We start from the raw sequence: 72089 nt of genomic DNA, 5'->3' as shown, positions 1-72089 counted from the left end.
GGTAATTGAGGAGATCTGCAGTGTGTTGTCTTGAGAGGCTGAGAGACGGGCTACAAAGGAGGAGGTCATCTACATATTGAAGGAGTGTGCTGGGCGTAAGGGAGCAGGAAGTGAGGTCCCGTGCCAGCGCCTGACCAAAGAGGTGAGGACTGTCGCGGAATCCCTGGGGAAGAACTGTCCAGGTGAGCTGACTGGAAGTATGAGTATCCGGATCCGTCCAGGTAAAGGCGAAGAGGAAATACGAGTCGGGATGTAGGGGGGATAGTGAAAAAGGCATCTTTGAGATCCAGAACCGTAAAGTGGGTTGTGGATGGGGGGATATGGGAGAGCAAGGTGTATGGGTTTGGTACTACTGGGTGGAGAGGAATTATGGCTTCATTGATTAGTCGGAGGTCCTGGACCAGGCGATAATCCCCAGAGGCCTTGTGGACAGGCAGGATGGGGGTGTTGCAGGGAGAGTCAGTGGGGATAAGGAGTCCCTGGTTTAGGAGTCTGGTGATAATAGGTTGTAGGCCCCTAAGGTGAGTCTCAGAGATGGGAAATTGGGACCTTGATGGAAGTTTGGAGGGGTCCTTTAGGCGGATGAGGACGGGGGAATGGTGTGTTGCTATTATGGGCTTAGACGTATCCCAGACTTGGGGATTGATTGGGTTCGGTGTGATTGGAAGAGGGGGATAGGAGAGGGAGGGTTCTAGAGACAGGCCGAGAAGAGGAAGCAGGAGTTGGGAGGAGGGGACCTTAGGGTCAAGTCTAACCAGTTGGAGGGAGGCCCCTAAGTGGAAAAGGACATCTCGGCCTAGCAAGGGAACTGGGCAGGATGGTATGACTAAGAAGGAATGAGTAAAAGGGAGTCCTTCAATGTGACATGGGAGTGGACCGGTCTGGAGTGGGAAGGATGGTTTGCCATCAATACCCATGACCGAGATCTGGGAAGGACAAACTTGCCCGGAATAGGTAGGCAGGACCGAATAGGTAGCCCCCGTGTCCACCAGAAATGAGATGGACTTACCCGCTACCTGTAGCGTTACCTTGGGCTCGGCGAGGGTGATGGGGATCTTCGAGTCCGGGCGCTGTCAGTCGTCAGCCAATCCCAGTAGTTCGAGTGGTAATGCCGTTGGGACGGCCTGCCCCCCGCATGGAGACGCTGAGGGAGGGCCAGTCATAGGGCAGTCACTCTTCCAGTGGCCCGTTAGCCCACAGCTGGGACAGGGCTTAGAAGGAGGTAGGGAATTGGGACATTGGCGAGCCCAGTGCCCCTCTTTTCCACACTTGAAGCAAGCCCCTGGTGGGGTTGCCTTCGGCGGGTTCCATGGATATTGTCCATGGGAGATGGCTAGTCGCAGGGCGTCTACGAGGGCTTGGGTCTGGAGAGCCACCTTTTGGTGCATCCGAGCCTGTCGGCTGGATTCTGCCAAATCCTCACGGCCATTATAGACTTTAAAGGCCATCTTTACCAGATCTCGAATAGGGGTTTGAGGGCCGTCTTCTGCCCGTTTTAATTTCTTTCGGATGTCCGGGGCTGATTGGGTAATAAAATGGATGGCTAGGACCGTTGCCTCTGCCGGGGTGTCGGGATCCAGCCGGGTGTAGAGAGTTAAGGCCTCTGTAAGGCGATTGAGAAAGATAGCTGGATTTTCGTTAGGTTCTTGGGTTATCTCTTTTAGTTTTTCAAAATTGACCGCCTTATGACCGGCAGCCTGCATGCCAGCCAGGAGGCATTGGATCATGAGGTCGCGTTTACGACGGCCATCCTGGCCATCCTGATAAGTCCAGCCTGGATCGGTGTCAGGTACGGCAGTCGCTCCGACAGGCATGGAGTTGTCGGTAAGGTGAACCTGATCTGCATGGTTTCGGGCAGCAGTTTGAATTCTTTCCCTCTCGTCAGGGGTTAAGGTAGAGGACAGAACCACAAAGATATCGTGCCGGGTTAGATCGTAAGCTTGAGAGAGGTAGCGAAATTCTTTGATGTAGCGGGAAGAGTCGGCAGAAAAGGAGCCTAGTCGCTTCTCTATTTGAGAGAGATCTTGGAGGGAAAAGGGAACATGAACTAGAAGGTCTGGGTCCTGGGAGTCGTGGTGGTGGGAGCGGGTGTGTGAGCTGACTGGCGAGGAGAGGGGTGATGCGAGAGAGACGGAGGGAGAGGAAGCGGGGGAAGGGGGGGGCCAAGGGGGAGGTTGCCAGGGGGAAAGGGGGAGTGGTGGGGGGCGATGGAGTGGGCTCGGGAGGGAGAGGGGCCGGTCCAGGGTAGGGTGGGGGTTGGAGAGGAGCTCTGGTGAGGGGAGAGGCGAGAGAATCGGGAGGGTTGGTTAGTGGGGAGGAATCATCGTCCAAGTGAATTGAGGTTTTGGATGGAGGAGATGTTTGTTTGGGAAGGAGGATTTGAGAGGTAGAACAATTGACGCAAAGGGAGGGGCGAGAGCGCAAAACCCAAAGAACCTGGACAGGGGACCTCAGACCATTTGCCCGTCCTGCGGCAGTAATTATCTAGATCACGGAGGATGTTAAAATCAAAAGTCCCTTCAGAAAAAAAAAAAAAAAAAAAAAAAAAAAAAAGTCCCTTCAGGAGGCCATTTGGATTGATTGTCTAGAGGATATTGTGGCCAGGCCACAGTGGAATAGAAAATAAGCCGTCGGCGACGGAGATCTGGGGAGAAACCGAGGGCTGTAAAATTGGCTAGGAGACACCCCAGGGACGTCTTAGGATCTGATTTCGATTGTGAGGTTCCCATGACCCCCAGTCTGTCCCTGAGTGAATGGAGAGGGAGAGAGGCGTCCCTGGTCTCAGTCTCCAATTCACGACGGGTCGGAGAGCGGTCAGGCAATTGGGACGCCTTCACAGTTGCCCGAGGCCCGGAGAGAGGACGGAGGAGTCCCTGACGCGGCCGTGATTAGGGACAGGGAGTCCGGTGGGCAGGGACTCTGGGGGTCGGAGGGAACAAGGGAGGGGACTTATCCCGTTTTCTGCCGGATCGGGTGGATGAGTAGAGGTTCCCTGGTTGTCTCCTGGGGGAGGGGAGGAGCGGCCCGCGCGGTAACCCGCGGGGTTTTGTACCCCTCCCGGGTTTCGGCACCAAATGTAAGGAACGGCACCAAAGACGGAGGAGAGCTTTAACAAGCTTTATTTGGGTACGCTCCCGTGCGAGGTTCACTGGTCCGAGAGAAAGGGGGCCAGAGAAGTCGCGTCCGGGCGAGGGTTTGGGCAGAATTTATAGGGGAAGAAGTGAAAGGGGTGTGGTGAATCCGGGAGGGCGCATGGTAGTCCTTATTTGGTGGTCTCTTCGGGTATCGTGGCAATATCTGGTGCCGGTCGCATCAGTCTTGGGACCGTTAGTCCCGCCCCTCAAAAGGCGGGAAGGCTGGGCCGGGTGGAAAGTCACCAGGTCAGTTCCTGGGACTGGGTGTGTGGGAGCTCTGGGCTGATGCAACCTGTGAGTCTGATTGCGTTCCCCTGCCTCGGGCCAGTTGGCCTTACAATATCTACTCTCAGAGGACGAATGTGGAGGTCCAAGGAGACAACCTGTGTCAAAGAGCTTAGTCCACAATGGGTTTCCAGGGAAGGTTATTCTTCCTTTCTACCGGTGTTGGATTTTTTCCTATTTCTCTTGCAGCTCTGCTTAGCATCTGGGAGTCCCTGTGAGTTCTTAGGATCTTTCCCTTTACTCGGATTCCAGTACTAGTCTCAGGAAGACAGCATCTCCAACTCTTGTGCTATTTGACCTTCCGATTCCCTCACTTTATAACTCCCGACGTGCTCTCATCCATCCCTTCTCTGCCACACATCCCCAGAATCGTACTGGGATCATTAACCAGAAGCATCAAAATCTTAGGTTCACACATTCCACTCTTTTATTCTTTCTGCTTGCCTGCTCAGATCTTTCCATGGTGAGCGTATTTACATAGCCAAAGAGAACCCGTGTATTTTAAATAATCTCTTTTATTCCTCTCACCCTAACTCCCCACCCCAGGTAACTAGCACACAATCAAATATCTACAAGGCAGGTAGCTTAAATAAGGAAAAGTGCTGGGAAAACTGGAGGGCACATATTCTACCTGAAGGGGCAGCTGCTAGTCAACTCCAGCTAATTATCGTTCCCACTGTGGCCAGATTTTCCTGTTTTTAAAATGAAGCCTAACTCTAGTTTCTTTTTTTTTTTTAATGGGAAACATTCTTCCTTCTCCTTCTTCTTCGAGGTTGTCTCAGCTATATTTGGATCCGCTGTATAAATTTTAGAACCAGCTTACTAAATTCCAGGAAACCACTTCTGGGGATTTTAATTGGGTTTGCATTGCATTTATACAGAATTGCCATATTGTAATGCTGACTCTCCCCATTAGTGACCCTCCTAGATTCCTCATTTATGTAAGTCTTATTTTATGAATTTCAATAACATTTTATAGTTTTCTTCCTAAAGATTTTGTAGGGCATTTATTCCAAGGTGCCTCGGTTGCTGTTGTAAATGGTATCTTTAGAAATCACATATTTGTTTTCAGTATTTAAAGGAAACATAATTGAATTTTTTGTATTGAACTCATATCTAGCAACAATGCTGAAATCTTTTAAGATTTCCAATGGCTTTTGGAATCAATTTGCTTTTCTATGTTGACAATCATATTGTCTGCAAATAACGAAGGTTTTTTTCTTTTTCTGTTTAGATCTTACACTTTTTCTTGTCTTACTGCACTGGAAAGGACCCCTTATGTAACCAACATATATTAGGCATTTTTGTTTTGTTTCTGACTATTAAAATATCTGTTTGTATTTTGAAAAGGTTTGATCTGTGTACTGGGGTCTGGCTCCATCTCAATTTTACTAACCGTATCTTCTTCTATCATAAGATTTCGTTGGTATGGGTATGGCCATTCTATCCATCAATGCCATCTTTCTCAAGTCAACTTTTTAAGATCCAGGTTTTCTATATTCTCTTTTTACTTTTATGTCTTGTTGATGATCACTATGAACACTGCGAATTGGATAAAAGACTGAACACTTATATTTATTTCTCACTGAATTTATTCAAAAATTGTCAGCCATTGTCCTCAGCAGTGCTCCAGCAGTCACCTTGGTCTATTGCAGAGATCACTGAACCAGGAGCTGCGGGGCCAGGAAGGTATCCTGCGAGCAAACTGTGCAGATGGGCACCAAGCCCTCTGAAGATGGCAGCCTTTACTCATTTCTGGCAGATTATCACCACAGAGGGTTATCAGACTTGGTCAGTTTGGCATCTCAGGCTGGGTTCTTATGGACAGAGTTTTGGAATTTGTGCTATTTTTAAAAAGCTAGTTGGGAGACTGGGGAGGAGGCATGATTTGAGGTGGACTTTGAAAGAACAGGTTCTGAAGAGCAAGAGAGAAAAAAAGTCTGTGGGTTAGAATTATTGTTCCTATTCACAGATGAGGAAATTAGGTTCGATCATGGAAGTGAGTTGCCCGGTGTCACAAAGCTTGTAGTAGCTTAGTGATTGTCAAAATCTGAACCCCCATCAGCCCAACTCTAAAGCTTAAATGGTTAGCCACCTATGTGCTTCTGCCTCATGTCTGTGAAATGGAGATAACCATGCCTACATCAAAGTTACTGTTTACTGACAACTTACATTCATGGTTGTATTACCACACAAGCTAGGCTCCTTTTTTTTTTTCCCAGATGCCGATTACACCTGTTTAATTAATTAACAATACAACAATTTTAACAGGGTAACATGGTCCAGAGAAAACTGTTACATTATGCACTTGATATTTCATTAAAACTAAAAGGTTTCATTATAACAGATACATTTCAAATGTACTTTATTAAATCATTGCTAATTAGAGCCTAAGCAATTATAAAGAAATTACACAATGATATTCAACCAGAAGTTATTTTTCTGGACATATAAATGTACTTCTGTTGAAAAATTTTAATCTCCAGCAAAAATAACTGCATGTAGACATTCTTCTGTTTTCTGGGAGAGATCTGGGAGGACAGTAAAGGGCTGGGTGTGTTTATAAGAATAGGCCAGGGTTTCCCTGGTGGCGCAGTGGCTGAGAGTCCGCCTGCCGATGCAGGGGACACGTGTTCGTGTCCCGGTCTGGGAAGATCCCACATGCCGCGGAGCGGCTGGGCCTGTGAGCCATGGCCGCTGAGCCTGGGCGTCCGGAGCCTGTGCTCCGCAATGGGAGAGGCCACAACAGTGAGAGGCCCGTGTACCGCAAAAAAAAAAAAAAAAAAAAAAAAAAAAAAAAAAAAAAAAAAAATAGGCCAGTAGCTGTTTCCATCAGGGAGGTGGTACTAATCAATATTGAGACTCAATACTCAGATAAATTTCAGGTTAAAAACATTTGTTAAGATAGGTGATAATTGGGCTATTTTTATATTGACAACTGAGACAAAACTATAAACTGTCAGTCAATGTTTAGGGACCCAGAACCAAGGAGGGCCTTATGGTGAGGTCGTCAGGTAAATAATTAGCACATACAAATCAAAGACTCTGTTCAGGACAACCGAGCCACACCCACTGCCTGATGGACAGGATTCACCTATTAACCTCATCACTTTATAGAGTCTGCCTAACACGAGAAAGTCCTCCAAGTTCTGATAGCCAGATACTGACAAGAAAGGCTGTTGAAACTTATTTAATTAGACACATTGAAGTACTACTGCTATTAGGAGTCTGTTTATAAAGATTTTCCATCATACATTATTACAATATTTTTTCAGGTAAAAAACTTGGTTTCAACTGTTACAGTCATAAAAGTATTTCCCCTGGGATTTCCTCCACATAGGGAAGTTATCCATATAATTATTTTTAAATAGTCTTCCTAACTTTGGGAAAACTTTGCCCTCCTTCCAACACACACACACACACGCCATGTGTGTGTCTTCTTCAGTTACTTTCATCAGTGTTTTGTAGTTTTCATTGTACAAATCTTTCACTTCTTTGGTTAAATTTTTAAAACATTTTATTGGCGTATAGTTGATTTACAATTTTGTGTTAGTTTCAGGTGTATAACAAAATGATTCAGTTATGCATATACTTATATTCATTTTCAGATTCTTTTCCCTTATAGGTTATTACAAAATACTGAGTATAGTTCCCTGTGCTATACAGTAGGTCCTTGTTGGTTATCTATTTTATATATAGTAGTGTGTATATGTTAATCTCATCCTCCTAATTTATCCCCCCCACCTTTGGTAACCATAAATTCGTTTTCTACGTCTGTGGGTCTATTTCTGTTTGGTAAATAAGTTCATTTGTATCTTTTTTTTTTTTTTCAGATTCCACATATAAGTGATATCATATGATATTTGCCTTTCTCTGACTGACTTACTTCACTTAGTATGATCATCTCTCGGTCCGTCCATGGAAATGAGATCGTGAAATGGTCAGCCCATGTGCCCAGTAAAATTTCTAATACTACAGAAGAAGGTAGAGTGGATATTGGAGGCCATTAGAAGTCTTTACCACAATGGTGCTAGTCAGTCTTTAAAACGAAACAGTGAAGTAGGCATTATTATGCCTATTTTACTGACAAATATATTGGGGTTCAGAGAAATGAGGCAACTTGCTTAAGGGTGAGCTGGGATTGGAACCCTGACTCATGTTTGACTCACCATGTTCTACTCCCTCCCCAATGAAATTGTTCCTTTGTGAGTTTTGCTGCTTCTCTTTTGTTTCCTTCTCACTCGGTAGTGCAATGTTAGCATGGATGTCTACACTCTCTGGGCTGTGAGCCTTCCTCCAAATTCTTATTCTCTGGCATAATAACCATGTCCCAGAGGGAGAAGATAGTGGACTTGCAAAGGCTGGGTGCTGTGGGGCCACATTTGTGAGCTGTTACTTCAGTATTTGCAACAGATGTTGGAAAGCAAGTCTATAAACTGCAACCTCTTCATGAAAGAGCAGTGTAGCCAGCCGACCCAAGAGAAGGAGGCCAAGGCCAAGAGAAGAAAAAGCCACTTGACTCTCAGGGTCTGGACCTGGATCAACATCAGCCTATTCCATGGGAATGAGAAGCTGGTAGAGCCCATGAAGGGGACATGATCAGAAGCCCAGTATTACGTCCACACGGACAAACTCTTTGACATTTTTCTGAGACCTGTCTTGGCACTGGGTGTGGCTGGTGCACGTGCATGGGGAGTGAGCTGGAACACAGGTGCAAGAGCATCTTCTGTGATATCATCAGGTTGTACTGGACTCTCAGCAGACCCTGCCAGCAAAGGAGCACCTTGGAGAGTATGACTTGGGGTCCAACCTGATAGTTTCTAAGATGCTCAACTGAAGACGCCAAATCTAGCTCATCAGCACGCGAGCGAATCGTATCAGGCTATGCACATTGATTCTGGCTCTTTAGGACTACTCGACTAAGTTTGTCCTCCTATATCCTCTCACCACCAAGTGGGTCCAGGAGGACACCCTGTGCTCAGGGAACCCAGAGTCTTGCAGACTAGTATTGATGATATTTCTTCATCCACATTGACAAGGGCTCACACAGATGTGGCCAAGCTGAAGATGGCCCATGAACATGACAGGGCTCCGTGGCTTGTAGATGCACCACTCTGATCTCTGCCTCTCTCGTTACATAGCATTCTCACTGTGTCTGGGTCTCTTATCTTCTTATAAGGACAATAGTCATATTGCATTAAGGGCCCAGCCTTTGCCAGTATGACCTCCTCTTAACTAATTACATTTGTAACAACCCTAGTTCCAAATAAGGTCATATTCGGGCTTCCCTGGTGGCGCAGTGGTCGAGAGTCCGCCTGCCGATGCAGGGGACACAGGTTCGTGCCCCGGTCCGGGAAGAACCCACATGCCGCGGAGCGGCTGGGCCCGTAAGCCATGGCCGCTGAGCCTGCGCGTCCAGAGCCTGTGCTCCGCACCGGGAGAGGCCACAACAGTGAGAGGCCCGCGTACCACAAAAAAACAAAAACAAAAACAAAACCAAATACGGTCATATTCTGAAACTCTGGGAAGGACACGAATTTGGGGGGAACATCATTCAACCCAGTGCACTGTTGACAGCTTAGACGCAGAGCAATGACACACAGCACTAGCCCCAGGGTCTGTAGTTTGTTCAGATGATGAAAAACTCAACTTACCACAAGGTTATCGGCCACAGCCCCCATGAAGCCATGTTTGTCTGCAAAGCCTGGCTTGGCCTGGCAACTCCAAGTCACCCCAGGAAGTTATGCTCACACTTAGGACCGGATAGGATTTGAAGAGTGAACAGAGACGACTGAAGAATAGCATCCATGTGCAACAAGAAGACAACAGAGAGATGAGACCTGGGCGTGAATTCAATGTTCTTTCACATGTAGCTTTCATTAGAATGTTTCTGGCCTGAAAGTCCCAGAAAACTCAACTCACAATGGCACACTCAATAGGGTGATTTGTTATTTAACCTCCAGTACTTTCTAGATAGGTGACAGGATTGGTTAATTTAATGACTCAGCATTGCTATTAAGGAACAAGTTTCTTCAACTTTCTTTTTCCATTTCCAGGATGTCCTTTTCAGCTAACTGTCCTCACAGTCCCACAATTCCAGCAATGTCACACAGATATGATGATGTCTAGTAATAGACAAGGGAATGTTTTTCTGCAATGTCTTTTTATAAAAGCGTGATGACAGTCTTTCCTCAAAGTTGCTGAGTAGACTTCCCACCCTGTCTCCTTGGTCAGACTTTTATCCCATGCCTATGACCAAACCTGTAATGGCAAGGGAAATGGGCCCACCAAGCCTAGCTCAGACCAATCATGACTACCAGAGCTGGAACTGGAGCTGGAACTGGGGCTGGGGCTGGGACCTGCCTCCTCTAAAGCAAGTGAGCACCTGAACAAGATGAGGGTCCATTAGCTGGGATGAAGGGGAGGAATGGCTGTTGGGTAGACAAAACCCCCCAGGTCTACCACATACTGCTACCTCCTACTTCTTATCAGTTTCCTGGCAGAACTTCCCTGCTGCAGTGCTGTGGCTCTGCAAATGGGGTGCCTGACATAGTGCTTCCCTCAGCCCTAGGGGCAGCTGGGAGGGTCTTGAATGGCCAGAGTATCCATGCTGATTGCTTTTGCCATAGCAGTCCCTTCTGTTGACCACAGCGTGCAGTGCTATTTATAACATTTTCCTGTGATTTTTAAGAGGGGGAGAAGGTTGGGAGCTCTGGCCTTGTGGTCCATAGTAACATTCCCCTATTAGAGTGTGAGTGCTTTTAAATTATTTGCTCCCTCCAATTTATTTTTTATTTTTTAAATTAATTAATTAATTTCCAATTTATTTTTTAAACTGGAACGCACTTTAAAATCTGTGCTCTATCTAGCAAATCTGGGGTGTGGAGAGAGAGCTGGAGTGGGGTAAGGGTGGGAGCTGGTACTGTAGTCCTAGAGTGAAAGTGGGGTATATGTTTGTACGGGTGGTGGTAGTAGTAAGCGGTCTTATTCCAGATTACTTTGAAGGTATTGCTGACAGATTTGGTTGTGGGATAAGGATGAGTCAAAAGATGAGTTAAGAATGACTGCAGGGGAATTCCCTGGAGGTCCAGGTCCAGTGGTTAGGGCTCCGTGCTGCAGGCAGCATGTTTGATCCCTGGTGGGGGGAAATAAGATCCCTCATGCCGTGTGGTGCAGGAGAGTGGGGGTGGAGAATGAAAAAGAATGACTCCAGAAAAAGAGTTGCCACTTTGAGTTGGGGAAGGATGCTTTTGGGGAAAAATTCAGTGTTAGAGTTGCCCCTTAGGCGCCCAGGTGGAGATGTTGAATAGGCAGTTGGATGTATGTGTGTGGAATTCAATGGAAAGGCTAGAGAAGTGAGTCTGGGAGGCATCTAGAGTTGGCATCTGAAGTCACAAGACCGGAAGGGAGCACAAATGTAGTGAGAATGGACAGAGAAAAAGAGAGGGCTCGGTCTGAGTCCTGGGGCGACCTGGGAGTAAAGGGAGAAGAGGAGAAACCAGGAAAGGAGAAGTAGGTAGGAAGCAACACAAGACAGTGGTTTGCGGGACACCAGTTTAGAAAGTGTGTCAAGAAGGGAGTGATCTGTTGTGTCAAATGCTGCAGACAGGCTGAGTAAGATGAGGGCTGAGAGGTGACCGTGGGGATTAGCAAAATGGAGGTCACTGGTAGTGTTGACAGGGGCAGTTCCAGAGGAGAGGTGGAGAGTGAAAGCCTGACTGAACAGGCGGAAAGGAATGGGAAACAGTAGGCAAACCTCTCTAGAAGTTTTGCTGTAAAGTGAAGCAGAAACAGGAGGGTAGCTGGATGCTAAGTGGTCACTTTTTTTTTTTTTTTTTTTTTTTTTTTATGCGTTACGCGGGCCTCTCACTGTTGTGGCCTCTCCCGTTGCGGAGGACAGGCTCCGGACGCGCAGGCTCAGCGGCCATGGCTCACGGGCCCAGCCGCTCCGCGGCATGTGGGATCCTCCCAGACCGGGGCACAAACCCGTGTCCCCTGCATCGGCAGGCGGACTCTCAACCACTGCGCCACCAGGGAAGCCCCACTTTTTTTAATAGGAGAAATTAAAATATGTTGGTAAAGCGATGAGAATAATACAGAGGAAGGGGTGATGGAGAAAACAGGGAGAATTGCCCAGGGAATATCATAGAGAAAATGAGTGAGGACAGGATGCAGTGCACAATTGTAGGAATCGGTGTCAGTAGGCAGTTTACACATAGTCTCAGGAGGGAGGCATGTAGGTGGGTAAATGAAGTGATGTGAAATTATGAGTTTACTGAGCCCCGTGATTTTCCTCGTAAAATAGGAAGCAACGTCATTAGCCAAGAGTAAGGATGGGGAAGGAAGTGATGGAGGTTTGCTGAGAGGAGAAATATGACTTGATTCTTTAGCATGATAGGCTGGGCCAGCTGAGGGGAATTTGAAACCACGATGAGAAGAATGTGGAGAGAGCTACTTTTTTTCCCTTGCGATATTCGTGCCTTTAGGCGCTCGGTAGTCTGCGTCCGTTTCCTTGGATACCAAGACAGGCAAGAAAGCGGCAGGTCTCGCTGGGAAGTTTGAGTGGCCTTGGTTACCGCGCGACCCACGCTGAGACAAGGAAGTTGGAGAAGCCGAACAAATAGGCATACCCAAAAGATCGGGGCCCCAAGGGCTCCTGACTCTTCTTCCATTCCCCTTAATGGCGCGCGTCTTTCCGAAGTACGTAAAAGGCGTATGGAGGGGCTGTGGACCGCGCATGCGTGCGCCCAACCTATCTCTGGCTGGGTCCTCGCCGGGTGTTGTCCCAAGGCCTTTTGACCCCGCCCTCCCCCCCACGCCCTATCTCCCTAGCCCCGCCTCTCCCTCGAGTTCTCCAGCTCCTGCTTGGCTTGTGTCCCTAGTGGGTGAGGTTTCGGCTTCGAGACCCCATGCCAGTTTCACGTTTGCTGCTTGCATCCCGTGGGTTGGGAATGATGGGAGTTCTTTCTCGCCCCAACACTTTCCAGAGTCAACCACGCTGGGATTTGCTCCACAGTCCCCCAGTTCCAGGTTCTGGTGAGTCCTAGAGGGCTAGGGAAGGTATGTGGGTGGGGCTTGCTGACCCTGGGCTTGCAGTCAGCTTGCTCTCAACGCCCACGGCGGTGACTGTCCTGGGCAATAGAATCCAGAAACGTGAATTCCAGGCCCGGCTCTGTCATGCATTTGCTGTGGGACCCGGGGTGTGGCTCTGAAGCTCAGTTTTCTCACCACCTATCAGGATGTAAGGGTGTATTATGCTGCTGTCTTATTTATCTCTGATTGCTTTCCTGTTGGGTCTTTTCCATGCCTTCTGTTTCTCACAGTTCTTAGCACCTCCCAGCCGATGTGCTTAGTAAATTCTGGCTGGCAGCTGAAAAAGTGATAGCTAACACTTATGGAACACTTACCACATGCTTTACAAATATCATCTTTTGGAATTTTTGTACCAACCTGTGGAGGTAGCTTTTATAATTAGATCCAGTTTACAGATGAGAAAATTGAGGCCCAGAGAGGTAAATCCACTTGATCAAGGTTACAGATATCTGTAAGGGGGTAAGCTGGGATTTGAGCCCATGAGTTGTGTGACTGATTTGTGTTGTGTCTGGTAGGATTATGTTCCATGGCAGCGGTCCAAGCAGAAAGCCAAGCCATCTACTCTGCCTCCAATCCCACGAACTGTCAACACTAAGAAAAGCAAAATGAAGACCTGGACTACCGTCCAGCCAGGTGGGCAGAGGCACTTGGGTGCTGGTGGAGTTGGGGACAGGATGGAGGGGATGCTCTTGGCCCTTGGTGACAACATTTATATCAGGGTAGGCTAACTGCTATAACAAACAACCCCCAGATTTCAAGTATTAATACAGAAACATATTTCTCATTTATGTCGAAGTACATTTGTGGATCTAGCGGGGAGGGAGTAATCTTTTTCATGTGATCATTCAGGGATCTAGGCTCCTTCACCTTGTGGCAATGACATTTTTTAAGGCCTTGAAGTCCTCTGCTGGGTACTTTTGCATCCAGCAGAGAGAGAAGAGAGAGAGCAAGAGTATGGATGATCCTGTGGGTATTTCTTTTTCAGGGCATAGACTTGAAGTGACACACATCACTTCTACTCATATTCCAGTGTCCATAACTCAGTCACATGCCTACCCTTAACCACAAGGGAAGATGGGAAATATAGTCCAGCTATGTGTCCAGGAGGAAAAGAAAACAGGGTTTGGTGAACTTGAGATAATCTCTGCCACATCACTGTCATGCCTTCCAGGGGAGTTCTGAGGCCTTGGCTCTGCCATCCTCTCTCTTGGGAAAGTGAGAGAGATGAATGAGTTTTTGTTTTCTCATTTGGAAGATGAGGACACTAATCCTTACCTGATAGGATTGTTGTGAGAATTAAATGAGAAGATCCATGTAAAGCATTGTTATTCAGACCCAACACTCCTTTTAATGATAAATATTACAAATATTTTGTAATATTCCTTTAGTATCCTGAAATAAACTTCATAGATAATATAACCTACCTACATATATAATTTTTAAATATTAATTTAATACCATAACTGTAAAGGAAATGGAAAGTTATTTATAGTTAAATAAAGTATATTTCAGTATGTAAATGCTCAGAATGGAGTCCACTAGAAGACATTAGAAAGTCATCAGAAGCTTACTCATAGATGTGGAGTCATGGTGAACATAACAGTTGCAAATGCAGAGTGACACACGGTGGGAAATCAGGGACTCAACATACCAAGAGGGATTTTTCATTGCAACTGTGATTTCCAAAGTGGTGCCCATCTCTTGGTAAAGTTCTAAACAAAAAAAGCACAATCTTCCCTTGATTGTAGCTGCTTTCTTGGAAAATTCAGCATTATAGTAAAACCCTGAAAAATATTCTTTGTGGCTATATGTAAAACAGAGTCAGGTTCTGGGATCAGATTGTTATAAATAGGGGTTTTACCTATGTCATATCTAGTAGGACTTAGGAGAGTTATGGAGGACAGGAGAATTCTATGTTCTATGGGGTTGTCCTGTTCTGGGGGATATCTCGTGTCCCTGGCCCCCACCTATAGATGCCAGTTGGGCCCCCAATGAGAACCCACAGATCCCCCCCCCCGCCAATATATCTAAAACACCCCTGTTGAGAGTCATGATATAAAGTGATGAGCACAAGACCTGGTGGTAGTTTTTGTTTTTGTTTTTTTTTTACCGTACGCGGGCCTCTCACTGTTGCGGCCTCTCCCGTTGCAGAGCACAGGCTCCGGATGCGCAGGCTCAGCGGCCATGGCTCACGGGCCCAGCCGCTCCGCGGCATGTGGAATCTTCCCAGACCAGGGCACGAACCCGTGTCCCCTACATCGGCAGGCCGACTCTCAACCACTGTGCCACCAGGGAAGCCCAAGACCTGGTGTTAGTGACAGAATTTTTGTCTTTGGTCCTAGACCCTATTCAAACAGCATCTACAAGGAAACTCTTGCCCTTTTCTTTCACTGGGGAAGCGGTGAGGTATGTAACAGACACACCCACAAACAGAACAAGAGCAGTTACCATATACCAAGCACTTACTATGTGCTAGATACTGTTCTCGACACTTTACACCTATCACTTCATTTAATCTTCCCAACAACCCTATGAGGTGAGTGCTGTTGTTATCACCTCCTCTTACAGATGAGGAACCTGAGGCACAGACAGGTGTAACTCCCAAGGTCACAGGTAGGATGGGCACATCCAGGCTGTGATATTTGGCAGTTTGGCTCCAGGACCCACAGTCAACCACTGGAGAAATGAAGTAAAAAATAAATGTAAAATGTAAAACAGTAAAACTTTTAGGAAAAAACGTAGGAGAGAAAAATCTTTGGGACTGATGGCCAAGTGAAGAGTTCTTTGACTTTACACAAACAGCTGGATCCATAAAAGAAAAATGAAATAAATGGACAAGTTGGACTTCATCAAAATTTAAGACTTTTGTTCTTTGAAAGACTCTGTTAAGAGTATGAAAAGACAAGCTACAGACTTGGAGAAAATGTTTGCAAACCACATATCTGACAAAGGACTGCTTTGTAGAATATATTGGGAACCATCAAAACTCACTAGAAAAACAATTCAGTTAGAAAATGGGCAAAAGACATGAAGAGGCATTTCACCCAAAGAGGAAATACACATGGTAAATAAGCACATGAAAAGATGTTCAACATCATTATCCATTAGGGCTATGCAAATTAAACCACAAAGAGGTGTCACTGCACACCTATCAGAATGGGTAAAATGGAAAATAGTAGTAACACCAAATGTTGGCAACGAGGAGAAACTGGGTCATGCATACATTGCTTGTGGGTATGTGAAATGGAGCTGCCATTCTGGAAAAGAATATGGCAGTTTCCTATGAAACTAAACACACATTTCCCATAATGGTCCAACAATTGCACTCTTGGGCATTTGTTCCAGAGACGTGAAACTTATGGTCACACAAAAACCAGTGCAAGAGCATATCCAAAAGGATAAAATACCTTAGGTAGGAATAAACCTACCTAAGGAGAAAAAAGACCTGTATGCAGAAAACTATAAGACACTGATGAAAGAAATGAAAGATGATACAAACAGATGGAGGGATATACCATGTTCTTGGACTGGAAGAATCAACATTGTGAAAATGACTATACTACCCAAAGCAATCTACAGATTCAATGCAATCCTTATCAAACTACCACTGGCATTTTTCACAGAACTAGAACAAAAAATTTCACAATTTGTATGGAAACACAAAAGACCCCGAATAATAAAGCAATCTTAAGAAAGAAAAATAGAGTTGGAGGAATCAGGCTCCTTGACTTCAGACTGTACTACAAAGCTACAGTAATCAAGACAGTATGGTACTGGCACAAAAACAGAAATATAGATCAATGGAACAGGATAGAAAGCCCAGAGATAAACCCACGCACATATGGTCACCTTATCTTTGGTAAACGAGGCAAGAATATACAGCGGAGAAAAGACAGCCTCTTCAATAAGTGGTGCTGGGAAAACTGGACAGCTACATGTAAAAGAATGAAATTAGAACACTCCCTAACACCACACACAAAATAAACTCAAAATGGATTAAAGACCTAAATATAAGGCCAGACACTATAAAACTCTTAGAGGAAAACATAGGCAGAACACTCTATGACATACATCACAGCAAGATCCTTTTTGACCCACCTCCTGAAATGGAAATAAAAACAAAAATAAACACATGGGACCTAATGAAACTTAAAAGTTTTTGCACAGCAAAGGAAACCATAAACAAGATGAAAAGACATCCCTCCGAATGGGAGAAAATATTTGCAAATGAAGCAACTGACAAAGGATTAATCTCCAAAATTTACAAGCAGCTTATGCAGCTCAATATCAAAAGAACAAACAACCCAATCCAAAAATGGGCAGAAGACCTAAACAGACATTTCTCCAAAGAAGATATACAGATTGCCAACAAACACATGAAAGGATGCTCAACATTACTAATCATTAGAGAAATGCAAATCAAAAGTACAATGAGGTATCACCTCACACCAGTCAGAATGGCCATCATCAAAAAATCTACAAACCATAAATGCTGGAGAAGGTGTGGAGAAAAGGGAACTCTCTTGCACTGTTGGGGGAAATGTAAATTGATACAGCCACTATGGAGAACAGTATGGAGGTTCCTTAAAAAACTAAAAATAGAACTACCATACAGCCCAGCAATCCCACTACTGGGCATATACCCTGAGAAAACCATAATTCAAAAAGAGTCATGTACCACAATGTTCATTGCAGCACTATTTACAAGAGCCAGGACATGGAAGCAACCTAAGTGTCCATCAACAGATGAATGGATAAAGAAGATGTGGCACATATATACAATGGAATATTACTCAGCCATAAAAAGAAACGAAACTGAGTTATTTGTAGTGAGGTGGATGGACCTAGAGTCTGTCATACAGAGTGAAGTAAGTCAGAAAGAGAAAAACAAAGACTGTATGGTAACACATATATATGGAATCTATAAAAAAATAAAGGTTCTGAAAAACCTAGGGACAGGACAGGAATAAAGATGCAGATGTAGAAAATGGACTTGACACTGGGAGGGGGAAGGGTAAGCTGGGACACAAAGAGAGTGGCATGGACATATGTACACTACCAATGTAAAATACATAGCTAGTGGGAAGCAGCCACATAGCACAGGGAGATCAGCTCGGTGCTTTGTTACCACCTAGAAGGATGGGATAGGGAGGGTGGGAGGGAGACGCAAGAGGGAGGAGATATGGGGATATATGTATATGTATAGCTGATTCACTTTGTTATACAGCAGAAACTAACACACCATTGTAAAGCAATTATACTCCAATAAAGATGTTAAAAAAAAAAAGACAAAAAAAAAAAAAAAAAGACAATGTGGTGTGTATACACACACAGACACACACACACAGACACACACACACAGGAATACTACACAGCCATAAAAAAGAATGAAATAATGCCAGTTGCAGCAACATGGATGGACCTAGAGATTGCCATACTAAGTGAAGTGAATCAGAAAGACAAATATCGTATGATATCATTTATATGTGGAACGTAAAATATGATACAAATGAACTTATTTACAAAACAGAAACAGACTCACAGACATAGAAAACAAACTTATGGTTACCAAAGGGGAAAGGTGGGTGTAGAGATAAATTAGAAGTTTGGGATTAGCGATACAAACTAGTATATATAAAATAGATAAACAACAAGGTCCTACTGTATACCATAGGGAACTATATTCAATATCTTGTAATAAAATATAATGGAAAAGAATATGAAAAGTATATATATATATATATAATTGAATCACTTTGCTGTACACCAGAAACTAAGACAACTTGTAAATCAACTGTACTTCAATTTAAAAAAGTGAAAAAAAAAAAAAGTGCATGAAAGTTCCAGAGTAGCCTTATTCATAATACCCCCAAACTGGAAACAATCCAGATGTCCTTTAATGAGTGAGTAGTTAAACAAACTATGGTGGGCTTCCCTGGTGGTGCAGTGGTTGGGAGTCCACCTGCCGATGCAGGGGACACGGGTTCGTACCCCGTTTTGGGAAGGTCCCACATGACGCGGAGCGGCTGGGCCCGTGAGCCGTGAGCCATGGCCGCTGGGCCTGTGCGTCCGGAGCCTGTGCTCCGCAACGGGAGAGGCCGCAGCGGTGAGAGGCCCGCGTACCGCAAATAAAACCCCCCAAAACAACAACAACAACAAAAAACAAACGATGGTACATCCATTCCATAGCATGTAGTACTGTTCAGCAAGAAGAAGGAAAGAACTTTTGATACATTCACTAACTTGATGAATCTCCAGAGAATTATGCTGAGGGAAAAAAGCCAATCTCAGAAGTGACATACTGTACGATTCCATTTGTATAACCATCTGGGAATGACAGAATTTGTAGAAATGGAGAACAGATTAGTGATTGACATAGGTAGGGGGAGCATGGAAGGGGAGGGAAGTGGGTGTGGCAATAAAAGGCAGCATAAGAGATCCTTGTGGTTGTGGAAATGTTCTGTCTTTCAGTGTTCTGGTTGTGATATTGTACTTAGTTTTGCAAGATGTTACGGTCGGGAAAAATTGGGTTAAGGGAACATAGGATTTCTCTGCATTATTTCTTAAGTAAATGTAATCTGAATTTATTTAAAAATAAAAAGTTTAATTACAAAAATAATAAATCAGGGCTACCACCATTGATGAAAAGAAATACTCCTTATTAAAGCAATAAATCTTGCTAAGTATTTAAGTTCAGCTTACGAATGTTATAATTTTTAAAAACCCTTGTGAAGGGGGTTTTGGAAGTTGGTTAATTAAATTCTCCTAAATCGTTTAAGCCACCTTTAAAATTTAATATATTCACTTTCATTTTCAAAGAGTTCACTTGTTCTGATGAACAAAACCGTTGGGTATTTAATGTAAGTTTTGTATATCTAATAAATAAACTTCTAAATATGGATAATCTTATGTTCATTTAAAAGTTGTAATTTATGCACATTTAATAAGAGTGTATTAAACCTTTCAACTTAAAACAAATCTAAATCAAAATCTCACTTACACATTTTAAATTAGAACCACAAAATTAATCTATTAATCACTCCCTCTGTCAAACAATACAATTAAATACCAGATACATACAGATAATTCATAACTTTAATACAAAATTACTCTAATTTTACTTTGTCACTTCAACACTTAATACTAAATTAAGGATATTGATCCATAAAAGAAATGATATTTTTCAAAAATGAACTGGGTTTCACCTCCAACAGAGATGTTGGCGGGGGCTGACAAGGCAGCAGTAGCGTTTGTGATCATCTGTGTGATTTGCCTCATAACTGCGCAGGACGCGTGGAGAGGAAGCAGGGATTCTCAGAACATGCCCTCCTAATGCCTTCTTCCGATCTGAATTATTTTCGTGTACTTCTCATCTGGCAGGACCACAGCTTTTACAGGTATTCCGGAGACAGCTGGTTAGCATTTTGCACGGCTCCTGTGCCTTTATCTGATGCTGTGGTCCTGATCCCAATTCTCAGGTCATTGGTAATAACAGTGACAGCTAGTAATTTATATTTAGCACTGAATATGGGTTAGGACTATTCCAAATACTTTATAGTAACTTCTTTTTTAATTTCACTACAACTCTGTGAGGTAGGCATGATGGTTATTTCTGTTTTACAGATGAGAAAGTTGAGGGACAGAGAGGTCATGTGACCTGCCCAAGGTCATATAGCTAGTAGAAGGCAGAATCCAGATTCAAACCCAGGCTGTCTGCTTCATTAGTTGTTGCTATTAACCCCTACCCCTTCTGAGCTTGCCACCGGCCAGCTTGGTGGGAGAGATTGGGGATGTCTGGCCATCTCCTGCTGCTACCCCTCTCCTCCCCTCTGTTCAATCCCACCGTCACTGTGGTATGTGGAAGTCTCCTGGGCTTCTCTGTCCTTTATAACAAGACTCAGAGTGGGGCCTGGGAGCTAACTGATGGATGTGAGCTTCATTCCTCAGTCTCACGGTCGTATATTATAAGGACATGAGTGGATGGCATTGGGGTTTCTCATGGCTGGTGCATTCCCTGGGACCTAACCCCAGACCTGCCTTTACCCTCACACTCTCTCTGTCCTTTCCTATACCCTAGGGTTGCAATCCAAGCCCACCTTGTGGATGACAAGTCAGCCGAGGAATCCACTAGAACTGCGCAGAGAAAAGTTGGACTCGGGGAAGACACAGACCAAAACCCGACTAGGGAGAGTATGACGAGCATCTTTCCACAGGCACCAGGGCCCAGGGCAGGGGGCGGGGGATGGTGATAGCAAACACGCACTGAGCACTTCATGGGTGCCTGACTTGACCCCTCATCCTCACAGCAACCCCGTGGGCACGCTTATCATCATCCCTCTTCTACAGATGGGGAAACCGAGGTGCAGGGAGATGACACAGACCACGCAGCTAGAAAATGCAGTACCAGGGGTCAAAGCCAGTTAGGCAAACAGAAGTTTGCCTTTGTTTTTGTATTTTTTGGCCGCGCTGCAAGGCATGTGGGATCTTAGTTCCCTGACCAGGGATCGAACCTGCGCCCCCTGCATTGGGAGCACAGAGTCTTAACCACTGGACCACTAGGGAAGTCCCTTGCCTTCGTGTTTAAGACTCAGGAAAATGATCAGAATCACTTTTTTTTTAAACATTAATGACTGCAATGCATTAAAACATGAAATACATGAACATCTATGAAAGAACAAATAAAACCAACTCGCTGTTCACCTTTGGAGGATCCCAGGGAAACAAATCACTAATTTTTTTTTTTGACTTAAAGCAATAGAAATTTATTGTCTCACAGTTCTGGAGGCCAGAAGTCCAAGATCAACGTGTTGGCAGGACTATGCTCCCTCCGAGCAGAATCACTTTTTATTTTACTGCATTAGGAGCACAATTTAGTGGCTTTTGTTCATTTAAAAATTTCCAGTAACTCAGCCTTTCACGGAATACAGTACATCTTAAAGCAAGGCTTGGGAGCTTGCTATTAAAAATTTTCACATCAACTAATAGAACTTCTGATAATTGACTTTCTTACCATCCATTGTTTTTTTATGGCTTCTGAACATTGTTTCAAAGTATTTGAAATGACTAGAAGAAGAGGGGGCTTTTGTGTCCATAGGAGAAAGTAAAATACCAAATACTATAAATGCTACAAAATCCTATAGAAGAATTCTTAACTTCTTCAGGAAAGTTTTTAATATGATGAGTCAATGAACAATGACTGTTATATGAAGAAATAGGGAAAAATGTATTTGCCTTGAAACCTTTTTTTTCCTTTAACCTTCAATTTTGCAAAAATGGTTTAGAGGCAGCCCTGCATTCGTAAAGTAGGAACTCATATTTCTGATGTTATTTTTTTTTATTTTTATTCTTTTGCGGTACGCGGGCCTCTCACTGTTGTGGCCTCTCCCGTTGCGGAGCACAGGCTCCGGACGTGCAGGCTCAGTGGCCATGGCTCACGGGCCCAGCCGCTCCACGGCATGTGGGATCTTCCTGAACCGGGTCACGAACCCGTGTCGCCTGCATCGGCAGGCGGACTCTCAACCACTGCACCACCAGGGAAGCCCTCTGATGTTATTTTTATCCTGACTTTAGAAGGGTTTATGTGTTTTTGTTTGAAGCATGAACTTGGGACGATTGGCTCTAAAAGTTGTGCTCCTAACCAGTTCCTAAAACTGTCTCTTGTAATCATTCATTTGTTTAGTCAACAAATATTTGAGCACCTGCTATGTTCCAGACCCTTTTCTAGGTGTGGGGATTCACCAGTGATGTGGACTCTGACCTTAGGGAGCTCACATTCTACTCGGGGAGACAGACAATAAGTAAGACAGATAAAAATGTAATATGTGTAGTGAGGGTTAAGAGCTATGAAGAAGTGTAAAATAAGGTTAGGGGCTAAAAAGGCACAGAGGATGGAGTGGCCATGACTTTTAGGAGGGTGGTCAGGGAAGGCTGCTAAGATGGTGACATCTGAGGGGGAATGTTCCAGGCCGAGAAACTGGAAGTGCAAAGGCCCTGAGGTCAGTGATGGGCCAGGTGATGAGGAATAAAGATGGTGGGCTGTGGAGGGAAGGAGATAGCTTGTATACAGCCCTGTAGTCCATGATTAGGCTTTGTGTTTGCATAGAGTAAGGCAGGATGACCCTGGAGGATTCTGAGTAGAGTGGGGAAATGATCTGACTTAGATTTTCACAGGAGTCCTTGGGCTGCTGCTGCTGTGTGTAGAACGGGCTGTGGGGACAAGGGGGAAACAGAGCAAGGGAGTAGAAATGACTCAGTTGGTTTGTTCTTGGATATGAAGTAGGATCCTGACTCTGCCCCTCAGCCTTAGGACAGTCACTTATTCGATCAACAACTCCTGAGAGAATGCCTACGATATGCCAGGCACCAAGCCGGGTGTTGGGGACACAGCCGTGAACACGGCCCTTAGAATTTGTGCTACGATGGAGCTTATACTTTAGTGGGGAGACACATAATAAATGAATTAAAACCCCCAAAGAATAGTACTCATCAGTTTATTCAACCCATACTTATGGAGCTCCAGGCACTGTCCTGTGTGCTGGAGATACAGCAGCTGTGACAAAACAACCAAAGCTCCTGCCCTCCTGGCTGTAAAATTCTAGTTGAGTAGACAGACACGAAACAAGATAATAAGAAAAACATGTTATGTTTGGTAGTGATGAGTCCTAGGAGAAAAATAAATTGGGAAAAGGGGAGACATAATTACAAACTGTAATTATGTAATTACAAATTGGGTAAGGGTCAGGACGGCACAAAGCAGGGTTTCTACCCTAGAGCTGGTGGTCAGCGAAGATCCATTTCTAGAGCAGAGGTCGTTAATTCTACACTTTATCAGAATCACCTGGGAGTGGGGCTCAGTGGGCCCAAGACTCAGAGACTGGCATTTTTCACAAGATGCTTCTGGTCCCTGTGGGCCACATTTGGAGATGTTTTGGTCTGGAGATGTGAAGGCAAGATGGTGGAGTGGCTAGGAGCCCAGACTTCAAGGACAAGGGCTCTGCGATCGGTGACCTTGGATAAGGTACTGCATCTCTCTGACCCTCAAGTTCTGCTTCTCTAAAGTGGGGATAATAATAGTCCCAAGTGGGCTTCTCTGGTGGCGCAGTGGTTGAGAGTCCACCTGCCGATGCAGGGGACACGGGTTTGTGCCCCGGTCCGGGAAGATCCCACATGCCGCAAAGCGGCTGGGCCCATGAGCCATGGCCGCTGAGCCTGCGCGTCCGGAGCCTGTGCTCCGCAACGGGAGAGGCCACAACAGTGAGAGGCCCGCGTACCGCAAAAAAAAAAAAAAAAAACCAAAACCAAAAATAATAGTCCCAAGTGAGGTAGTGCATGGGACGTGCTTAGCATACTTTAGAGTTCATAATAAGTACGCTGTGCCTTTGCACTATTACTCATTATTGTGTGAGGAATATGGCAGCTGAGGGCTAGGAAGAGGTAGTTTCTAGCAAAGGACAGAGAAATGAAGAACAGAAGGAATAAAGAAGAGAGCACATAGCCTGGCAGAGGTGGAGGGTGAGAACCGGTGAGAATGGTGACTCGTCACTGAGTGTGTGAGACGCGCCACTAAGCGGCTTGACTGTGAATATTACCTCATCTGTTTTTTATAGCAGCAGCTCTCTGAAGCCGGTATTAGTTTCCTAACATACGGAATGAGTATAGCAGGGTTCTGGGAGGCTAACTAACGTGCCCAGGTTCCCTTAGGTGGGAAGTGGCAGGGCTGGCATTTGAACCAAGGTGCGTCGAGGCCTAACATCCAGGTCTCGGTCACTGTGAAGTTCAGCCCGCCTTGCAGCCTCAGGCCCACTCAGCTCCTCACCTTAGTGTAGCGGAGAGATAGACATTGGGAGTCGGAAGTCTGCCTTTCGAGTTCCGGTGCCACTACTTCCTGTCTCTGCAACTTTGGGGCAGTCACGTAACCATCAGTAAAACAGAGCTGGGGAACATAGGGTTGTTGGAGGTTAAGCTGATACCCTGAGCCGCCTGCTGAGTGAGGCGCCCTCAGCAACTGTTCTTCTTATTATTATTGTAGGTTATGTGTACCTGCTTGGGGGCCCTTAGGCGAGTCCCTTAATCCCTTAGAGGCTCATTCTTTTCCCAGGGGCTGTTGTATGAAACAGTCCTCACTCAGCTCAGCTGCCTGACGAGAAATGGTAGCGATTATCATCCACTCTGCCTCTCCTGCTTCTTCTCCAGACAAGGCCCGTCTCCTCGGCCATCTTCTTTCCTACTTGGGCGTTTTTTATTATTGCTAGTACTATATAGTTCATCGATTCTAAGAAGCCATTGATAATAAGGTGTACCTTTATCTTAATTACCCACTAATAAAATATTTGTCAATTAGACTGTAACACGCCACCAACTGTAAGATATATCCCCACCTCAGAGTGTAAAATTATGGGAAAATGGGTGTTTCAGAAAGGATGAAATAATTCAAGGTGCTCTGACCCGCAGACAATGGGGAACCGCCGCCCAGCTCGGGTGGCATTTACCAGTCGAGGCCACAAGGGGGCGGATTGCGGCGGGAGGGAAGTGGTCCCTAGGCTCCCGGAGGTTCCGGCCAGCTCCGCGCATCGCGAAACACTGCCCCCCTTCCCTGTTCCTCCGCTTGCAGACGATGCTCAGGAACCGGCGAACCGCGCACCAGGAGCTCTGCAACCACGAGGACTTCCTCACCAAGCTCTGTGGGGAACTGATCAAGACCATCCAGGACACGGACGACAGCTCGGCCCTGAAAGTGCGGGTGATGCTGCAGCAGGAGGACGTCTTCACGGTGAGCCCCCACCGTGGCCCCGCAGCCCTGCCTCTGCCCTGCGTTGCGGTCCAGCCCGCGACGCCGCCCTCCTGAGCGCTTGGGCGCCCTCTCCTGCTTTCTCCCGGCCTCTCCCGGCCCATTGCGCAAGCTGCTTCCTCCATGTGGAGGATACATCTCTTACGCACTCCGCCCCCCGCCCACCTACCTGGGCTTTGGAATCAGACTGGGGGTGGCGGGGGGTGGGGACTCATGCGCATCAGCACTTACTAGCTGGAAGAGTTTGGGTTAACCTCTGAGCCCTGTAAATCTGGGGCACGACAGCACCCACCCCGAAGAGGAGCTGTGCCTGGCACACGGTATGTGTGGGGTTGGGTTTGGAGACTCCTCTGAGGAAGTGTTGAGTCCTCTGACAGTCCGTGCTTTGGCCGCACCAGTGGAGGCTTGGGGTGAGCTGACCCCCTCCCCGCCCCCCACTCCCACAGACCATCGCTGACATCTTGGAGTACTCAAACAAGAAGAAGCTGCACCAGATGAAGTGTGAGCTTCAGGAATGGGAGGAGAAGGAGGAATCCAAGATACACAGTAAGAATCCCTGGGGCTGACCCTCGCCTGGCCCTCTGTGGAGGTCAGCTGCTGGGCATTCCCCTTGCACCTCCCTTTCGGAAACCATCAGGCCCATCACCTCCCTTCTGAGGCCGATGGGACTGCTAAGATGCACAGCTGACAGCTTACTTATCAAGCACTTAGCGTTTGTAGGCCCTACGTGCTTTGTTTTTATGGGCTCACTCTCCGTCATTCCGATTACCTGTAAGGCAGGGAAGTTTTTCTTTTCTCCCATTTTACAGATGAGGCAACTGAGGGTAAGGGAAATGAAGTAGCCTGTTGAAGGTTATACAGCTAGGAGCCAGCATCCAATCCCAGCCTCCCTCTTTCTTGCCAGCGTCCCTCTGGGAGTCAGTGGCTGGAATAGGTCACTGGCCACAGACCTGCTGAGCCTGTGGTTTCTTTCCCCTGAGCAGACTAGAAGCCTTCTGAGGGGAGGGGCAGTGTGTCAGGCAGCCTCAGACGCTGGGGATCCTCTCCATGGAGGGTGGCAGGATAGACTGTCTTAATCCTGCCCTGGTCATGTCTTGGGAGCCAGTGTTGCCCCATTTCACTGGGCTCATTGCCTTGGGAGCATGTGTATGAGGGGACTGAGGTCCGGAGAGGGAGGGTCTTGGTGAGGGTCATGCAGTGACAGTGGCAGAGCCGGGGCTTGCCTAGGGATCTTGCACTGGGATAGTTTCTTTCCTACCCAGTACTGCCTCTTCTCCTGTGAAGGTAAAGAGCTCTCTAGGGGCTTAACTGTCCACCACCTCCCAGCCTTGTGTGAACTTGCTTCAGCCCAGACCCCAATTCATTGGTCAAGGAGAGCTTTGCCTCTTGGGTCTCCCCAGGGGGGTTCTTGAGGGAGGATCCTGCCTTCTGTCCCTCCTGATCTCTTCAGACCTGGAGCAGCAGGTGGAACAGCTGGATGCCAAGATCGAGAAGGTCCACAAGAAAGTGAGCTTCATGAGCACTTACATGGACCGTGAGTATCCCATCAAGTCGGTCCAGGTTGCCAACCTCGTGCGCCAGCTGCAGCAGGTGAAGGACAGCCAGCAGGTAGGTGAGCCCATGGCCTTGCCTCGCCAGACCATGTGGGAGGCAGGGCTGGTGGCCAACACCCTCCTGCTGACCCCCAGGATGAGCTGGATGACCTCAGTGAGATGTGCAGAATGGTCCTGGCATCTATGTCCAACCAGATTCAGAATAAGAAAAAAAACCTACTGAGGTCTCTGGTGGTGGTGAGTAGCCAGCCACTGTGGCAGGTATCCAGGTCCTGCCCCCAGCCCTGCTTTTTTCCCTGTCCTCTGCCTCTAGGCCCCCCCCCACACCCACCATGCTACCCAGTGCATGGTCGCCCCTGGGGCCAGACTTGGGGGCCAGACCTCTCCTTCCTCTGCAGAAAATCCAGCGTGCTCATCAGGAAGCGCTCCTGCAGAAGACTTGGAATAGCCGGCTCATACTGAAGTACATGGACAAGTTCCGAGAAGTGAGTGGGCAGCAAAGGTGGTCGTCACCCCTGTGCTAGAGCAGGAGGGTGGGTGGTCCCCAGGACCTGTGGGAGTCAGGCTTGTCCTGATGTGGCGCTCATGAGGTCTCTGACTCTGGTGTTAGCCTTCCTCCTTGGCAGTGCCATTAATGCCACTTGTCATTCATCTGAGAAGGGGATTCGTGCTGGCCTAGGGTTTGCCTCATTAACCAACACCACCAGCCATGACCCAGCAGCACCATCGCCAAGCATCACCACACGACCATCACTTTAATTTCACTACCCAGCCCCGGTCTCCACCTCTTTAATTCTTGTCATTGACCATCACTCATGACCGGTGTTAATGAAATCCACCATCACCACCCCCTCGCGGTAATTTTCGTGCACCTTCATCAGTTATCCGAGTGAATGGCCTTCATCATCTCCACCAGCCCCTGTTAATTCTCACTGTCAAGCTCTGCCACCCATTTGCAACCTGTCTCCCTTCTCCACGATCCCCTCACCCTTAACCGGAACCATCAAACATCGTCGGTAACTTGTGAGCCAGCCCTGCCCTGCACAGCGAGGACCCCCGTCTGGAGTCCGGAAGTCCCAGTGACAAAAGTGACAAAGCCCAGGCCATTTCTGTAGACGAATGAGCAATAATCCTTGTTCATTTTGCCCTTTTCTCCCTTTGGTTGGGGAATGTTTCGTTTCTCACTTTCCCCTGATCTCCTCAGTTTATAGACCATTTTGAGGAGGAAATACCCATATTAAGGGCTGAGATGGAACAGCTCCAGTTTCAGATCTGGGAACCCCGAGAGATTGTATTTGCGGACATTCTGCTTCGGAGATCCAAGTATGTGATCCTTGTGTAGCTACCTCTTAAACTAGCCACGCTGTGGACTCGAAGAAGCTCTCTGTTCTCGGGGAAGGCAGCCTGGTGGAGGAGGCAGGAGGCTGGGTTTTTGCCTTGGCTTTGCCCCTGACTGTGTAGCAGATGTGACCTTTCCCATCGTTGGGCCTTAGTGTGCCATCTCTGCACAGCAGGCTGAGTTAGGTAATCTCTCTGGACCCTTCCAATTCCACATTCCACGTTTCAGCCAAGTGGGTCCGCCCCTAAGCTCCTGGGGTGTTCAGGAAGACAGTGTTGAGTGGGGTGGTCTGCTCCAGAGACGAATGGCCTGGAAGGCACACTGCAGGGAAAGAGGGGTGTTCTCTCCATGGGGCAGAATTCTGGGCCCCAAAGGAAGGACTTCCCTCCTTCCAAAAGCAGTTCTCTGCCTGCCCTCCCTTGGGTCAGGCCCTCTGGGTCTGAGGGTGAGGATCCCACCAGGCCACGCCTCTCTGTGTGGGGCAGATCTTACCATCTGCAAATTATTTTTCTTCTTCTTAGCTTCTATGTCTATCTCCTTCTCTTCCTCTCCCTTTCTTTTCTCCTCCTCTACCTCCTATTCTTCATTCTCCTCTTATTTTCCTTAAAAAGTACTGTCAAATTTATGATGTGCCTATGGAGCGCCAGGCACCGTGAGTGCAAGTAACCCTTGGCTCTACCACCATGGAGCCAAGGAGGGGACCAGACATTAATCGATAACGAGCCACCGACAAAGGTCCCGTGGCAGCTGACCCCAGAGCTGCTGAAGCAGAGGTATGGATGTGGCGCTGGCAGAGTGTAGCCCGGACAGAGAGGAGCCTGGAGGGTCAAGAGAGGTTTCCCTGAGAATGTGACAGTTTAAACCGAGGTCTGAAGGATGATGCATAGAAGTTCACTGGGCAAAAGGGGCTGAAGGGGGAAACTGAAGGAAGAACACTTCCAGGTGGTGGTGCTGGCGTCTTGGGGGTGTGGTGAGTAGGCCCCATCGTCCTTATCTGAGCTCTGAACACATTGAAATAAGACTGAAAGGGGCAAGGCAGACACGGGCCAGACTCTCACTTTTATTCTGATAAAGCTGGTTTTAGAGAATGTAGCAACAGCTTCTATCTCCAGATATCTTGGCTTCTGAACAGTGAACCCAGAATTAGGCAAATCGAGCTCCCTGGTCAGCTGTGTTGGAGCAGAGAGTGTCGTCCTTGCAGGCTGCTCGTTGCCGAGAGGGAACAGGGCACCCATGCCCCATCCTATTCTCCAGACTCACTGCTCAGGTCGTTGTACCCCTTTCCAGGGGCAGAGTGAGTAAAGCAAGGCCAGAAGCAGTATGCCTGCTGCGGCCCCTCCATGGGCAGGGAGACACCAGGAATGGGAAGAAGCTTTCTCCTCCTAAAATGTGGGAGTGGCGCATCCCTAGGCAGAGCTTCTCCAACCAGAATGTGCACAGGAATCACCTAGAGATCTCGTTACAAAGCAGATGCTGAACCGGTAGGTCTGGAGTGGGGCTAAGGAGTCAGCATTTCTCAGAAGCTCCTGGGTGAGGCTGACGCTGCCAGTCCCTGGATCACAAGCCGAGCAGTGAGGCTGTGGAGCGTGTGTGGTAGGAGGGATCTTGGCGTTTACCAGGGGCTGAATGAGGCTGGAATGCAGAGTGGTGGGGAGAGTAACGGGGAGGAAGCAGGACAGCTCAGCCCCTAGGAACCTCCACGCCGGGCCCGGTAGACGGAGGGAAGAGTTTGGTACTTGACCCTGAAAGCAAAGAAATTGTAAGCTGAGTGGTGACATCAGATTTGCATTCCAAGAAGAGTTACTTTGAAAAGAGGGTGGAGAAGATATTGGAGTGGGGCCAGAGGAGGTGCTGGGAGTCTGGTTGGCAGTTGTGTGTGTAGGGGGGGGTCGGGAGTGGCTTGGCCAGGGTGGGTGGCAGAAGAGAGAGGAGAGATGGATGGAGTGGAGAAGTATTGAAGAAGGTAAACCCGTAGGCCTTGGTGATATTTGGATGTGGGAAGTCAAGGACAGGGAGGTGTCAAGAATGACCCCTGGGTTTCTGGCTTTTGTCACAGGGTGGGTAGTGGTGCCAGATCCAGAGAGAGGGAAGGCTGGGGCCGGGGGGTGAAGGATGCTTACGCAGGTCAGTCCGCAGTTGACTGGGACACTGAGTTTAATTTACAGAGACCTCAGCGTGGAGCTGTCAGGTAGGCAGTTGGGGGTACGAGTATAGATATCAGAAGACAGATACTGACTGGAGATGGAAATTTGGGCATTGCCAGTACAGAGATGCATTTTTTTTTTTTTTTTACTATTATTTCGAACAATTTCAAATATACAGAAAAGTCCAGAGAGTATTATGATGAATACCCAGTTACCCATCTAGATTTAGAAACAGTTATATTTTTGCCATATTGGCTTCATCTTCATTTCTTCCTTTTTCTTTCTTCTGAAATGTTGTAAATTGCAGACATCCTGACATTTCATGTCTAAATCCTTCAGCGTGCGTCAGTCTGTACCATGAGAGTGGGTGAGAGAACTGGGAGGGAGAATGTAATCCTGGAGCCTTGGAAATGTTCGTACTGGTCCCTGAGATGGGTAGATAGTGCACATGGGAACCCACTGCTCTTGCTACTTTTACGGAAAGAATAATGCCTGTCATTTACTGAGCACTTATTACATGCTGGCACGGTCTCATTTAATCGTCCCATCAGTGACTGAAGGTGGACCCTCCCCACTTGACAGATGAGGAAACGAGGCTCGCCTGGGGTCTGTCACATAGTGAGTGCTTGTTACATAGGTGCCCGGTGATGTTCAGAGGCTCAGAGGGGAGAAGCAGTGTGCTCAAGGTGACACAGAGTTAGGCTTCCAAACCAGTCATCCTGACTCCAGAGAGAGCGCTCGTCCTGAGGGGCCCCAGCACTTCAGAGCTGAGCTCTTGTTTCCTCTTGGCCTCAGAGCTCTGTGGGGCAACATGAGTCCTGCCAAACCAGTTCCTTTTCCATTTTGACGTGTGTGTGTGTGTGTGTGTGTGTGTGTGTGTGTGTTTGCTGTAAGGTCACAGGTTGTGTTCCTCTGAGGCCGTGCTCCCCTACCTGCAGCTCTGGCGCCCCTGCTTGGTGTCTCACACCCCTCTTTGCTGTTTCCTACCAGGTGCACCCCTAACATGGACATCATCCTCGACATCCCTGTGGAAGAGCTGCTGCCCTTCTAGATGGCGGGGCGATGGGCCACCCCTCCCTCCCTGGTCTCTTCCCCACACCCAGAGCCTTGAGTTCTCTCCTTCCAAGACCATGTCCCCATCCAGACCCTGGTCTGCAGTTCCTTCCTTCCTCATGCTCTCTCCCTCCGTCCTTTCCTTCCTTGCTTCTTCTTTTTTTCTTTCCGCTTCCTGCATCCCCCTCTCCCTCCATTCTTCTGGTTGGTGCTGCTACTTGAGCCAGGTAGGAATTCCTAGTCAAGTCTTTTTTACCAATAAAGCTGGATTTGCCTTTTGCCAGTGCCTGGGGCTTCCTGAGAAGCCTAGGTAGGAATGGATTTTGTCTTAAGATTAGGGGTGGGCAGCTGTGCTGCCTGCATCTGGGGCTCCAAACTTCTTGAGAAGTGCTGGAGCGCCGCCCCCTGCCTGAGTCTCCATGGTTCTGTGGCTCCGGGCCACCCCCTCCCTGGTGCAGTGTGACTCCAGCTTCCCACCTGATTTGTGCCCAGACCTATTGAGGCCAGTTCCGGGGTGGAGGGGGGATTCCTTGAGTTTGATACACCTGGGAACTTGCTGGACCTTCACTGCTGCTGGCCATCTCTTTTCCAGTCCAGCCGTCTTGTCTGTCCACCGCTTCTATCCCAACGGTGTATGGATGTGAACACCAACTCATCCTCAGGTGCCTAGTCAGGCGCTGTTCCCTGCTACATACTCTTTCACGATGGACTTAAGAGGGGCGCTGCCTGGACCCCCCTCAAGCAAGGGCTTTTGCTCCGGTTACTGGGAGGGCCACTGGCAGGTGGCCTCCAGCTGCCAGTGCCTTCGGGCTTTGCCTTGGCTGCAGAGAGCCGGGCCTCTTCCCACCTTCCATGATACTTAATGTGCCAACACCAAAGGCTGTTCTGGCTCCAGGGCTGCTCGGAGGGTTGGCTGAAACTGCCCCTGGACCTGCACTGCAGCTTGACTCTTCCCTCTGCCCAGCCCTGTGTACCTCTCTCTCCTCCCTCCTTCAGCCGGTCCCAAGGGCACTCAGTAGTCAATGTCCTGTACCCTATGCTCTGTCTCAGAATTGGCCTCCCTGGGGACCCAGACTGTTCCCACTCCCAAGAGCCTCTGGCCGCTCACAGATCCACTCTGTGTTGGGAGACTTTCGGTTACAGGTAACAGAACATCCAAGTCAAATTGGCCAAAACAATAAAGGGCTCAGGTACATAAATATTCTAGGTGAGGCGAGGCTTTAACCAGAAATCAAGCGACGGCACCAAGGGCCTAGTTTCTCTTTCTCTACTTTGTTCTCCGGGGTGTTTCCTCTTGCTGAGGTCAGCACTCCCTGTGGTCCCAGTATGGCTGCCAGCACCTCCTAGGGTGTAGGATTCCTTGTTCTTGTCCTGCTGGAAATAGGCAGTGTCTCTGTCCCAGAACTTTCAGCCCAAGTCTTAAGATTGCTATGACTGGACAGGCTCATATCACATGCCCACCGGGAACCAGCCTAGGAGGTGGAGAGTGCCTACTAATTTAGTCTAGATCATGTACTGGACCCCTAGAGCAGGGGAAGGGGTGGGAGGGTAGAGCACATGACCCAGGCTAAGCCGATAGTCACCCCCAGAACCATATGGATTTCCAAACAAAAATGGACAGTGTTGAACATCATAATAGCAAATGCTTATTAGCTAGAACTTACTTATGCTTTACGTCTATCAACTCATCACATCCTCACAGGAACAACCCTAGGAGGTAGGTATGTTAGCATTTCAGTTTTACAGATGAAGAACCCAAAGCATGAAGAGGTGAAGTGACTTTTTAGAAAGTCACCAGGCTAATGTCTGTAAGTGGTGGACGGAGCTGAGCCGCCAGGTGTCATAGGAGCCAATTAAGACAAGTCCAAATTAAAGTAACAGTCAGGCTTCAATTGTTCACTTCCACATGTAAGGAAGAGGCCAAACTGGAGACCACTGACATCCCTTCCTTGGATTTTCCCCTTGGAACGAATGGCACCATCCCATCAGGTGGATCAAAACTGGGGATGCTCTCACTGCTGGGGGAGCCCCGAACTAAAGGCTCCTTCAGTTTTATGGACCTGGGGGCCACGGGGACGGGGCGGGGGGGGCGATTGGGGTGGGGAAGGGAGTGTGGGAAGGGCTAGGAGCAAGAAGGTCCTGACTCCTGAGGCAGAGTGGAGACGTGTCTTCTAGGTTTCCCCCTCCCCCCATAAGGGTGAGGCACCCAAGGAGGGCCTCGGCCGAAGGCAATCCCCTTCCCACTAAAGGTCTCTGAAGAAAGCTGGGATAGGAATGCAGGTTGGGGCAGGGGCTTGAGTCCTTGGCTGTGACCCACTGAGAGACCGCGTGCACTGGTGGTATACCACGCTGGTGCGGGGAGGCTAACCCTCCCTGCCAGGCCTGCCGGGGAGAGCCTTTGTAATGGCCTAAGAAATTAACAGATACACACTATTATATATAAAATAGGTAAACAACAAAGACCTACCCTGTAGCACAGGGAACTATATTCAATACCTTCTAACAACCTATAATGGAAAAGAACCTGAACAAGTGTATACGTGTATATATGAATCACTTTACACCTGAAATGAACACAACGCTGTAAATCAACTACCCTTCAATCAAAAAATACTTTAAAAATCAGACATAGGTTTTTGGCCGGAAGCTGGATTCCTTATAGTGAAGGGATGACTGAGTTCTGAGGAGGAAAACCAAGAAACGACATAAGGACACACATTCCCTCACATCACACACAGCCATCGTGCCTCCAGATGTGACGGAGAGTAACCCCACATGTGCACAGCTGTACATGGATGTGCTCCCACTTTTCAGAGTTGCATGTGGGTTTATCCTCACATGTGCAGGTATCGATGCATATGCATGCGGGTACACACCAGGACTGCCTTCGTCAATAAAAGAAGGACTGATTGCGTGTCTTGCCAGGAATTCTCTGTATCAGTCAGCTTTAGCCCCAATAACACTGCTGCATGAGAAGCAACTGCAGAACTCAGTGGATTGCAGCAGTAAGGTTTATTCTTTACTCGGGGTCCTCAGGTCGACTGCACTTTGGCTGAACTCAGCTAGGCTGGTTGGGTGGCTCTGCTTTAGGTTGTGGGTCAGCTGGGCTTGGCTTCAGACTGTGGGTTAGGCTCAGGGGTGCCCTTCGGCTCTGGGGCTGTCTCGGGTGTGCTTTTCTCAAGGAGGGTCACAGGAGCAAATGAGTCAGGCCCACACTTAAGACCTCTGCTTGCATATGTGCTAGCATTTCACTGGGCAAAGGAAGTTAAACGTCCAGATCCCAAGTCCCACATGCCACGGAGCGGCTGGGCCCGTGAGCCATGGCCGCTGAGCCTGCGCGTCCAGAGCCTGTGCTCTGCAATGGGAGAGGCCACAACAGTGAGAGGCCCATGTACTGCAAAAAGAAAAAGGAATAAGAGGCCAGAGTTTTGAGGGAGGCAGTGGCAGGGGTGTGCGATCGGCAGTCAAGGGGTCCTTGGTATCCTGCAAAGAATGGGAGGTAGAGGAACAAAAGTAGTGGAAATTCTTAATTTTTGGAAATCATCCACCAGGGACAGAAGGGAGCAGTGGTTGGTTTGCTCTTTAAAAGGAAGGGAGGTGGTGGTCACACCTGTCTAGATAATCTAGAGGATCTAGATCTGCCTCCAAACATTTTAAAGCCTTTAGGTCTTGTGGTGTAGATCTGTAAAACAGGTTTGTGTAAAGCACTCCAGCAGGGAGTCATTAGCCTGAGTGGGTCTGCTTTTTCCATTTTCCTCTCTCTGCCTAGGGGCTGTTGCTTCCATGGGGGATCCCATTAGGGAATTCTGTCTTTCAGAATTTTGCACAAAAGAGGCACTGAACAGAAAGGCAGGACAGCGAGCTACCCTAGGTGGGCAGGCAGACACATCTTCAGAGGCTAAGTGCAGAAGCCAAAGATTAAATACACAATGGTCCAATGCACCAAAGTGTCACTATTTATCTGGGGCAGCAGGGCTGCCGGACAGTTGTGCCAGAACTCTACCTGTCTTAACTGAGTGTATTTGTGCTGGCGTGTGGCAGGGACCATTCCCCATTGCTAGAGACGTGGGACATGCTCGACTGGTTGTGAAAAGAGCCCGGCCAATCTAACTGCTGGAGTGGTCCCAGGGTGTCATCTGGTGGGAAAGCCCAACAGGTAGAAGATCCTGTGAGGAAAGAGAGGGCTTGCATGGGGCGCTCGAGAGGCAGGGTCGTTTATGTACCAAAGTCCAAATTAAGGTCCCAGCTCAGGGTGGGGTCCTAGGCAATGCTGTGTCCTGTGGAGTCTTCTGGAGGGGTGATGTCACCTTAGGTGAAATCCTATGGAGAGGGGATGTCATCTCATGTGCAAGGTTGGACAGATCCTGAATGGAGGCAATTAGGGAGTGGTTGAGCCCAGGTGTAGTAATAATGGGAATTGGCCTCTGAACGACCTTGAGACATAGAGTCTTTGTTAGACAGGGAGTCACAGACCCAGGCACACTTAATCTGCATGTTAATAACCTTCCCATTTGTCTGGGAGGTCACTCTTGCATTCAGGCTTGTGGAGTTCCTAGTGTGGGTGGGAGGAGCCCATCTACCTGGTAGAATTGTTTCCAGAGAGTGGCTGGCCCAATTCAACCTGTTGTCAAATGAGGATGAGAGATGGCCCGCTGACCTTAGCAGTTTGGTTTGGGACTGTCCCATACCCATGCCAGGAGCCAAATGAGACTCAACACAGCTAAGCATAGCAAAAAAGGCATTTTTGTGGCCTTGGACATTGTAGGGGACTCCCTCCTTCTTTCACTCTTGTCAGGAGCAATGGGAAGGGGCCAGGGGAGTCACCCAGGGCTCCAGCAGGAGTGTGGATCCTGGGTGACACCACTTTGCAAGGAGGGCCCAGATGATATCATTAGAGGATATTTCTCACATGTGTCAGTTTTAAGTTATTCTGCTCCCTAATCACTAGCCCTAATCAGTGGGTACAATTCCCTCCACCTCCTGTGAAAGTTCATCGTTATTATTAGCTATGAGTGGCCCTTGTATCCTGGAATTTAGGCAAAGCCTCTGCCTTAGGCAGATTAGAATGCCAAATCAGCATACTTGGGGTGGTGGTACTGGTGGGAGGAGGTGGTCCACCATCCTTTACTGGAGTACTGGAAGGCGACAGGAGTGAGAGAATAGGTGTATGGGGATCCGGAGGAGGAGGGGAAAATGAGGACTAGGTTTCACCTTTGAGGGCAAGAACAGGCAGTTGGGGTGTCTCCAGAGCGTTTTGCTAAGGTGCAGAACGCCCGGAAGGGGGAGAATTTAGCATAGTAAGGATTGCGGGCAGGCAGGCACGAACCAGGTGCTATTATATGACCAGGCACTATTTTTTTTTTTTTTTTTTTGCGGTACGCGGGCCTCTCACTGTTGTGGCCTCTCCCGTTGCGGAGCAACAGGCTCCAGACGCGCAGGCTCAGCGGCCACGGCTCACGGGCTCAGCCGCTCCGCGGCATGTGGGGATCCTCCAGGACCGGCGCACGAACCCCCGTCCCCTGCATCGGCAGGCGGACTCTCAACCACTGCGCCACCAGGGAAGCCCAGGGCACTATTTTTTAATTTTAATAGGAGCTGTTTTGAAAAGCCTATTCTGGTGCTCAGTGAGGTCAGTTAATCAGATAAATGGAAGTTTCCTGTTCTCAGGCCCAACTCTGTGTATCTTGTAAAGTGCATTGTGGCCGATCTGAATCCAGTTTAGGGCACCAGTAGGAATTAGGCGGGCCCTGAACAGTGGCGTCCCACCCGGAGTGTCAGGTATATGCCCGCCTTAAGCCGCTGTATTGACCACGGCCTGGGCATACCGTACTGCCAGCAGATGGCGGTAAATGCCCAATAAAAGAAACCTGTTAACGACTTGTAAGGGCGGGCTCTCCGGGAATGAAACCCCAAGGTTGCAAATCGCCCTTGGTGAGTTTTTACAATTGGACATTTGGGCCGTTAGTGTGGTGAGTGGGAGGCTTTCGTTATGCGCCCATTGCTATGGCCTGCTCCCTGCCTACTTGAGCTGGCCTCCATCCTCATTTGTCACCATTTTTCTCGCGTCCCTATTTGTAGTCCCGCAAGCCTTCCTTCCTCCCGCCAAACAAGCTCATTTCCTGCTCAGCCTTTGCACTGGCTGGTCCGCTGCTCTGAAGGTTGTTCTCAGGGTCGGTCTTACCTGACCACCATGTCTAAGGTAGTTCTTTACGTCGCATCACTCTGTTTGATTTTCTTTATAGCAGCAGTTACTATCTGATATTACACGTTCATTTACTTCTTTTTATGTTTGTTGTCTGATTTCCCCAACCATAAGGTGAGTTGCATGAAGGTAAATAATTTGTCATGCTTGTTTACTGCTACCTGTGGTGTGGGGAGCACTTCCTGGCACATAGTTGGTGATCAATAAATATTTATTAAATTATCAAATGGGTGAATGACTCTATCTATTGTAAAGCTAGGTTTCTGCAGAGACACTCACATCGCCATGGAAATGAAGCCCCCACCCAAGGAAAACGATCCAATGAAGAGGCAAAAGGAGTATATGGCTAAGATACTGTCTTAGAAGATTGTCCCCAGTCTGTGAGCTTGTGATGGCAGGCTGGTTTTTCGTCATGCCTCCCATTGTGCTGAGGCAATGAACAGAACACTTGTGACCCTGAATTGTCCCTCATCTTCTCAGTGGCTTGTCCCTGTGTTACACATTGCAGAATCTTTTTTGTGCAGCTTTTTCTCCCTGCTTGGATTGAACCTACGAATCATCTCCTGAGAATGAAGCTGCAACTAGTGCCCCACCTCCTCCCTCCCACCCCCAACCCGGGCAGGGTTCAGTTACCTCCACCTCCTGTGAATGTTCATCATTGTTACTAGCTATGAATTGGCCCTTGCACACATGGAATTTGTTCTGCTTTGCTTCTGCTTTACGCAAATTAGGATTTGTGTAGGAGGATAAATAGAGGAGATAATGCAAGAGGGAAGATCAGCAGATATAAGCTCTTGCTGCCTGAGATGGTGATTTGGTTATTACTAGTCAATATCTTAGGGCTGGGGTGGATTTTTTTTTTTTTTTTAGAAGGGGAACATTAAAATTATAGATTAAAAATAAGTGTTTAAATAACTAAAGTTTTATGTAGATGTGCATAGTTATGGGCAGAGTTGTTTTGAACAACTCAATGAGAACACAGGTATAACATTGACTGGACAATTTTCTCTTTCGAAAGGTTTACTGCAAAAACAATTCTAAATGAAAAACAAATCAGAACACTTCGCTCTCACAGTCCTGAGTCACTTCTGAGGGCAGTGGGGTGTATTCCATCATGATGCATCTCAGTGTGGCTCCAGACTCGTGTCCCTGATACTGGCTATCAGCCTTGATTTCAGTTTTTTCATGAGAGATAAAAAAGGTGCTTTAGAGAGTCAGTTGAACACAAACACAACCAGAGATTTCAGGATGACTCTTCACTTCATATCTCATTTCCAGGTTTCTGGGGACACAGTATGTGCTCGGTGGGGGCAGCTTGCTTTCTGCTTGTGCCGGACATGTGCTGCTTTTCCCGTCCAGCATCTACTCTACTCCCTTGATAACAATTCCTAAATTTCCATTTGGGGAATCCACCCTGACCCCATTCTCAGTCCATGAAGAAGCTGATTCTATTTCTGGGTTTGGGGGTGGGGTTTATGACCAAGACCGAGGCCATCAGAGCATTCCATTTCCCAGTCACTGACTGGTTCAAAGATGAGCACATGACCCAAGTCAGGCCAGGTAGGGCTAATGAGGTTCAGGTCTTGGACTTCCACTGGGGAAGGGAGCTCTCTTTCCCACTGGGTTTGATATTAGAGTTGATGTGTTCTTGTAGCTTGAAGCATCATGTATAGCCTGACAGTGAATCCAATACAGCAGGAGGCAGCATATTACCTTTGGAGGTGAAAGGAAGATGGGTTTATTTATTTTTATTTTTTTATTTTTAATTTTTTTTTTGTGGTATGCGGACCTCTCACTGTTGTGGCCTCTCCCGTTGCGGAGCACAGGCTCCGGACGCGCAGGCTCAGCGGCCATGGCTCACGGGCCCAGCCGCTCCGCGGCATGTGGGATCCTCCCGGACCAGGGCACGAACCCGTGTGCCCTGCATCGGCAGGTGGACTCTCAACCACTGCGCCACGAGGGAAGCCCGAAGATGGGTTTTAATGACATCATGTGAGCCCTGACCAGCTGCCCTTGAAGACTGTCCCTGGCCTTTCAGTTGTGTGAGCCAATAGATTACCTGAAGAGCCTTGACTGATCCGCAGCTTAATCACTCCCTTGTGTAATTATGCTTGCAAGTTGATAACAAGCACTTTCTACAGTTTGCATTCTTAGGAAAGGAAGATGCAAAAGTTTAAAGAAGCATTCTTACTTATCAAAATACTTGAATAAATTCTGGAAGTGCAGCTTCATGGCTATTACATTCTGTGATTAATCCAACCAACATTATGAGCCTCCTCTATGACAGTGCTAGGTTCCCATTTTAGCAAGGTCAGGGCGCCTCAGCCATGGGAAATAAAAGCAGTCCCTAAACGTTTCTTTTTTTTCTAAAATAAATATTGATTTATTTATTTGGCTGCACCGGGTCTTAGTTGTGGCACATGGGATCTTTTAGTTGTGGCATGCAAACTCTTAGTTGCAGCATGTGGGATCTAGTTCCCTGACCAGGGATCGAACTCAGGCCCACTGCTTTGGGAGTGCAGAGTCTTAGCCACTGGACAACCAGAGAAGTCCCTCTAAGTGTTTCCATTTGCTTAATTGGCGTGCCAACTCAGTCCGAATGTCAGCACCCCCATGAAGAAATGAGCAATTTTCACCACTACGATGGCTTCAAGTTCAGATCTTCTGATTTGTCACATCAGTAAAAATAATTACCTCGTTAACCATGGGAGTCAGGGCTGGCTTCATGGGTGTCTTGTGAAGTCACACAGGTCCCCATACTCAAAAGAACTCTCTGCTTGGTTTAATATTCTACAATAGCTGTCTTGAAATACTTAATAATTTTAGAACAAGGGAGCTGCATTTTATTTCGTATTGGGCCCTGTGAATTATGTATCTCGTACTGATTGGAATCCAACAAGTTGAATCTCATATTCTTTAAGTCCCCCCATTTGTTGATTTGCAGAAGCAGCTCAATGCATTCTTCATCAGATTTATGCCATCAGCCTGCAATTCTACCACCTGATTCTATGAAAATGAGTGAATTTCTGTGTCGTGTTTCATAGCCTCAGGACATACTGGATGATGATTAAGGGCACGGGCATAGAGCAATGTCACATCTCTCACTTCTTTCATCATGTTGCTTGACTGATAAATGATGCTGTGGAAGAAGAGCTTGAATAACTGCTGGAACACTCTCTTCTGGTTTGCATTGCTCTAGGGAACTCAGCTTTTCACATTCATGCTAAATTTAGTAATTATTTACCGGCATGCCCAAAGAGTTATGGGTAAAATAAGGCCCAAAGCTTTTGCTAAAAATATCAAGATGGGCACACTTTGTTCATAGTTCACAAGTTGGATGCTTCTTAGAGGGATCCTTTGTCTAAGTAAAAATGGCACCAATAATGGGACCTGGGAGAGTTTGAATGCCAGGTGAGAGAATGGTTCTTTCTAACTGTTAGATACATGAGAGGGACTCCCCAAGCACCCTCCCGTCCTTCACAGAGTTGTTTTTGGGAGCCATGACATCTTTTGTAGGGGGCAGTGATCAAAGGCAGCTGCCCAGGAGGCACAAGTAAAGAACCGGAAGTGCCTTAGGAGACATTCAAACTCCTTTTGACGTGAAAGGAAAATATACTTGTGACTGAGAAATAACCTCACAAGTGGTTAGCTTATTCAAAGCCTTCATTTAATACGAGATTCAGTTCCTCCAACATTTTCTTATGAAAAATTTCAAACATAGAGTAAATTTGAAAGAATTTTATGGTGAACACCCTTTCTCCACCACCTAGATTCTACTCTTGACAATTTACTCTACTTGCTACCATACTGTCCGTCATCCATCTGTCCATCCACCCATCCATTCATTTACTTTTCATGATGAATTTCTTTTATTTCAAATTAATTATGAATTAAAAGAACAGTTAAAAACACATAACATAAAATTGACCATCTTAACCATTTCTAATAAAATTTACCATCTTAACCATTTCTAAGTGCACAGTTGAGTTGTTTTAAGTATATACACATTGTTGTGCAACTAATCTCCGGAACTTTTCAACTTGCAAACTGAAACTATATACCCATTAAATCACAATTTTCCAAATTCCCCTTCCCCCAGCCCTTGGCAAACACTATTCTACTACTGTTTCTATGAATTTGACTACCCTAGATATATATCTCAGTTAAGTGGAATCATACAGTATTTGTCTTCTCTGCAACTGACTTTTTTCACTTAGCATAATGTCCTCAAGGTTCAACCATGTTGTAGCATGTGTCAGAATTTCCTTCCTTTTCAAGGATTAATAATATTCCATATGGTATGTACATACCACCTTTTGTCTATCAGTTCGTCGGTTGATGGACTCGTGGGTTGCTTGTGAATGGTGCTGCTATGAATATTGGTGTGCAAATATCTCTTCAAGATCTTGCTTTCAATTCTTTTTTTTTTTGAACTTCACTGAAGAATAATTGACAAATATAATTGTATATATTTAAAGTGTATTAAAATATGTTTTCTATTTCCTTAATCCATCCATCATTCTATCTAGAAGGACCATGGCAAAGACAGATTCTCTCTTTCCTTAGTAGCAGAACCCCAAATTTTAGCTCGACACATTGCCTCTAGGAATAAAGACAACATTTTCTAGCTTCCCTTGAAGCTGGTGTGACCATGCAACTAAGTTCTAGAGAGTGGTATGTAATCAGAAGTGTTGTGTGGGAATTTTGGGAAGGTCTCTCAAAGGGGTGGTGATAAGGACCCATTCTCTTCCATTCCTTCTATTCTTTGTAACAAAAGTGTGATGGCTGGAGACCCAGCACCTATTTTGTGTCATGAGGTGATTTTGAGTATGGAGGTTATTCATCAGGGATTGTGAGAGAGCAAAGTAGCAACCTGGGTTGTTGATGACATGGTTGGCCTGTCAAATCATTCCCTTGATTGATTTCTACAGAATTATTTTGCATAGGAGAGAAATAAACTTCTAATTGCTTAAATCTTTTTGATTTCTCCATTATTTGAAGTTGGATTTAATCCTAAAAATAAAAGGAGCTTTCCCACATCCTATCTATATCGTTTTTATAACCTCAACTTTTTTCAAACAAAAATCTGTAATAAATTTCATACTTTTAAAAATCTAAGGTTTAAAACATCATTTTAATATTCATATTTTCTATAATGACAAAAATTTTGGTGTATGAGCTTTGTGGTAGTAATTAGGTAGGTTTTTACTTCTTTGTCTCTTGTGGTCGATGGAACCAAGTGACTAGTTCACAATGAATTGTGAGAAGTGCCTGCAGTCACTTGAGCACTGGAGCATTTAAATGCCAGTGTGAGGCTCTGCAGAGCTCCTTTTCCTTCTGGAAGGGTAGTTGGCAATATTAACAACCAGCCTGGGTCCAATGAGGAGCAGAGCACCCCACTGACATGTGTTGGACATATAACATGAGCAAGAAAGAACCTTTTTCTTTAAGACCATTGAGATTTCAAGATTGTTGTTACTACAGCACACCCTAGCCTAGCTGTCCTCAAAGTGTGGTCAGTAGACTTCTGAGGGCTCCCCAAACCCCTTCAGGTGGTCCTCAGAGGGACCAAACTATGTTCATAATGACACAAAGACATTATTTGCCTTGTTTTGCCTTGCTGACATTTGCACTCATGGTGCAAAAGCAATAGTGAATAAAACTGCTGGAGCTATAGCATGAATCAAGGTGGTGGTACCCAGCTCTATTCTTCATCACTTCCTTCCCAGTAAAACAAATAAGCAAACAAAACACCCAAACAAACCCAAAAAACTAGTTTTACTTAAGAATATCCTTGATGAAAATGATAACTTTTAAAAATCAAATTTCATTCCTCGAGTATACATCTTTTTAATATCCTGTATGATGAAATGGGAAGTACATCAAAAGCAGCTTTGAAATATAATGGTGTTTCAAGGACAAAGCCCTTGTGCCACTGAGTGGTGAGCTGGACTAGCTGCTCTGTCCGTGAAACATCATTTTCACTTGGACAAATGGCTTGCAGACAAGCCCTGGCTATCCAGAATTTGGTATTTGCTAGACTATTATTATTGTTTTTTTTTTTTTTTTACAAATTATTCAAGTGAGCCAGTCACTTGAAGGACAATGACAGATAGTGTATGTTGGTCTTGACAAAATCCAAACTGTATCCACCACTATGAATTTGAAGCTTCTCAGGTCTTAAAGGCTTTTCTGATCAGTGGTGATATTAACAAATATAAAAAAATTTAAAAATATCTTTATTGGAGTATAATTGCTTTACAATGTTGTGTTAGTTTCTGTTGTACAACAAAGTGAATCAGCTATAACTTTACATACACCCCCATATCCCCTCCCACCCTCCCTATCCCACTCCTCTAGGTCATCACAAAGCATTGAGCTGATCTCCCTGTGCTATGCGGCTGTTTCCCACTAGCTATCTATTTTACATTTGGTAGTGTGTATATGTCAATGCTACTCTCTCACTTCGTCCCAGCTTCCCCGTCCCCCTCCTCCGTGTCCTCAAGCCTGTTCTCTACATCTGCATCTTTATTCCTGCCCTGCCACTAGGTTCATCTGTACCGTTTTTTTTTAGATTCCATATATGTGTGTTAGCATACGGTACAAATATAAAATTTTGATAGTGTATAATGAAACATATCAGAATGTGGAAGACCTGTATAACTCATTAAATCAATCTTTTCCAAATGACCAATGCATGAAGTGACCAAATCTTGCATGGGTAACAGGTCCATTTAAGAACAAAATAGACCAATGCATTTTAACGTAACAAGAGTACAAGAAGTTTCTTTGACATGGTTTCAGACTCCATGTTACAAATAACTTTAAGAAACTGCCACTTGTTTGGGTTTGTATGTAATATCAAAGAAGACTATCTACAAATGAAAATGAAAACCAGAATGAATACAGGAACAGATATGAGAGTACTGCTGTCTTCTATTAAATCTAGGAAAGAGATTTGTAGAAATTAAAACAAAGCCATTTTTCTCCAATTATTTCAAAATATTCGTATTTTTCATAATATATTTATGTTAGCAAGTAATGAGTTTATTATTGCTATTTAAAAATCAATTAATAAAGAGATATTAAAAATTTCTTAGTTTTAACTTCAAATGTGGTCATTATTGATAGACGTAACCCATATAAACAAAAGCTCTCTTTTAGGTCCTCAATAATTTTTGGTCTCTGGACTAAAAATATTTGAGACCTGCTGCCCCAGCTTATCCTGACTGATAGAATTATAATTTTTAGCTACATAGTTGAAATATTCTTTTATTTGATCCTTTACATATTCATTTAACAAATATTCATTGAGCGCTACTACATGCCAATTATTCTTCTAGGCCCTGGGGCTTCAGCATTAAATAAAAGAGATAAAACCATTCACCCTTATGGGGTTTACATTCTAGTGTGGAGGGGGGAACAAAAAATAGACAAAACAAATAGGTAACATCTCTAACATGTTAGATGTCATTAAAGCTATGGGAAAAATGTGACAGGAAGAGGGAATAGGGAATTCATGGAGTAAGGGTATTTGATTTTACATAGGGCAGTCAGTGAAGCCCTCACCAAGGTGACATGTGATCAAAGGCCTAAACGAAGGGAGATAGGGAGCCATGTGGATGCTTGGAAAGGTCACTTTAGTAACAAGGAAGTGCAGGAGCTCACTGGTTATGTTCAAAACACCCAGGAGCCCAGTGTGGCCAGATTGGTTTACTGCAATCAGCATTATAGGATACTTTATTACCATTATTAATAATATACTTTATGTAATTTTTCCTTGTCTTCCTGATAATCTACTGGTCCTAGGTGTAGATCCTAACTTTTTCTCTGGTGTAATTTGGTGTATGTAAGCTATTTTGCTGGAGACTTTTGGTTGGTATGATCTTCAGAATGTGACGTATAGTGTTCCTCTCCGGCTGTTTAATTACTACTTGTATTATCTCAGACAGCAGGTACTGTCATTATGAGGATTTATCCCTCAGTTTTATGAGGCAAGTGAGAGAAGATCCAATACTTAGAAATATTAAAGGCTTTTGTATATGGATGTTACAGTTGGAAGAAAGTACTCATTCATTCATTCAACAAACACTTACTATTTGCAAGGTCCTGTTCTAGGCTCTTGAGATATACCTGTTAAGAAAACAGATGAAGATTCCTGCTCTTGTGAATCTTGATTATTAAGTAAGGGGAGGTAGAGAATCAATGATAAACATCACAATTAAGTAAATTATATGTTATATTAGAAGGTAATATGCTGGAGAAACCTATGGCTTTTATTGTGACGATGATTTCAAGGGTGCACACTTATCTCCAAACTCATCAAGTTGTACACATTAAATATATACAGCTTCTGTATGTCAATTATATCTCAATAAAGTATTTTTTAAAAAGGTGATAAATGCCATGGAAAAAAAGAAGAGTAAGGAGTTTTTGTGTTTTTTTTTATAAATACGTTTTTTATTTGTTTTAAAAAATATTTATTTATTTATGGCTGCTTCAGGTCTTAGTTGCAGCATGCAGGCTTCTCTCTAGTTGTGGCTCACCATGTGGGATCTTAGTACCCTGACTAGGGATCGAAGCCACGTCCCCTGCATTGGAAGGTGGATTCTTAATCACTGGACCACCAGGGAAGTCCTGAGTAAAGAGTTCTGCTTAAGTCTTTGTAACTTCTACACATAAGTACAACATTAAATAAAAATTCTTTACTTTTAAAAATTCTGTGGCAAATGCTCTTTTATTTCCAAATTTAGACTCACAGAATCTCCCGAGATAGTAACCTAGGAAGATTGATGTGGTCACTGATGATTATCAGGGTAATTCATTTTCTTATGTCTAGGTAATCTTAGTAACTGTTATTTGAAGGCTTTCTTCTTTGACAGAGGAGAGATTAGTACTGTAAATATTTTGTCTCTGTATCTTGCCTTATGTGGTAACATTAGCTTGTATAACAAACAAATTCCCCAATTCAGCAGCTTACTCCTCACACACATCCTCACCTGCACTGTGAGGGGTGGGGTTTGTTTCTCTACTCAGTCACTCAGGGACTCAAGCGGATGGAGGCTCTGCCATCTTCAACAAGTGGCTGCCAAGGTGACCCCAGGTATCACCATCCTCTGGAAGGATGTTCGATGAAAGAGAGTGGGATATAACACAGGAGGATTTTACAGGTCACCAAGAAGTGGTATAACTCACTTCCACCTGTATTCTCTTGGCCAGGACTCAGTCACATTAGCCCCTTAACTGCAAAGAAGTCCTTGAGATGTAGTCTAGAGGTGTACCCAAGAGGGAAAGAAATTAGTTTTGATGACTAGTTAGCCTGATATTGTCACTTTTCCTATGGAAAAAGTTAATTGTCATTTTTAGTAGGAAAAAGGGGCTGTGTATTCTTTCTGCTCTAGGAGCTGTAACCTCACTTTCAGCTGCCCTGTGATCAAGTCAGTAACTGGAGGAACAGATACGGAGGTGATGACGTTTCATGTGGTCAGAGGCTGCAGGTGGCTGTAGTTATCCCATGTAACTACATTGGATATGAGTACTCATAAGAATGAGTACCCAAACTTCTGCTTACAAATAAAAAATGTCCAAATATTAAGCTTTTCAATTACTTTTTTTCTTTTTTCTGATTTTTCGCATTCTTCCTCTCACTTATAACTTCTATTACTATTTTAAACCTTAGGTACTATCCTATTAGCATCTTAATCTTATCTAAATTGTCATATCAAAGAATGTGTTTAAATTATAACATTATTTAAAACTTGAAAACAATCTTAATTAAAAACACAATTAAAGCTAAATTAAGCATATTATTGAGATAATACCTACAATGCACTATTTCTTTCTGGGTTTTAGAAAAGTCAGGGTGATTATATTTAGACTATATATACTGATAAAGCTTACCCAGAGACATGGGGTTACAGTATATCCTTTCCTTTTAAATTTTTATAATTTGATCACTTTAGAATTAAATTCCAATTAAAAAATGTCTTTAGATATACACAGGTACTTATCACTGTATTTTATTAAAGTCTCAAAGGCATTTTTAAAAAAGCAGAAGATACAACATGCCAATGCAAATAATATTAATTGGAAATCTGTTTTACTTTGCCATTGCTACATAACGAATGACCACAGACTTAGCAACTTAAAACACCCTATATATTTATTAGTTTACATTTCTGTGTGTCAGAAGTCCAGGTGGGCTTGGCCGAGTTCTGTGCTTGGGGTATCACAAGTCTGAAATTAAAGTGTCGGCTGGGCAGACCTCTTATGTGGGAGCTCTCATAAAGAGTCAGCTTCCAAGCTCATTCATGTTGTTGAAGCCCCTGTTTCCTTGTTTCCTTTCTGGTTGCTACCTGGGGACGGCTTTCAGCTCTTAGAGGCCACCCACATTCTTTGTCTTGGCCCCCCTCCATCTTCAAGCCGGCAAGGCTGTGTCACATCCTTGTCATGCTTCACAGCTCTCTGACTCCTGCTACCAGCCAGAGAAAACTCTACGTCTAAAGCCTGGCCTGACTGAATAGGCCCATGTGAATAATCTGTATATTAAGGCCAACTAACTTGGGACTTTAATTATATCTGTACAGTCCCTTCGTAATGGTACTTATGTCAGTGTTTGATGGAATAACCAGGGGACAGGAATCTTGAAGGGGGACAACGTTAGAATTTTGTCACAAAATCCATGTTTGCATTACGTTTACATATCCTTGAGTGTCATTTTAGGTAATGGAAAGTCTCAAGCTTTATAGAAAGGCAAAGGAAATTAAAATGTTTGTAGACAGCTTTGCTTTAGTGTTAAAAGCTAATTAAAAAAAAAAAGAAAGAATTAAACATGCCGTGTCTGTACTTTCAAAACTTTTTACATTGTGTAATCAATGCACCTTCATAATTGAAGCATGTCTATATTCATTTTTCTCAAAACAGTTACAACTATTTACCAATAGGTATTTTTCTTTTTGCCAGTTGGTAAAATTAAGTATTGAAATACCCAAACTTAGTGTTATGGACTTTTGTATCTCCCATCCCCCATCCAAATTCATATGTGTCTGTTTGCAAACTTGGGAATTTCCAGGGTGAAATCTGACCCTGGCCCCAGTACACAGAGGGCAGGAAGAGACCAGAGAACAAGGAAGCCCCTCCAGAGTGGTAGGTGGCAGGTTAAATAAGCAAGGGAACTTACATTCGAGGCTTGTCTTGGGTGGCTGCAAGACAAGTAGGTTTCCACACCTACCTGCCAGAATCTTAAAAGTTTGTGCAGAGGCCTTTATGGGGTTCAGTCTTGTACACAGTCCAGATGGCCTCAACAACACATTGCTCTCAAGGTTGCAACCATGAAATGGCTCCAGCTAGGGGAATGGTGGACTGAAGGTACATTCCAAGGATGGGGAGAGTGTGGGGAGCCTCCTACTGCCTGGCTCCAGCTCAGGGTCAACTGACGGTCACGTCCTCTACATGATCTCCTCCAACAATGTGTTGAAACTGTAAATCCCACCTCCCTCCCCACCATTTGACTATATCTGGAGATAGAACCTCTAATAATTAAGGTTAAATGAGGTCATAAGGGTGGGGCTCTGATCCTTCGGAATTAGTGTCATTATAAGAAGAGACACAGGAGAGCAATCTCTCTCTTTCTACTTCGTGTGGACACAGCAAGAAGATGGCCATCTACAAGCCAGGAAGAGAGCACTCTCCAGAAACTCACCCTGACACCCCTTGATCTGGGACTTACAGTGAGCTGTGAGAAATATATTTCTTTTGTTAAGCTATGATATCTTGTTTTATTGTTTTTTTTTTTTTTTTTTTTTTGCGGTACACAGGCCTCTCACTGTTGTGGCCTCTCCCGTTGCGGAGCACAGGCTCCGGACGCGTAGGCTCAGCAGCCATGGCTCACGGGCCCAGCTGCTCCGCAGCATGTGGGATCTTCCTGGACCGGGACACGAACCCGCATCCCCTGCATCGGCAGGCAGACTCTCAACCACTGCACCACCAGGGAAGCCCAAGCTATGATATCTTGTTTATGGCTGCCTGAGCAGATGAATGTACTAAGAAATATTAAAATTTATAGTATATTTCATACATTTTATTATTTGCCTCTAAATTTGGAAATAAGATAATTATTAAAATTAAGAAGTCAATCTGTACATAGGCTATATTAAAGAGTGGTAGCTTATTGTTTTCAACTTAAATACCAGGGCCACTACCTGTACTTTTTAGAAAAGGAAAATAATCATTTTCAAAAACCTCAGCATTTCAGCCTTAGAAAAGAATGTCTTGAGACACAGATGTAGAGAACAAACATATGGACATCAAGGGGGGAAAGCGGGGAGGAGGGGTTTGTGGTGGTGGTGGTGGGATGAATTGGGAGATTGGGATTGACATATATACACTAATATGTATAAAATAGATAACTAATAAGAACCTGCTGTATAAAAAATAAATAAATAAAATTCCAAAAAAAAAAAAAAAGAAAAGAATGTCTTAGCAGCTACTGTGCCATTTTTCTGGGCATAGTGCCATGGCAAATGCCATGTTTTTATCAATTTCATGACTTGTTGCCAATTTGCAGTTCGATAACTCAAAGGATCAATTTTCCCTGCAAATACAAATAGCATTTTGATTTATTGATTAAAATTCATCTTGAAGTAGATTAATAGTACAACCTCTTAACATATTTTCCCTCCTCCTCCCTCTTCCTCCCTCTCTCCTTTTCTTCTTGGCCAATCATCATATAATTAGTTTTGAAATGAAAAAATTTAGAATTTGATTTCTTCTTTTTCTTTGAAAGGCAGAAAACTAACCAAGAAATAGGAGCAAGCCAAGTACATACCTATTCAGTTATGAAACTGAGCATAGTTAAAGCTCTATTTCCACATTTTTAAGCATTCATGCTTGTCACAGTTACTATTTTAGTAAGTGTTAAGACTGTTCTTTGTAGCTAAATGAGAAAGGGAGAGGAAAAGAAAAGAGTCATCAAGTCTTTTCATAGGAGAATTGTTTGCTTAAGTTATAGGTAGAAGTTTAAGTTATAGCTCTTGAGAATTTATATTTTAGTATTTTATAAATATTTTATTTTATGAGGGACAAGTTTGTATAAATTAAAATGCTTTATTATCTTGGTATACCAAAGAAATTTATCCCCCCAAAATGGCATTTTTGTGATGGTGTTTTTAACTATTTAATTTCTAAAATTAACATTCAGTTAATCACTGAATGTGGTATGAGTTTTAACTACCACCAAAATCAGGATACAGAACACCTCTATCACCTCCCCCAATTCCCTTGCTATCCTTGACTATCACAGAAACGAATTCTTCCATCTCCTGCCCAGGAAATCTAAGCCTGGCAGACAGCCCAGTTGAAGCAGAGAAGGGGAAGGAACCAGCCCTCTTATCATTAGTTAATAGATGTTATTTCAGTCCTTCTATTTTAGTATGTTTTTCAGCTCCAGCATTTCCTTGTTCATACTGTCTATGAAGTAGACATTTGTTTTTCTCTTTATAATTAATTTCATCTTATTTTGCTCTGAGTAAAGACTTCAATGTGTTTAATTCCTGTTTTTAATTTTATTTTAAAAAATTTGATTGCAGACTTCCCTGGTGGTGCAGTGGTTAAGAATCCGCCTGCCAGTGCAGGGGACACGGGTTTGAGCCCTGATCCAGGAAGACCCCATATGCCACGGAGCAGCTAAGCCCGTATGCCACAACTACTGAGCCTGCACTCTAGAGCCCTCGCGCTACAACTACTTAAGACCACAACGAGGGAAGCAGCCACCACAATGAGAAGCCCGTGCACCATAATGAAGAGTAGCCCCTGGCCACCGCAACTCGAGAAATCCCGAGCACAGCAACGAAGACCCAACGCAGCCAAAATTAAATAAATAAATAAATATTAAAAAAAAATTTGATTGAAACCTAAAATGTTGATAATCCTTATGAATCTTCCACGGGCTTTTGAAAGAAATGTTTATTTTTTTTCCCCTAGACATGCAGAATGTTCTCTCTGTATTAATTACTTCAAGTTTGTTAATTGTTTAGTAAAATTTCTCTATGTCCTTATTTTTTCATTTTTGTTCTTCATTTATTGATTTCTAATAGAATTAGTGGTGATTTACCTGGAAGAAATTTTAGGGCAGACAGTCTGGCTGGGAAAAAAGTTATAAGTAGAAATATTACAACACCTTCTCTAGTATTCTCTCAATTCTGTCTCCCTCCCCACTCTGTGGGTGAAGGGGGTAGAAAAGAGCTGTAGTATCCTATCTTGGGGGTTTTGTCTTAACCTTTGATTGTTCACCATTGATAGTACCACAAATAATTTTGGAATTGTGCCTTGAAGAAACAATTTACCTAAACTGTATGTATCAATGGAACTGTTCCTTTCTGTAGTTATATTCTTTAATCAATTATTTGGAATAACATAAGGACAATGAATATATATTTCTATATATAGATATAGATATAGATATAGATAGTTTTTTTGGGGGGGCATTTGTAGCCGTTCTGCTCCATGGATCCTTATGAATCCTTGACAGAGAGTAGGGGAATGAGAAGAAAGCTGGAGGATACTTGGCCAATTTGAGTTGTATATGCTTTATAATTATAGTTGTACTTCTGAAAGAATATTAGAATATTAAATTATACATATAAATAATTAATAAAAAACACTATTCATAATCCCATATCTTTGTATCAATTTAGGGCCTCTTGCTATCAGAAATGTATTTATATAATAAAAAAATTATTTATAATCCATGTTATTTTCTAAAAACGTTAGATACTAAGAAATTTATTGTTTTCTGACCTGGTCATGGATGTAAGGATGTGACTACGAGAAGCAGAGAGAGGGCAAAATGACAAAAAGAGGGGGAGACTCAGAGGTGGGGGAGGAGGACTGAGGGGAGGAGTAGAGTGACTTTGAGACCCAGGGCCCATGGGCTGAGGTGTCAGTGGCTGAAAAAGAACTTGAAAAAAAAGGGAATTGTTATGAAGACTTGCTGGATAGTGATGATGCAAAATTTTTCCTACATCTCCCCAGAATAGCTAAATGCCCACCAGAATTTACCCATTTAACCCTAAATAGGAGTGTCTGATGATGAAACTTGTTTCCATTTATACTTTGTCAAACTTGGGTTTGCAAATCTTTTGAATATCTGACTAACTGACAGGTAAAAAACGAGATCTCATTGTACTTTTAATTTGCATCAATTTGATTACAAGTAAGATGGATTTTTTTTCCCCCATATTTTTTGGCTATTTTAGCAGTTAAGTTGCTAGTTCATGTCACTTACAAATTTTCTGTTGGGGTTTCATGTTTTCCTTGTTACTTTATGATAACTTGTTATATTTTAAAGGTATCAACACTCATCTATGTCTCAGTTTGTCTTTTATCTTTTAACTATTTATGATACTTTAATTTTTCTGTTTCACTTTGAGATTTATTTTAACAGCTTTAAAAAAACTTATTTATTTATTTAGTCACCACACAGCATGTGGGATTTTACTTCCCCAACCAGGGATCAAACCTGTGCCCCCTGCAGTGGAAGGGCAGAGTCTTAACCACTGGACCACCAGGGATTTCCCTTTAAAGTTGTTTGTTTGTTTTTTTGAGGTATCATTGACATACAATAAACTGCACACATATAAAGTGTACTATTTGGTAAGTGTTTTTTTTTTTTTTTTTTTTGCAGTACGCGGGCCTCTCACTGTTGTGGCCTCTCCCGTTGCGGAGCACAGGCTCCGGATGCGCAGGCTCAGCGGCCATGGCTCACGGGCACAGCCACTCTGCGGCATGTGGGATCTTCCCGGACTGGGGCACGAACCCCTGTACCCTGCATTGGCAGGTGGACTCTCAACCACTGCGCCACCAGGGAAGCCCCTATTTGGTAAGTTTTAAACTCATGTATACCTCTGCTAGGCCATTACCACAATCAAGGTAATGAAATACCAATCACCCCTCCAAGTGTCCTCATGCCCCTTTGTAATCCCTCCCTCCAGTCCTCTCCACCCACCCCTTATATCCCCAGGCAACCTCTGATCTGCTTTCTGCCCACATAGCTTACTTGGAATTTTCTAGAGTTTTGTATAAATGGAATCATACAGAATACACTTTTTTTGGGTAATTAATTATTAAAGAAATGCAAATTAAAACCACCATGAGAGGGGCTTCCCTGGTGGCGCAGTGGTTGAGAATCTGCCTGCCGATGCAGGGGACATGGGTTTGAGCCCTGGTCTGGGAAGATCCCACATGCCACGGAGCAACTGAGCCCGTGAGCCACAACTACTGAGCCTGCGTGTCTGGAGCCTGTGCTATGCAACAAGAGTGTCCACAATAGTGAGAGGCCCGCGCACCGCGATGAAGAGTGGCCCCCACTTGCCGCAACTGGAGAAAGCCCTCACACAGAAACGAAGACACAACACAGCCAAATATAAATAAATAAATAAATAAATAAATAAAACCACCATGAGATACCACTACACACCTATTAGAGTGGTTAATTTTTTTTTTTGGCTGTGTGACATGCGGGATCTTAGTTCCCCAACCAGGGATGGAACCCATGCCCCCTGCAGTGGAAGCACGGAGTCTTAAACACTGGGATGTCCCAGGAGTGGTTAAATTTAAAAAGACTGACTATACTAGATGTTGGTGAGGATGAGGAAGAGCTAGAACTTTCATAGACCCCTGGTGGGAATGTAAAATGACACATCCATCTTGGAAAACAGTTGGTATTTTCTTAAAAAGTTAAACATTCACCTACCATGTGACCCGGCTATTCCACTCCTAGGTATTTACCTGAGAGAAAAGAAAGCACAGGTTCTTGCAAAGACTTGTATATGAATGTTCACAGAAGATTTATTTGTAATTGTCTCAAACTGGAAACAACCTAAATGTCCATCGACTAATCAGTGGATGAATAAATTGTGGTATATTTATACAATGGAATAGTATTCATAAATAAAAAGAAGTGAACTATTGATACACGCAACAATATGGATACATTTCAAAATGATATCTTTTGTCATACAGAAAGCTAATATTTTATGCTATGTAAGTAGATTATTCGTATCAGTTTTGCCTTTATAGTCATACTTAGAACTTCCTCACTCTCAAATTAAATATTTAATGCTATGATCTTTTATTACTTTTATTTTTCACACTGTCATTTTAAAACCACCTGGAATTAATTTTGGTCTAAGATATGAGGTAGGGAATTGGTATTTAAGTTTTTTTGGTATGGGGGGTTGGGGGATGGGACTGGAGGGACACCAGCAGCACTGGTCTCAGCTGACTAAAGAGATCCAGGGCCTGTGCTATCACACGCATCTGACGACCCTTAAGGCAGAATCGAGGGGGCCAGTTAGAGGAGGTCCTTGCTGCCTCAAATTGTTACCAGTATTATATATTCTCTTCTGGTGATTACAGTGTGTTGAGTCAAGTTCTATGTTCTATACATTACATCCTTGTTGATTACCTATTTTGTCTATGGAAGGGTCCTCTTAGATATCTTACCCCAAGACATTTTTCGAGGATAGGTGTCATTTACAACTCTGCAGTCTTTGTGAATTGCAGTGCCCCGGAGCACCGGTTTTCAACTTGTTGTTTAAGAACCGGCCACAGAGAGGGACCTTCAAGATGGCGGAAGAGTAAGACATGGAGATCACCTTCCTCCCGACAAATACATCAAAAATGCATCTACATCTGGAGCAACCCCTACAGAACACCTACTGAACGCTGGCAGAAGACCTCAACTTCCAAAAAGATGACCTCAGGCAACATACATGCAGAGACGGGGCCAAATGCAAAGCTGAACCCCAGGAGCTGTGCGAACAAAGAAGAGAAAGGGAAATTTCTCCCAGCAGCCTCAGGAGCAGCGGATTAAATCTCCACAATCAACTTGATGTACCCTGCATCTGTGGAATACCTGAATAGACAACGAATCATCCTAAAATTGAGGTGGTGGACTTTGGGAGCAACTACAGACTTGGGGTTTGCTTTCTGCATCTAATTTGTTCCTGGCTTTATGTTTATCTTAGTTTAGTATTTAGAGCTTATTATCATTGGTAGATTTGTTTATTGATTTGGTTGATCTCTTCCTTTATTTTATTTTATTTTTAGTACAGTTTTTAGTGCTTGTTATCATTGGTAGGTTTGTTAGTTGGTATGGTTGCTCTCTTCTTCCTTTCTTTTTTAATTACTTTTTTATTTTTAATAATATATTTTTTATTTAAATTATTTTATTTATTTTATTTATTTTTTCTCCCTTTTCTTCTGAGCGATGTGGCTGACAGGGTCTTGGTGCTCTGGCTGGTGTCAGGCCTGAGCCTCGGAGGTGGGAGAGCTGAGTTCAGGACATTGGTCCACCAGAGACCTCCCAGCCCCACAGAATATCAAACAGTGAGAACTCTCCCAGAGATCTCCATCTCAATGCTAAGACTCAGCTCCATGACCATCAAGTTACAGTGCTGGACACACTATGCCAAACAACTAGAAAGACAGGAACACAACCCCACCCATTAGCAGAGAGGCTGCTTAAAATCATAATAAGTTCACAGACACCCCAAAACACACCACCAGATGTGGTCCTGCTCACCAGAAAGACAAAATCCAGCCTCATTCACCAGAATACAGGCACCAGTCCCCTTCACCAGGAAGCCTACACAACCCACTGAACCAACCTTACCCACTGTGGACAGACACCAAAAACAATGGGAAATACAAACCTTCAGGCTTCAAAAAGGAGACCCCAAACACAGTAAGTTAAGCAAAATGAGAAGACAGAGAAATACACAGCAGATGAAGGAACAAGGTAAAACCCCACCAGATCAAACAAATGAAGAGGAAATAGGCAGTCTACCTGAAAAAGAATTCAGAGCAATGATAGTAAAGATGACCCAAAATCTTGGAAATAGAGTGGACAAAATACAATAAATATTTAACAAGGACCTAGAAGAACTAAAGAGCAAGCAAACAATGATGAACAGCACAATAAATGAAATTAAAAATTCTCTAGAAGGGATCAATAGCAGAATAACTGAGGTGGAAGAATGGATAAGTGACCTGGAAGACAAAATAGTGGAAATAACTACCACAGAGCAGAATAAAGAAAATAGAATGAAAAGAATTGAGGACAGTCTCAGAGACCTCTGGGACACCATTAAATGCACCAACATTCGAATTATAGGGGTTCCAGAAGAAGAAGAAGAAGAAAAAAAAAAGGGCGAGAAAATATTTGAAGAGATTATAGTTGAAAACTTCCCTAATATAGGAAAGGAAATAGTCAGTCAAGTCCGGGAAGTGCAGAGAGTCCCATACAGGATAAATCAAAGGAGAAACACATCAAGACACATATTAATCAAACTATCAAAAATTAAATACAAAGAAAAATATTAACAGCAGCAAGGGAAAGACAACAAATAACATACAAGGGAATCCCCATAAGGTTAACAGCTGATCTTTCAGCAGAAACTCTGCAAGCCAGAAGGGAGTGGCAGGACATATTTAAAGTGATGAAAGGGAAAAACCTATAACCAAGATTACCCAGCAAGTATCTCATTCAGATTTGACAAAGAAATTAAAACCTTTACAGACAAGCAATAGCTAAGATAATTCAGCACCACGAAACCAGCTTTACAACAAATGCTAAAGGAACTTCTCTAGGCAGGAAACTCAAGAGAAGGAAAAGACCTACAATAACAAACCCAAAACAATTAAGAAAATGGTAATAGGAACATACATATCAATAATTACCTTAAATGTAAACAGATTAGAAGCTCCAACCAAAAGGCATAGACAGGTTGAATGGATACAAAAACAAGACCCGTATATATGCTGTCTACAAGAGACCCACTTCAGACCTAGGGACACATACAGACTGAAAGTGAGGTGTTGGAAAAAGATATTCCATGCAAATGGAAATCAAAAGAAAGCTGGAGTATCAATTCTCATATCAGACAAAATAGACTTTAAAATAAAGACTATTACCAGAGACAAAGATGGACACTACATAATGATCAAGGGATCAATCCAAGAAGACATAACAATTGTAAATATTTATGCACCCAACACAGGAGCACCTCAATACATAAGGCAAATACTAACAGCCATAAAAGGGGAAACCAACAGTAACACAATCATAGTAGGAGACTTTAACACCCCACTTTTACCAAAGGACAGATCATCCAAAATGAAAATAAATAAGGAAACACAAGCTTTAAATGACACATGAAACAAGAAGGACTTAATTGATATTTATAGGACATTCCAGCCAAAAACAACAGAATACACTTTCTTGTCAAGTGCTCATGGAACAGTCTCCAGGATAGATAATATCTTGGGTCACAAATCAAGCCTTGATAAATTTAAGAAAATTGAAATTGTATCAAGTATATTTTTGGACCACAACACTATGAGACTAGATAGAAATTACAGGAAAAAATCGGTCAAATATACAAACACATGGAGACTAAAAAAAACACCACTAAATAACCAAGAGATCACAGAGGAAATCAAAAATACCTAGGAACAAATGAGAATGAAAACACGACAAGCCAAAACCTATGGGATGCAGCAAAAGCAGTTCTAAGAGGGAAGTTTATAGCAATACAATCTTACCTCAAGAAACAAGAAACATCTCAGATAAACAATCTAACCTTACAACTAAAGGAAGTAGAGAAAGAAGAACAAAAAACCCCCAAAGTTAACAGAAGGAAAGAAATCATAAAGATCAAATCAGAAATAAATGAAAAAGAAATGAAGGAAATGATAACAAAGATCAGTAAGACTAAAAGCTGTTTCTTTGAGAAGATAAACGAAATTGATAAATCACTAGCCAGACTCACCAAGAAAAAAAGGGAGAAGACTCAAATCAATAGAAATAGAAATGAAAAAGGAGAAGTTACAACTGACACTGCAGAAAAACAAAGGATCATGAGAGATTACTACAAGCCACTAGATGCCAATAAAATGGACAACATGGAAGAAATGGACAAATTCTTAGAAAAGCACAACCTTCTGAGACTGAACCAGGAAGAAATAGAAAATATAAACAGACCAATTACAAGCACTGAAATTGAGACTGTGATTAAAAATTTTCCAACAAACAAAAGCCCAGGACCAGATGGCTTCACAGTTGAATTCTGTCAAACATTTAGAGAAGAGCTAACACCCATACTTCTCAAACTCTTCCAAAATATAGCAGAGGGAGGAACGCTCCCAAACTCATTCTACGAGGCCACCATCACCCTGATACCAAAACCAGACAAAGATGTCACACACAAAAAAGACTATAGGTCAATATCACCAGTGAACATAGATGCAAAAATCCTCAACAAAATACTAGCAAACAGGGGCTTCCCTGGTGGCGCAGTGGTTGAGAGTCCACCCTCTGATGCAGGGGACACAGGTTCCTGCCCTGGTCCGGGAAGATCCCACATGCCACGGAGCGGATGGGCCCGTGAGCCATGGCTGCTGAGTTTGTGCGTCTGGAGCCTGTGCTCCACAGTGGGAGAGGTCACAACAGTGAGAGGCCCACGTACTGCAAAAAAAAAAAAAAAAAAAAAAGATACTAGCAAACAGAATCCAACAGCACATTAAAAGGACCATAAATCATGTTTAAGTGGGATTTATCCCAGGAATGCAAGGATTCTTCAAAATACACAAATCAATCAATGTGATACACCATATTAACGAATTGAAGGAGAAAAACCATATGATCATCTTAATAGATGCAGAAAAGGCTTTCGACAAAATTCAACACCCATTTATGATAAAAACCCTCCAGAAAGTAGGCATAGAGGGAACTTACCTCAACATAATAAAGGCTATATATGACAAACCCACAGCCAACATCATTCTCAATGGTGAAAAACTGAAACCGTTTCCTCTAAGATCAGAAACAAGACAAGGTTGTCCCCTCTCACCACTATTATTCAATGTAGTTTTGGAAGTTTTAGCCATAGCAATCAGAGAAGAAAAAGAAATAAAAGGAATCCAAATTGGAAAAGAAGAAGTAAAGCTGTCACTATTTGCAGATGACATGATACTATACATACAGAATCCTAAAGATGCTACCAGAAAACTACTAGAGCTAATCAATGAATTTGGTAAAGTAGCAGGATACAAAATTAATACACAGAAATGTCTTGCATTCCTATACACTAATGATGAAAAATCTGAAAGAGAAATTAAGGAAACACTCCCATTTACCATTGCAACAACAACAACAAAATACCTAGGAATAAACCTACCTAAGGAGACAAAAGACCTGTATGCAGAAAGCTATAAGACACTGCTGAAAGAAATTAAAGATGACACAAACAGGTGGAGAGATATACCATGTTTTTGGATTGGAAGAATCAACATTGTGAAAATGACTTTACTACCCAAAGCAATCTACATATTCAATGCAATCCCTATCAAACTATCAAAGGCATTTTTCACAGAACTAGAACAAAAAATTTCACAATTTGTATGGAAACACAAACGACCCTGGATAGCAAAGCAGTCTTAAGAAATAAAAATGGAGTTGGAGGAATCAGGCACCCTGATTTCAGACTATACTACAAAGCTACAGTAATCAAGACAGTATGGTACTGGCACAAAAACAGAAATATAGATCAATGGAACAGGATAGAAAGCCCAGAGATAAACCCACGCACATATGGTCACCTTATCTTTGGTAAAGGAGGCAAGAATATACAATGGAGAAAAGACTGCCTCTTCAGTAAGTGGTGCTGGGAAAACTGGACAGCTACATGTAAAAGAATGAAATTAGAACACTCCCTAACACTGTACACAAAAATAAACTCAAAATGGATTAAAGGCCTAAATGTAAGACCAGACACTATAAAACTCTTAGAGGAAAACATAGGCAGAACACTCTATGACATAAATCACAGCAAGATCCTTTTTGACCCACCTCCTAGAGAAATGGAAATTAAAACAAAAATAAAAAAATGGGACCTAATGAAACTTAAAAGCTTTTGCACAGCAAAGGAAACCATAAGACTAAAAGACAACCCTCAGAGTGGGAGAATATATTTGCAAATGAAGCAACTGACCAAGGATTAATCTCCAAAATATACAAGCAGCTCATGCAGCTCAATATCAAAAAAACTAACAACCCAATACAAAAATGGGCAGAAGAACTAAATAGACATATCTCCAAAGAAGATGTACAGACTGCCAACGAACACATGAAAGGATGCTCAACGTCACTAATCATTAGAGAAGTGCAAATCAAAACCACAATGAGGTATCTCCTCACACCAGTCAGAATGGCCATCATCAAAAAATCTACAAACAATAAATGCTGGAGAGGGTACGGAGAAAAGGGAACCCTGTTGCACTGTTGGTGGGAATGTAAGTTGATACAGCCACTATGGATAACACTATGGAGTTTCCTTAAAAAACTACAAATAGAACTACCATACGACCCAGCAATCCCACTAGTGGACATATACCCTGAGAAAACCGTAATTCAAAAAGAATCATGTACCACAATATTCATTGCAGCTTTATTTACAATAGCCAGGATATGGAAGCAACCTAAGTGTCCATCGACAGATGAATGGATAAAGAAGATGTGGCACATATATACCATGGAATATTACTCAGCCATAAGAAGAAACGAAATTGAGTTATTTGTAGTGAGGTGGATGGACCTATAGTTTGTCATACAGAGTGAAGTAAGTCAGAAAGAAAAAAACAAATTCTGTATGCTAACACATATATATGGAATGTAAAAAAAAAAAGTTTCTGAAGAACTTAGGGGCAGGACAGGAATAAAGATGCAGATATAGAGAATGGACTTGAGGAAACGGGGAGGGGGAATGGTAAGTTGGGGTGAAGTGAGAGAGTGGCATGGACATATATACACTACCAAATGTAAAATAGATAGCTAGTGGGAAACAGCCGCAGAGCATAGGGAGATGGCTCGGTGCTTTGTGACCACCTAGAGGGGTGGGATAGGGAGGGTGGGAGGGAGACTCAAGAAGGAGGAGATATGGGGACATATGTATACCTATAGCTGATTCACTTTGTTGTACAGCAGCAACTAACACAACATTGTAAAGCAGTTATACTCCAATAAAGATGTTAAAAAAACAAACAGCCACAAAGCTTCAGGATTGCCTCAGGCCCTTTTCTGGTTATTGGGGCAACATGATCCTTTAGGAAATTCCTCTTCCTGATTGGAAATTAGAGTGGCATATGCCAGTCCAAACAGAAAAAAAAAAATTTTTTTTTTCGTATGGATGGCTGATTTCCAGGATTGCCTTGGGTTGTTTAGTTGTGAGTGTCGTGGTTTGTTCTTCTCAGGTGGAATTTGGTAGCTGTTACATAAATGTTATACAAAATTAATAATTAATTAATACAAAATTAATAAGTGTAAGAGGAAATTTATGCAGGATACTGCTTTCCAACCAAATAAAACAGTCATAATTTTCAGTGTATCACTTGCAGAGACAATTTTGACATAATGGCGACCATAGTATAAAAGCTATTTTGAATAATGCTATACATTTCCTTTTGCCCATACTTATACATATTCTTAGTATATAATATTTCATCATTTAAAAATTTCCCATTTTCTTGCCATTTAAAAAGCTTTGTATTGAGCTTTTTTGCTTCTTTTGAATAACTTACATTGGATAGATTCCCAGAAGTAGCATTAACTGGATTGAATGAATAGAAGTCCTGTTTCGTTGTACATGTTTCCACTCAGCCTTCCGACAGGTTTATGCCAGTTTTATATTATGGCTGGGCACATCTGAGTCACCAAAGTCATTGCCTTGCTTTCAGAGGGTATTACCAATGTTGGATCTATGTATGTTGTCCATTTTATTACACAAATGAGTAAATGAGTACCTCATCAGTCAACCTACGTGGCAGGCTACATATACACGTTCAGCTCCTTTCTCTCTCTCTTATGCTCTGTGGCAGCCATGGGGTATACCACTCAGATCTCCCTTCAGGAGAGCTGCTTTGAGGATGTAGTTGGTGGAGGGCCTTCAGCTGCCGTACTTCCAGATCTACAATAGCCTTCTCCCAAGGTCATGTTCTCCAGGGGCTAGCCAGTGACTGAACCCAGTGCCTGGTCAGCCCTGCCCTGGGTGGGGCTCCTCTGAGGAGCAATTCTTGTTTTTGGACTCTCCATGGGCCCGGCTGAGACTTTCTTAGGTCTGCAGCCTCAGGCTCCTCCTATCCAACGCGCCTTCTGTCTGTCTCGCCTTTTACAGGTATCAGACCAGCATTGCAGTCTGGAGCCTCTCCCTGCCTACTGCTGCCTACTCCTGCTTCCTCTCATCGCCCTCCATCACAGGCGTTTCCCCTTAATAAATCTTTTCGGGTCTAATTCTGTCTTGGCATTGGCTCTTGGAAGACCCAAGCTGACAAACACCCCACAGATGAGTCCAAATGGCAATCATTCTTGTAGGATACATACAAATTGTTTATTGAGTGAATGACAGAGAGATATAAAAAACAGGAGCTTTGAGGCTGGTCATAAATTGAAGCCCCAGAAGGAGGAAGCCCAACAATTTATGGGGAAGTGATAGTACTTTGAAACCTTGGAGATTCTAGGGGTTACATTGTTGTAGAAATTTTTTGCTTCTTGTTTCGGCAGGCTGTGTGTTTTTTGTATGGCTTCTTAGGTTTATGGACAGGTGGTGGCACCATGGGCTCTGCCACGAAGAGGCCTTTGACACAGCAGTGTTTGTACCTGTCACACATGAACATTGTTCTTTCCAGGGAGCCGCACTGCAGCCTACAGTGCCCTGGGATCTCGTACCCACAACTTGTCCCATGCCCAGTGGCTGCAAGGGAGAGGAAAAGATGGAGAATTCAAGGTTAGAAACAACAGAGGGACTGTCAAGGGGTTGGGGCTTTTTTTTTTGGCCACACTGCGAGGCGTGCGGGATCTTAGTTCTTAATCAGGGATCAAACTCACTTCCCCTGCCGTGGAAGGGCAGATTCTTTTTTTTTTTTTGCGGTACGCGGGTCTCTCACTGTTGTGGGCTCTCCGTCGCGGAGCACAGGCTCCGGACGCGCAGGCTCAGCGGCCATGGCTCACGGGCCCAGCCGCTCCACGGCATGTGGGATCTTCCCGGACCGGGGCACGAACCCGCGTCCCCTGCATCGGCAGGAGGACTCTCAATCACTGCGCCACCAGGGAAGCCCAGAAGGGCGGATTCTTAACCACTGGACCACCAGGGAAGTCCCTAAGGGCTTGGGGCTTTTTATCCTCAGATGTATGCTTGAGATATCAGGCAAATGAGACTTGAGAAGGACTCTGAAGAGGAGACAGAATTTCCCTTGATGGACGGCCCCTGGGAACGCTGAAGAGCTCTTTGTCTTTGCCAGTGTCTGCACCTTTGCAGCTAGCTAAGCCCTGTCATTTTGCTATAGTTGGTACCACAGAATGTATGGGTGAAAATGGGGGTTGGGGAGCCAGGTCTTCCTTGTCGGGGAGGAATTTGAATATTTGAATGGGGAATTGGGGCTGTTCTTGTTCATCCCAGGTCTTCTCTTTTAATGGTGTTTCTGCCTCATTTGTTCTCAGGGAAATAAACTCGTCAATATCAGTCAACCCAGGGCAAAAAAAAAAAAAAAAAAGTCAAATCATTCTCCAAAAGCATTAAAGGGAAAATAATGGTTGCTACTGACAGAGTGTTTTGCATTCATACACCAGGGACCACCTTCTGATCAAACCTGAGGACTTTGTCTCAGCACTCTGTGTCTGCCATGGGCCCACATGCATGCCACAACTGAGAGTTAGCATGCCGCAACTAAGAGTTCTAATGCCAGAACTAAGGAGCCCACCAGCTGCAACTAAGACTGGGTGTAGCCAAATAAAAATAAATAAATATTTTAAAAAACCAGACTATAGAATATAATAGAACACTATACAGTCATTAGAAATGATTGTAAAGGATAAAAATATAGGCTACAAAATATACATCTAGTATGATTTAATCTTTGAAAAGAAGCATCTGTTTATATGTCTTTCTCTATATAATGTCTGAGTTTTGGGGGAAAGTTTATGTGCACTTTCATGATTGGAAAAAGAGAAGCTGTTTCTATAGGAATATTACTTTTTGCCTGAGTTTCAATATGAATACTCTCATTGAAACTGAGCAGAACCCTGAGGGGCCCTCCCAGGTACAAAGCCCCTGTCCCCCATTTCTTCTTTTTTTTTTGCGGTACGTGGGCTTCTCACTGTTGTGGCCTCTCCCGTTGCGGAGCACAGGCTCCGGACGCACAGGCTCAGGGGCCATGGCTCACGGGCCCAGCCGCTCCGCGGCATGTGGGATCTTCCCAGACCAGGACACGAACCCGTGTCCCCTGCACCGGCAGGCAGACTCTCAACCACTGCGCCACCAGGGAAGCCCCCCCATTTCTTGTTTATGAAAAGAAAAAAGCTTTAGTTTCCTAGGCCTTTCTTGAGTTCCAAAGAGCAGGCACAGGCAGCTGCTAATTAGGGAAGGAAGGGAATGCAGAAACAAAGGAAAAACAGAAAAACTAAAAAAAAAGTACTGACAATAGTTCAGCAGTAAAACAGAGTCCTAGTTCCTCCTCAAGGGTTATACATATCAATCTAACACATATCTGGGAGTAGTTCTGCAACTAAGACAGACCACACACACTCCCCCAGGTGCCACCCAACACCCCATCCCTGACTCTTTTGTTAATCTTTATTTTGATTAATCTGCCTAACCTCTGTCCCAAGAGATTGTGGGTCAGGTTTCCCATTGTAATACCTGCCTTCCAGCTTTTAAAATTTCTCTAAACTGGGGTAAATAGATCAGACTTGTTTGGGGTCCTTAATGTTGGGGGACCAGCAGGGGGTCCCTTTGTCTCACCCAGTCTTTGGTGGTGCTGCATTAAAGCCTTGGTTTTAACTCATCAATGTCCATTTTATTCATTCCATTTATTAATAACCATCTAAAGACTTCCACCTGCTGGGAGGAGTCCCGAGACTCTCCCCTTTCTGTTTCCTCTTTGTTTTGTGGCTATCAGTATTTGCTTTGTTCACCTTATTTCTTAAGAATGCTTTCAAAATTTTAACCTTGTTGGGAAGAATCCCCAGACTCTCCCCTCAGCCTCTCCCCATTCTCTTGTTCATTAATCGAACATTTTTATTATTATCTGTAATACCTATGAGGGGAAACTGAGACAGCAAATTTGAACTGGTTTCTGGTTTTGCAACTAGCTTACATGGCGTGTCCGTGTGAAAAGGGCGCCCTTAACCACAACATTTACCATGACTTGGGCAATCTGCAGGTGAATATCCCAGTCAACTTAAAGCCAGTCCCACATGGCTTTCATACAAAATATATCAGCTGCTTCAGCTGGTATTCCACTTGGCATTCACAGGGGGAGGGGGACAGTTCCCCCTTCTCAAGGTAAACAGACCTTACTGTGTCTTTTATCCAGTCCACCGAGCTGGCTCTTCAGGAATAAACTGCTTTGTGTCTGGATCACATATAACCATTTGTGATTACTCTGTTGGGGATGAAAAATAATGTTCCCTCTACCTTTTTTGGTTTTTGGCTGAGACCCTCCCCTGTAATAAAAAACAGATTAACAGGAGAAAAAACACAATGAAGTTTAATAACACATATACCTCCTATATACATGGGAGGTGTCCAGGAAAACAGAGTAACTCTTGGAAATGGCCCAAGACACCACCTTAAATACCATCTCCAGCTGAGGACCAAAGAAGATGTTGGGAGTGGGGGAAGCCAGTTATGGGAGATCATCAAGCAAAGCACAGTAAATAAGGTTGTTGTGCAGATTTAAGTCATTGTCTTTTCCATTGATGAGAATTTCTAGGTTTAGAGTCATCCATCTCTTACTGGTACAGAGAGGGAAAGACCCTTACAAATGGTGATTCCCCTTATAAATGTAAATGTCTCTTACAAAAGGGTAACTTCTCAGTTTTCAGAGCGTTTCCTGTGTCTGCTGGCTTCTTAAAAATAATCGGTGTAAAGTAATCCTGCCAAAGAGACATTTTGGGGTGGCAAGCTCTGCTCCCCTTCGGTTCCATAGTGAGCTGTGGGTCCTTGATCAACCCAGACATACTCTTCCACTCTGCACCATTCAAAACCAAAGACACAGCTCCTAAGTTAGTATTCTCATAATCCATTTTAGTAAAGGTTCCTCAGGAAGCTGATAATACTGATTCACGATGAAACAACGTCTTACACTGTACCTCCTGTTTTCAATAGTTGCTTGCCTCTGTCCTCCTCCCACCAAGGGATTGAATATTTTGCCTTTCTCTTATTTGTTTATATTTCCTTATGCAGTCAGTGAATGAACTCCCTGGGAATTGGATTTATCTCTAAATTCCACTGAAAACTTTTACCTTTAGTAACAGATTGTGGCACAGCTGCTTCTCTATACCATGGGTGACCACACGGCTACCCAGGAATCAAAAGTTCCTCGTCCCCTGTCCTTTCATGCTTTCTCTTCCCAAGCCATATGTTTTCATGATCTAGGGCTGTTCTAGTAAATCCCAATTCTGACACCAATTGTGTGTTTTCTAATACCACCAAGCGAATAACTCATTTCTGACGCTCTCTACCTGGAGATAGCATCAGGTCTCATAGGTTAAGGGCTCAGTCCCACAAAACCTCCCCCTCCATCCCAGCACATACAACTCACAAGTCCTTGTTGTCACCTGTGCTTCTGACTGACCAGCTATACATCAGAGGTTCCCATGACCCCCTCCTTGTGTTTGAATAATTTGCTAGAGTGGCTCACAGAACTCAGAGAAACATTTTACTCACTAGATTATCAGTTTTTTTCTTTTTTATTAACTAAACCATAAACTTTATTCAGATTTCACCAGCGTTTCTACTAATATCCTTCACTGTTCCAGGATCCAATCAGGATGGCATTCATTTAGTTGTCATGTCTTCTTCATTTCAATCTGTGACAGTTATTCAGTCTTTCTTTGTCTTTCATGACCTTGAGACTTCTGAAGCATCCTGGCCAGTTATTCAGAATGTCCCTTGGTTTGGTTTGTCTGATATTTTCTGGTATTGTTTGATATTATACCTAGATTGAGGTTATGCATTATTCGGGAGAACACCATAGAAGTAATGTCTCTTCTTAATGTATCATATTGGGGTACATGATATAGATACATCTTATTAGATGTTTACCTTGATCACAAGGTAACTAGCCAGGTGATATCTGCCAGGTTTCTCCACTGTATAGTTACCATTTAGTTACTGTTTTTGCCTTTGCAATTAATATTTTTTTTGTTGGGATTGGGAAAGTGATAATTTGAGACTATACAAATACCTTGTTTCTTCTTAAACTTGCACCCATTAATTTTAGTATTGATTTGTGGATCATGCCTACAGTGTTTATTACTCTGACGTTCTAATGATGATTTATTTCCCTAATTTCTCCTGAAAGGAGAAATATATAAAAGGATATAACTCAGGAATAGCCAGATGGAAGAGATGCATAGGGCAAGGTATGTGGGAAGGGGTGCAGAGTTACATGTTCTCTGAGTATATTACCCTCCTTGAATCTCCATGTGTTCAACAACTTGGAAGCTCTCTTTCTCTTTTCTTAAACACAGAAGTTTATTTTCTCACAGTTCTGGAGGCTGGAAATCTGAGATCAAGGTGCCAGTATTGTTGGTTTGTGGTGGGGGCTCTCTTCCCACCTTGCAGTGGGCTGCCTTCTCACCATGCCCTTGTGTGGCCTTTCCTTGGTACTCATGCATGGAGAGAGAGCAAGCAAGCCCTCTTGTGTCTCTTCTTCTTCTTTTTTTTAAAAAATATATTTTTATTTATTTATGTATTTTTTTTTTGGCTGCGTTGGGTCTTCGTTTCTGTGCGAGGGCTTTCTTCAGTTGTGGCGAGTGGGGGCCACTCTTCATCGTGGTGCACGGGCCTCTCACTATCGCAGCCTCTCTTGTTGCGGAGCACAGGCTCCAGACGCGCAGGCTCAGGAGTTGTGGCTCACGGGCCCAGTTGCTCCGCGGCATGTGGGATCTTCCCAGACCAGGGCTGGAACCCGTGTCCCCTGTGCTGGCAGGCAGATTCTGAACCACTGCACCACCAGGGAAGCCCCTGGTGTCTCTTCTTATAGTTCACTAATCTACCAGATCAGGACCCCGTCCTTATGACTTCATTTAACCTTAGTTACTTCCTTAGAGGCCCCATCTCCAAATACAGTCACATTGGGGGGTTAGGACGTCAACATATGAATTTTGGGGGGACACAAGTATTCAGTCGATAACACCCAGCAAGACCTATTTCAGTTTATCTTATCTCTTTAGCCTCCTTTAATTTGGAATAGTTCTACAGTCTTTCTTTGTCTTTTATAGCATTGTAATTTTTGAATAATACAGTCCTTCCTATGTTTGCTTTAAGAGAATGTTCCTCATTTGTTTTTGTCTGATGTTTCCTTGTGATTGGATTGAGGTTATGCATTCTTAGTCAGCGTTTTGTATAGGTGATATCCAATGCAGCAAAAAAAAAAAAAAAAAAGCAGCAAACAAAACAAACCTAAGACTTTACTCACTCTTTTTCTGACCACTGCTTATCAATGAAAAAATCTAAGCATTTTTCTTTTCTTTTCTTTTCTTTTTTTTTTTTTTGCAGTACACGGGCCTCTCACTGTTGTGGCCTCTCCCATTGCGGAGCACAGGCTCCGGACGCGCTGGCTCAGCGGCCATGGCTCACGGGCCCAGCTGCTCCGCGGCATGTGGGATCTTCCCGGACCGGGGCACAAACCCGTGTCCCCTGCATCAGCAGGCGGACTCTCAACCACTGCGCCACCAGGGAAGCCCTGTTTTCTTTTTTTGAGAGTGCTTCATTTATGGTGTGTGTGCTCCCAAGTATTCCCTAGGGTTTCCAGGGAATAAGCATTTTTCACATGGACTTCTGTTAGACTCTCCCTTTTCTTCCTGTGGATGATTTTTAGCTCTAAGTCCAAGGGTGTTTCAATTATTTTTTTTCATTTTGTTGGGTTTTGACCATTGCTATAGCTAATTGAGATTTCTGATTCTATCTTCTTGCGTAGTCACTATTCTTTCCAACTCCAGGTAATCATCAAATTTTATAACTGTGCTTACTCTTGCTTTTTAAAAAACACTAATAAAAATGTGAAATAAAGGATATCCATATAAAGCCCTTTACCATACCTAAAAATTTTTGAGAACCCCGTACAGTACTTTTTATAAATTCAAAAATTATTAATTCATTAAAAAATACAATTAATTAGAACAACTGAGAGATCACTGTTTACACTACTCATTACTTAGAACACGCATGAGGCACGGTGACTGTTTACAAATTTAGGACAATACAAATTTGACCCTACGTGCAGCCATTAAATAGCAGTGAAATGCTTATTGAACAAAATATTGGAATTTGAATTGAACTAAGCAAGGAATGGAATTTCTTGTTTAAAGAAAAAACTTCTAGAGACTTCCGTGGTGGTCCAGTGGTTAACACTCCACACTTCCAATGCAGGGGGCATGGGTTCGATTCCTGGTTGGGGAACTAAGATCCCATGTGCCATGCAACAAAAAAAAAAAAAAAAAAAGAAGAAGAAGAAGAAGAAGAAACTTCTAAGGGAAGATTAAAATTGTTCAGAATTAAAAAAATATAATAGACCTATTACACGGTAAGATAAATAACATAATTTTAATGAACAACTGGTTTTCCAAAACAAATTTACTGAGAATAATGGCATTATTTTACCTTTTCTCAAATCTCTTTAAAATCTGGCTAAATAGAAGACAGCTGGATTCTTATATCTACCTGTGCTTTATAATCTATTGTGACTTCGCATGCAATGCAGTCCCTGGAGAACCCCACTGGGAGAAAATGAGAGTGCAAATGGCAGTGTGTTAGTATTCTTATGAAAATAGTTTTGATCTCAAGGACCTTCCGAAAGTATCTTTGGAACATCCGGGAGTTCCCAGCTATATTTCGAGAACTGCTGGTTTAGTGCATAGATTAATAATAATAATACTATTATTAAGAGACCAGATGTCATAGCGATGAGAACTGGCTCATCCTTGGGATATGTGGCACCCACAACTAAAAAAGGATGTCTTTAAAGGTGTTCAGAGGCACCAGGGAGACAGGTTGCCTGTGGACCCTGCTACCATTGGCATCAAATAATGTGCCTGTCTCTAGATGAGGTTTGACTATCAAAAGTGATATCTCTCTTAGAGAGCAGAGCGGAAAAGCACAGCAAATCGTGTTTCCTCGTTTCCTTCTCTGTCCCACACAGAGAGGAGGTCCTAGGAGCAAGAGAGCCTTTGGCATAAAGGAAAGCAGAAAAGTCCTGTTCTGTGAGTACAGTCTGGTGTTGGGTGACTAGGAGGGGTGGGAATGGTTGTGTGCTTGGCCCTGCAGGGAGCTGAACTCCACGTCTCAGAGGAAAGAACGACAGTGACGGAGGAAGGAGAGGCTGTAAAGAACTATGTGCTGTCCACAGCAACATGGTTATTTTTCCATTTTGCAGTCCTTAAGGTGCCAGTTCAGGGGCCTGAGATACTACAGAGTGTCCTCCATAATGCATTCGGACCTGACTGGAAGCGTATAGCAGAGCTTCACTCACTAGGTGGACAGCTCACTAAAGATACCCCAACAGTCTTGCTGTTCCTATTAAGAATGTGTTAGATTGCAAGAAACAGAAAACGCGACGGATAGTGGCTTAAGCCATAGGAATATTTATTATTTATCCAACAAGAAGCAAGGGAGGGATTTTGCGGCCGGATGAAGTCATTCTTGCATCCTCTCTGCTACCCTCGGTATGTAGATGTGCTTCCTCAGCTCCAGATCTATCCTTTGCCCTGCTTTGCGATACTAGATCTGGACCTTGGAAACATGGCTTCTTTTGACAGCCAGCTTGATGTTAGGCTACATCAATAGAGGGTGTTGGAGGAACACTGGCAGGATGATGGCAGAAAACTACTTCTCTTCTCAATTCCACTTCTCCATTTGAAATTCAGCTCAGGAGCCCTGCGTTTCTCACAGGCCAGCTCCAGCCCCACTCTCAGGCCATGCCCTTCCCGGCTGGTGGCCACTCCAGTAGCAGCCCTGGCTGCACCCTCAGGCAGCTGCTCTCCCCCGTGGGGCCACCTCTACTGATCAGCTCTGGCCAGCTCCCCCTGGTGAGTTTCTCCATCGCTGCCCTGTGCAGCCCGCCCTCTTTGAAGAGAGTGTGTGAGGTCCATAGTCAATCGTCCACTCTCCCTCAGCCTGGAGGTTGCTTTTTTCCCCATCTGCTGTTTCTGGACCTCTTAGTATCCTTTTTTACCCCTTTTAGTAGTTAAGTGCTAGAGAACAGTTCTTCATATTAAAAGTTCCATGCTCACATAACTGCATATCTATTCTCAAGGTTACAAGTTGGCTGCTAGCGCTTGAAGCATCTTGTCTGCACAGGAGAACATCCAAATAAGAGGATGGGAGGGGTGGCTAAGGGAGACTTCCTTTTCCACTCCTGGCCCTTTATCAGGCTTTCCTAGA

General features: G+C 44.1%; 1 protein-coding gene across 3 annotated transcripts; it reads left to right on the top strand.

Annotated features, from left to right (window-relative positions):
* Nucleotides 1-12304: 12304 nt before the first annotated feature.
* C15H20orf96 (chromosome 15 C20orf96 homolog) lies at nt 12305-31667 on the top strand. Of its 3 annotated transcripts, XM_032607159.1 has the most exons (10): nt 12305-12455; nt 13028-13145; nt 20590-20702; nt 25123-25281; nt 25746-25845; nt 26750-26907; nt 26988-27089; nt 27251-27337; nt 28057-28175; nt 31326-31667. In XM_032607159.1, exons 2-10 carry the CDS (start codon nt 13118-13120, stop codon nt 31384-31386), a joined length of 927 nt encoding a protein of 308 aa, XP_032463050.1. In that variant the 5' UTR covers nt 12305-12455; nt 13028-13117; the 3' UTR covers nt 31387-31667. The 3 variants fall into 3 exon arrangements, with proteins under 3 accessions (XP_032463050.1, XP_032463052.1, XP_032463053.1); XM_032607161.1 differs by lacking the exon at nt 26988-27089; XM_032607162.1 differs by lacking the exons at nt 12305-12455; nt 20590-20702 and having other exon boundaries at nt 13036-13145.
* Nucleotides 31668-72089: the final 40422 nt, after the last annotated feature.

Source organism: Phocoena sinus, chromosome 15 (genome assembly GCF_008692025.1).
Source record: "Phocoena sinus isolate mPhoSin1 chromosome 15, mPhoSin1.pri, whole genome shotgun sequence".
Lineage (NCBI taxonomy): Eukaryota > Metazoa > Chordata > Mammalia > Artiodactyla > Phocoenidae > Phocoena > Phocoena sinus.
This window is presented reverse-complemented; position numbering and strand designations above follow the sequence as displayed.

Excerpts from the sequence above, each read along its gene's own strand:
- C15H20orf96 (XM_032607159.1), top strand. The coding sequence starts at position 13,118 with ATGAAGACCTGGACTACCGTCCAGCCAG. Across the intron at positions 13,146-20,589 it reads CTGGACTACCGTCCAGCCAG|GGTTGCAATCCAAGCCCACC; the intron begins GTGGGCAGAGGC and ends CCTATACCCTAG. Across the intron at positions 27,090-27,250 it reads TACTGAGGTCTCTGGTGGTG|AAAATCCAGCGTGCTCATCA; the intron begins GTGAGTAGCCAG and ends CTTCCTCTGCAG.